Here is a 72,089-nt window from a genome sequence, read left to right on the forward strand (position 1 = left end):
CCAAATAAACAAATTTTTTTTTTTTAAAGGAGAAGCTAGAACCAGGGTTCTGACAGGACCACCATGTCTGTTCCACTGCTTCTGGTACAGAATGTGCCGAGCCCAACCAGAGGCCAGTCTTAGAAATCTAATGACCTGAGGAATGTCCTGTCACCCTCCTTAGTACCTCATATATGAGGGTTTGGGGAAGGAGTGGTCATCAGATAATTCCTCTACTTCCTTCTTCTTATGGAGTCAACTCAGAATCTTTCAACATGGTTTACATTCTTATTCTACAAAAATGTGGAGCATGTGCCTCTTTCTTAGGCTTGAACACCAGTGGTGTGTGGTGAACATGATGATTGATGAACATGGAAACTGGCTCCCTGGCCAACTTGGGAGGGCCTCCCAGAACGTCTGCCTCAGTGGGTCACCATGCTCCAGGGCTTGGTTGTCAGCGTCACAGGTTCAGGAACTCAGCACAGTCATCCTCTGACAGATGCAGGCAGAAAAGCTGACCAGAGACCATGGGACAATGTATTAAAATAATTGCCCAAGTAGTAACGTGGAATGACAGAAAGGGATGTTTTGAACCCAGACATCTTGCACGGTGGGGTATAAGGATTAAAGGAGCTGACAAATAGGTAAGTGCTTAGAACAGTACAGAACACTGTAGAAGTCTTGTCAAATCATGATGGCACTTGTACAGTCGCACAGGTTGTGCACTGCACAGTTTCCAAAGCTACCATTCACAAAGACTCCAGTGTGAATGCTGCTCCCACAGTTGCGTAATGTGTCATCTGCATAACAACACACGGTAGCCTTGAAATATTAATGCCCATGCAGGGTTATTATAAAATTATACTTAGATGCATGTGAAGTACATTTTACACAGAAGGAACTGTAAGTCATAGCTGCTGTCATTATTTGCACTGGGAGATTTATTCAGTAGTTTAGCAATGATATTTGCACAGGTGCTTCTTCCTGCTGGTTAGATTTGCATAGGGACTAAACTTCATCACAAAGCTATCGAGGAATTTTAGAGAAGTGAAAGGAAGTTGAATGTCATCTCAAGGTTCTTTTCATTCCATAAGTATAGAGGGGTCCAGCTTCTAGGAGCATCACTCTTTGGATACTGAGACTCATCATTTGGAAAGGGAACCTTCCTCCCTGGGCCGTAGAAACACTGATTTTTTTTTTTCTTTTGCCTCTCTACCTACATTATCTCTTGGGCCTGCTTTATTCTTTGACACTTTATTTTTTTTAATTGAAGGATAATTTCTTTACAGAATTTTGTGGTTTTCTGTCAAACATCGGTACACTCATGTCCCCTCCCTCCTGAACATGGATTATTCTTTACTCTTCAGCTCTCCTCTTGTTTTTGGGGTCTCTATCATTTGCCAGGAACCTCTCTCTCTACATTACCTCTTGGGCCTGCTACAATTATTTAGATGACTGCATCTCTTCCATTAGTTAATCTTTAAATTGGTCTCTTCCTAATGAAATTTTAGGGAAGCCCCATAGGCTCCTTGATGAAATTTGGAAGGCCCCTTAGTCTCATCAGCCACATTTTTTAGAAATTATTAGCTTCCAGCAACATTACAGCCAAAAGCATCCACTGGTTATGAAACTGAAACACCCCACCTCTCTGAGTTCCTTCTCAGGTGCTGTTAGACATTTTCCCTACTTTCTAAGAAATGCGTGCATCCTCTTTTCTGTTCTGCCTTTTGTATGCGGCATTATTTCATAAACAAATCCTCAATATTAGCCATGTTTTAATAGCAAATTAGTCTGACAAAATAGCACTTAGCCCAGTGTGTTATGGTCCTCCAGCGACATGCTAGAAGCAGCTTAAAAGCCCAACCAGCAGATGTGATGTAGCTAAGACATGGGGACTGTGAGGGCACTGGGAGGAACATGAAGCAAAAACACAGAAATGAAATCAACCATACAATGTTAGAGGTGGAAGTATCTTAGGGGGCTGTCTGGTCTGATCTTTTCAGGGTACAATTGTGAAAACTGAGACCCAGAGTGGGACCACGATGTGCCTGAGGCTACGTAATTAATTCACCTCCTCCATTAGTTAGGGACCAGCTCTGGCAAAGCAGGCTTTGCCTCTGGCCTTTGCGGACCAGGAAGGATGGGCTCACACAGCAGGGGTGATTGATTGCTGCTGGGAGGACATCCCCTAGCAGCTCACAGAAGGTCAGATCAGAGACATCCATCCCCAGTTCCTGGGCTGAAGGCGTCTTGCCAAAGGGAAGGAAGGGGCCTCCTCAGAGCAAACATTTAGCATTCATTGGTTCCTATCCAGCACAGGGAGGTGTGAGGTGACATCCCCAAAGGGAGAACTCAAAAGGGACAGGCGGCTAGGCACTCCTACTCAACTGGCTTCACTGCAAAACGCAGACAACATAGGGGCCATGCCCAGGTAGGAAGAGCCCTGGAAAAGTCACAAACAGCAGCTGCGACTTGATCCCCCGCACATGGAGTCAGAAGACCGATGTCAACAGAATGGTGGGACTGAGATGTGCTGCTGGAGCCAGCCAGTCCCCCTGCCTCCTCTGACAGATGTACACACCGAATGCCAGGGTCAGGGAGGGTCTTGCCCAGGGTCACACACAGAGGGACGGGCTGAGCTGGCTGCAGAACGGAGCCGTCCTAACACCAGGGCAGCACTCCATTCCAGAGTTCCTCTTTTGCTGGGTTTAGGGAACATGAGTGGTAGCAACTGACAAAAGAGACAGAGGTATAAAAATGACATCAAGACTTTCCTGGTGGTTCAGTGATTGGGACTTCCTTCCAGTTCAGGGGGTGTGGGCTAGATTCCTGGTCGGGAAACTAGGATCCCACATGCCTTGTGGCTAGAAAGACAAAGCATGAATCGGGGGCAGTGTTGTGGCAAATTCACTTTGAAGGTGGTCCACATCAAAAAAAAATTTGAAAGAAAATAAATAAATAAAAAGATGGCATCAATTTACACGATTAACTCCAGCACTTGAATCACACTCTCTCCTAGACATCAGCATTTATTACCCAAGTGGCTCTATCTGGCTTTATTTGTTGTCATTATTGCTGCTCTTGTTGTTCAGTCATTAAGTCGTGTCTGGCTCTTTGCGACCCCATGGACAGCAGCTCGCCAGGCTTCCCTGTCCTTCACTATCTCCTGAAGTTTACTCAGATTCATGTCCATTGAGTCAGTGGTGCCATCCAACCATCTCATCCTCTGTTGCCCCCTTCTCTTCCTGCCTTCCATCTTTCCCAGCATCAGGGTCTTTTCCAATGAGTCAGCTCTTTCCTTTAGGTGGTCAAATTGTTGGAGCTTCAGCTTCAGCATCAGTCCCTCCAATGCATATTCGGGGTTGATTTCTTTTAGGATTAGACTGGTTTGATCTCCTTGCAGTCCAAGGGACCCTCAAGAGTCTTCACTACAATCTGAAAGCATCAGTTCTTTGGTGCTTAGCCTTCTTTATGGTCCAACTCTATCTTTCTCTCAAAGTTGCTCAGTCATGTCTGAATCTTTTTGACCCCATGGACTGTTGCCCACTAGTCTCCTCTGTCCATGGAGTTCTCCTGGCAGGAATACTGAAGTGGGTAGCCATTCCCTTCTCCAGGGAACCTTCCCGACGCAGGGATCAAACCCATGTCCCACATTGCAGGCAGGTTCTTTTACTGTCTGAGCACCAGGGAAGCCCGTGGTCCAACTCTATGGTCGTAGGCACATTGCCTTCCATGCCTCCATTTCTTCACCTGTAAAATGGGCCTAAATAATAAGACCTACATTGTGAGTGGTGGTATGGGTGACATGTGAAACACTTAGCACAACACCTGTGGTTACAATAAATGGTAGTTACATCATCACTCTACGCCATAAAATGACCGCTCCTTCCACCCCTGCAGGCTTCCTGGCATAAGAAAGTTTCCATTTCTCCACTGGGTTTACATTATCTGCTACCTTCTCAGTATGATATCTATGCATCTCTGCTTTTACCAAAAAAAAGCCAGCTCACCCCAAGTCCCAAAGGAGTATTTCCCATCTGGAATGTCTTATGAGAGTTATAAATTCTTGAAATGTTTTTGTTCATCTTATAATAATAGATTTAGGAAAATCGGCCTCATCCCTGGAGGAAAGAGAGATATCCCCAAAGCACCTGACTCTCACCTCTGCAGAAAGTTCCTCTCTTTCTGATTTTCATCTGGTTCTGTCATTCAGGATGAGAGAGGCACCAGGGACTAAATTAGAACTGGAAGGAAGGTAATGAGAAAAAGATCCAGAATGAGTGACAGACGGTGAAAAAGGGCAGATCTCCCTCTGTCCTTTGGGAACCAACTCTGTTGTGAAGAATTTAGGAAAATCCAGAGGCCCCTGGGAAGACGAGGGGGTGGGAGGGTGGGATCAGGTTCCTATAGATGAGAACTGAAGATTTCCCATCAGTCTCCAAGAAAAACAGAAGAAAAAACTGTTTTCTAACCCTATGTTTTCTTTGCCCAAAATCCTTCCGACAGGCCAGCACTGCCCGCCTGTTGGTCAGCCTGACACCTTCCCCTTCCAGTTGTGCAGGGTCCCTGTATTACCATGGCCCACGACCAGCATGGTGCTAATGGTAAAGAATCTGCTTGTCAATGCAGGTGACATAAGAGATGCAGGTTTAGTCCCTGGGTCGAGAAGATCCCCTGGAGGAGGGCACGGCAACCCACTCCAGTATTCTTGCCTGGAGAATCCCCATGGACAAAGGAGCCTAGCAGGTCGCAAAGAGCCAGACATGACTGAAGGGGCTTAGCACCCATGCACATGACCAATACCACCCTGGGAAATCCTTCCCAATCAATCAGCAGAGGTGGCTGGCGACCTGAGTGTGCTTCTGGTGGCTTCCAAGGACAGAAGAGGAAAGGTGATGATGACTCTGATAGGGTTGGCACATGCCTTAGTGCCCTATCGAGAGAGCTTCCAGACTGCCTGGAGGTCAGTGGGAATGGTCTTCCTTTGCCCGGAAATAGGTCACACAACCCATGGTTGGGGGAACTTGAAACACTTGGCCTTAACCCTAATGTGCAAGAAAGAAATATAATTAATCCCAGAGGGAACATTGAGAAAGAGTTCCTTCTGAGAAGGTCCAAGCATCCCCCTTCTACAGATGAGGTATCTGAGGCCCAGGGAGATTAAGGACTTGTCCCGAGTGGTGGGCTCGTCCACAGTGGGAGGAAGACCAGAGCTTGGGCCTCCTTCAGGCCCTCCACAGTCACTCCCAGCCTCCATCCTGGGGAGCCCAGAGTCTTTTCTAGGGTATTTGTGACCCCAGGGCCCGCTTCCCCATGGAGTTCTGTGCTCTGCACCTTTTGAGACGCCCTCCTGTCTTTTCTGTCTCCTGAGTCATCACCTTTCAGAACCTATGCATGCTCAATCACTCTGTCCCGTCTGACTCTGCAACCCCATGAGCTGTAGGCTGTCAGGCTCCTCTGTTCATGGGATTCTCCAAGCAAGAACACTGGAGTGGGTTGCCGTTTCCTTCTCCGGGGGATTTTCCTGACCCAGTGATCTAACCCGAGTCTCTTATTTCTCCTGCATCAGCCAGCAGGTCTCTTGCATCAGCCAGCAGGTCCTGCATTGCAGGTGGATTCTTTACCTCTGAGCCACTGGAGAAGCCCTCCTCTTTCAGAAAGTCTCCTCTAAATCACCAGCCCTGCTCTTATAATTTTTCTTCCACTAATCAGCACTTTATCATTTATAGTAAAGAAATGGGATGATTGGATATGCTTATTTGTACAGCCTTATTTAAGTTTCTATTAAGAAATTAATGAATAAAAATATTTGAGAAGGTGCAATGAATACTGTTGAAACTGTGATACCGAGTTAAGAAATAAAATATATAAATACAGTCCAAGTCTCCTGTATTCACCTCCCTAGTCACATTCCCCTCTCTCCATCCTCCAGACCTAACCAGAAGCACTGAATCAGGTTTTTATCATCCCCACACACTTCTGTATCCCTGATACATTATTCTTTACTTAAGTGGGTCTCACTCAGCACAGTAGTTCAGGGCCATAAAAAGGACCACACAAGCTCAAATTACGCAGAGTCATCTTAAAAATCAATGGGGAAATTTGTGACTTCATTGTGAATTTTAAAATGTTTTTGTTAAGATAGCTAGTGGGAGCTGCCGTATAACACAGGGAGCTCAGCAAGGTGCTCTGTGATGATCTAGAGGGGAGGGATGGTAGGGGGAGGGAGGCTCAAGAGGGAGGGGCTATATGTATAATTATAGCTGATTCATGTTGTACAGCAGAAACTAATGCATTATAAAACAATTATCTCCAATTAAAGGTTAAAAAATTGGGGATAAAAAATTTTAAAATTCTCACTGTAGGTTATAGGAAATGTATAGGGAAACATACAGGAAAGTTCTTTAAAAATAGTAAAAACAATCTTCAAAATATTAATTTTATGTAATGCATTTAATTTAAAACCTTAAAAACATTAACTAAAATATTTTGTTTCTTTGTTAAAAAAAATTCTGAAGAGTAGTTTGAATAGTGCTTGCTTTCTTCTCATCATATAGATAAAAGGCAAACATCTTTCAACTCTGTTTTTTTTTTTCCATTTTACAATAAAGAGCAAATATCTTTTCCATCCTTCCTAAGTTTGAATTTTATCCTTTGCACTTCCAATGTCATAAATATCTCCAAGAGTTCCTTTAATGTGAAGTTTTTGCCCACGTCACTTCCTCTGAGATATCTTCACCCTTTTTATCACAACCTCATTAACGTCCATGAACTGTCCTTCACTAAGTTCCTCTGGCCGCACTTCTGTGGTCTCCTGAGTGGCAGCTGAGCACACACCCACGGTCAGCTATTTCTTCTGTAGCTCCACCGACATTTGATTTTTTATTCCAGTCCCAATGCTGTCAACTTTTTGTGTCTTTGCTATGCTTTCATCTCCGTTGGCCATTTTCCTCTTTAAATGATCCATTTTTGCAAAACACTACCACCAGGAGACACAGAAACAGCACATCTGCACGCGTTGCTGTCTGTGCGTGAGCTGACGAACAGATGCGCGGTGACCAATCACAGCAGAGGTGCAAGAGGTGACATGACTAGTTGCTGACCATGAAGCACAGTTTTGTTTTGTTTTTATTGAGTGTGATACGTGGTGTGAAGAACTAGCTTCAGAGTTTGTGCCTTGTGTGATTACTCATTGCCAGCATACCATGGTAACTTAAATGTAAACTGTGTTGTTGGGGGCCAGGTTTAACTAAACCATGATAATGGAAATCCATGTGTATTCCCATGTATAACATACATATAAGAATGTATATAAGTATGGAATATATTAATGTATGGGAATTGGATATAAATGTGAAATAGGAGGGCAGGGGGCAGGGCACAACCTTTAAAAGAATGACATAGCCTGAGGATATGACATAAACTAATTGGAAACAAAGATCCAGAAGATTCAGCTTCCAGTAGACCTTGATCCTGATTATATGCTCATTGTAATACATTAGCATCTGAACGACATACCCACCAGTGCTGTGACAGTTCTGAGACCAACCATAAAAAGCTAAAAAGTGGGAGTGACCCAATTCCTGGAAATCCCTGCCCCTTCCCTAAAATAATTGGAATAATCATCTCACTCATTAGCCTGTGAAATTACCCAGCCTGTAAAAACTAACCACACCATATTTCAAGGCACTCTCTCTGGCCATCCAAGACGGGCCAGGCTGTCTGTGGAGTATTTCTCTCTAAATAAATCCACTGTCTCCAAATTCTTTCCCGACGAAGTAAGAACCTTCAGTTTGCTGGCAACGTATGTGTACACATGTATATATCGGGGAATTGTTCAAAGCAAGGACTGCCTGCCCTTTATTCTTCATGTGTATGTCTGTCAAAACAACATACGGAATTGTTTTTCATGCTTTAAAATTTCATATAAATGCTAATTATACTGCACGAATATTTCTTTCTCTTCCAACTCTATTTTCCCTCTCTTGTTAGCATATTTATGTCCATCTTCCCTCAATGAGGCCAAGAGCCACCTGAAGCCAGGAGTTCTGTTTCTCCCATCAGCTGAGGAGCTCCCCAGCAACAGGGTCTAAGCTCCCCTTTACCTGAGCTCACCTGAGAACCCAAGAGGTGCCGCCCATGGGAGCACTAAGAGAAGAATGGATGCGACTAACAGCAAATGGTTTGGATTGGAGTCACGCTCCAGTTGCTGGAAAAATCATGCCAGGACAGCCTGCCAGATCCCAGTGTGCAGGGATCCTCTCCCCAGTGGCATGCCGCAGCATCCAACAGGCCCTCCGGGCTGCAACTGCTGGCTTTTCCCGTCTCCACCTTTCACGCCCTTCAGAGTTAAAGCAATTTTAATAACATCCAATTTTCTCAAACGTTGGAAAGGCGTTACAAAGGGAGTGTTAGTACCACCTTCTTTTCCTTCTTGATTCCCAGATGAGCGTTAAAAAGTCATTTCATCTGACACTTGGCCCCTGGCCCCAGGAGAGGTAACTAGGGAAATAGTGTTGGACCTGGAGCCGTTCCCAGTTAGCTGTTCTTGTGAAGAAAAGAATGGAAGTTCACTGGCCACTTTTGGGTGTCTGTGGATGGATGCGTCCATGTGTGTGTGGATGCATTTGTGATAAAAGTGAGCATCATTTAAACATGCGTCTGTGTAGGGCTGTGCCCCTGAAGAGATACAATTAAGGGTGTGTGTGTGAGTGTGCACGTGTAGGTAGGTATATGCATGTCTGGTATGCTCACGGTTTGGCATACTGTGGGTCTCAGTAAATAAGTGGATATTTGCTGAGTCGGCGTACCCACCACTCACCACTCAACAAGGCTACACGCTGTGTCCATGCCCCTTCTGTTCCGTGGGCACAGCTGCTCTCTGTTCCTACCTCCTGTCCTGAAACCATCAAGAGCTCATCCAGTATTAATGTGTGAGCAGGGTGTGTTAGGGAGCTATGTACCTACTGCCCCAGGGTGTGTGTGTGTGTGTGTGTGTGTGTGTGTGTGTGAAGAATGGATCTCCATGAGTGTGAGTGTATATTTTCACCTGAAATCAAAACCTACCGTCAGATGTCAGCCCACCTACCTCAGGACAGAGCCCCAGGTGGGGACCCCCATGCACCCATCTCATCATCCCCACGCCTCCCGGGCTTGGCAGTGCTCCCCCCGCCCAGCTGGGCTGCACAGTTTTATCCCTTGCCTCCTCCCAGGGCACCCCCTCAGCAGCGGAGCAGCAGCCGTGTCACATTCGACCAGTCCGTCATACCAGAACCTTCCTCACCTCGTGCAGGTCATCTCCACACTCAGACCCGGGCCCTCAGAGCTGGAGCTCAGCTCAGTGGAGCTTTACAGGGAAGAAAAGACTATCCCTTCCCCAGTATGCCTCGGCACACTCAAGGGTGTGTATGTGTATGTGTGTGTGTGTGTGTGTGTGTGTGTGTGTGTGTGTAGGCCCATGTGCACCGCCAGTGCCTGGCCTGGTCCCACAGCCAACACTGTGGGACGGATATGATTCTGCTCTGATGTGTTATCTGGTTTTCCTTTCTGGGGACTGCATCTGGTGACTGGCCAGCCCACCTATCTTTGGGTGCGTCTACCGAGCAAAGAAAGATAACAAACCACATCTTATAGGGGCTTAGAACCTGGCTGAGAGCTGCAGAGTTAGCACAAGTCCCAAACTCAGAGGAACTAAAAGGAAGACATCAGCCAGAGGAAGGACATCAGCCAGGCTGGGGGCAGCCAGGGAAAGCTGCACAAGGAAGGCAAAAGTCTGCCGGGACCGGGGAGAGAGGCAGACCGGTCCTCTCTTTACATGCATATTCATATATATATATACATATATACATAAATGTATACATAGATATATATATTTGACTGCACCAGGTCTTCTGCATTTGGAATCTCTGAACTTCACTGCAGTATGCGGGATCTAGTTCCCTGACTAAGAATCGAACCTAGGCAGCCCCCTGCATTGTGAGCACAGAGTCTTAGCCACTGGACCACCAGGGAAGTCCCCAGATTCAGTTCAGTTCAGTTCAGTCGCTCAGTTGTTTCCGACTCTTTGCAACCCCATGAATCACAGCATGCCAGGCCTCCCTGTCCATCACCAACTCCCGGAGTTTACTCAAATTCATGTCATGTCCCCAGATCGGCCCTCTTGAAAACGGGCCAAGTCTTTTCCAATGGGGAACCAACCAGGACACCAGGAGGAGGCTGGTAAGATATAACCAACACCTACAAGCCAACCTAAACGTCACTGAGCACTTTCAAAGGGCAAGCAAGGTGGGTTTGTGCGCATCCGCGTAGCCCTCCCAGGAAGCAGGCAGCCAAGCACCCGCTTGGCATCTGCGGAGCATCAGATGTGTGCCAGGCACCGTGCCAGGCCCAGCAGGGTACAGACAAGGAGACTGCCTTTCACAGACGGGAAAGCTGAGGCCTGAGAGGCTGGCTGTGCCTGGTCAGGACCTAAGTAGGCAGGACTGGAACCCAGGTCAGCCTAACTCTGAATGCCACGACCTCAGAGAAAGCCGATTATGGAGGAGGGAGTTGGGAATGAGCGAGGGAGTCGGGGTGCTGGACTGCCCGGGGGCGTCCTCTAGATGAGACAGAGAAAATGATAGCCTGGTTAGGATCTGTGGTTTTCCTGAAAGGTGTCTCAGAGTTTGTGAGAGATACTGAGACGTCGGGGTCAGAGCCACAGCAGTGGGGTGAGCACGAAGTGGGCGTGCAGGTGGGGAGGTGTGGGCGGCCCGTGGCTGGTGAGCGGGGCCGGCTGTCTCCTTCCTGCAGACGTCATCTCCTGGGCACCTGCAATCGGTCGGTGAAACCTGCCCCGGTTCTGAATCCATGAATACATTTATAGGTCATGACTGTCTTCCAAGTGCCTGTTAATGGCTCCATAAAACATGTCTCATTATGACAGCAAAGCTTCCAGCTCTAAAACTCCTTTTGATTTTAAAAACAAAGTCTTAAAATCATTTTTTGATGAGAAAAGGATTCACACTGACATTTCAAAGTGGCGATAGAGGAGGAGGGGATTCCTGGTGTTTCCCCCCACCCCTGCCCCAGGCCCTGCAGGGGTGTCTGAGGCATATGAGACTCCAGCAGGAAACGGACCTGTCCATTCCTATTCCTGGAGGTTGCTATGAGGATCACTGGTTATCTTAGTCCATCACTGTGCTCCCTACCCGCCAACCCCGGCATCTGATATTGTCTCTAAAATCACTATCATGACAGATCTCACGGAGCCTACAGGTTGTTAAAGATCTGGGCCATCTCTAGGCTTTAAACATGGGTGGGGCTGTCATTTTCACTTTGCTGCTGTTGGTCCCTAAGATTCTATCTCCACCCCACTCCTCTATCCAAGTCTGTGTTTCCAGCAGCCCTCTGGAGAGAGCATGATTGCCCCTGGGTCTCTTAACCTTAATTAGCACCCTTCCAAACCTGTGATTAGTCTGTGCTTCCCTCCCTGCCAGTAGCATCAAATTCTTCATTTACTGAGTGCCCATCTCCACCTCCTGCAGGCCTCTAGGGTGCTGGAGAAGGGACTGGAGAGGGCCTTACTCACGGACTCTAACTAATACCCTCCTTACTGTCCTTCCAGATAATTCTGGCAAGAAACAAAGGAATCACGTTCAGTGTTCCTTTCCACAACCCCCTCTCCCCCAGGTATCAAGTGCTCTCAATGTTAGCTCCATTATTGTCTATCTGCCCCTTCCTTTCCTCTGCCCCATGCTGGTTCAGACACTTGTCATCACTGGAGTAGATCACTGAACCTTTGATGAACTTCCTGCTTCCGATGTGTCTTCCTCCAGCTTTTGGAGGGCTCTGGTGTTATTCTAACTTCCACGGGGGCCACTGCCTTCAGAACCAAGACCAGACTCCTTCCCGTGACGTCGGGGCCCCTGCTGTCTAGACCTCACTCACTGTGGGTCCACACATACACCACACGTAGAGAACGCTGGATGTACACACAGCGGCTGCTGTTTGCTGACCCTGTTGACCCCTTGCCTCCACCAGTGCTAGTTCCTCCAGGAGAGAGTCCTTTATCCCTCCCTCCAACACATCCCACCAACACATACACACTCACCATCGCCCTCTCTCTCTCTCCGTTTAGTCGCTAAGTCCCGTCTGACTCCTGCGACCCCATGGACTGTAGCCGGCCAGGCTCCTCTGTCCATGGAATTCTCCAGGCAAGAATACAGGAGTGGGTTGCCATTCCCTTCTTTGCACCATCCCCCTGCCTCTAAGATAAAACCTACTCATCCTTCCAGGCTCTCATGGAATACTACCACTCTGCAAAAGCTTTCCCTGGTCCCTGGGTAGAAATAATCTCCCGCTGTCTTCTCAAAACAATTTAGTTTTACCTTTGGGCCAGCATCGATCACACTTTATCCTGTATTACATCAAGTCTCCAACACTAATAATAATTAGCATTGATTGATTGTTTGGGCTAATCACTTACTGTATATTATCTCAAAATTCTCAAAAGGACCCTGTGAAGCAGGTGAGTTTTTCCCTGTTTCACCGAGGAGGAAGTAATCTCAGGTAGTTTAATTATATGCCTGAAGTCACACAGCCAATAAATGGCGGCCTTGGGCCTGAGGGTGCTGACCCCAGAGCCCACGCCTTTTCCCACCTCCACAGGTGCCCAGGAGGTCATGGATGGGAGTTCAGCTGCAATGTTTCTGTGTTCCTCTCCGCCTTCAGCACAAATCGAGGTGCCTGGGGCGGGTCGCTGACCTTGTTCGTTATTGATTGACGGGTCCGTTGGTGACAGAGGTGCGACCTCTGGGAAAAGAAAAGAGAGGAAAGAAAAGAGAGGAGAACCTGCTGGGTAGACAAAGAGAAGAGATTCCAGGATCTCCTTAAATCATGTACCTTCCTTCTCTCCATCCCTCAGCTGTCTCCACTGAAATATTGCACTTTTTCCACCCATACTCATTTTCTAGGGCTGCTGTAACAAAGTACTGTAACTGTTGTTTAGTAGCTAAGTCATGTCCAACTCTTTGCAACCCCATGGACTGTAGCCCACCAGGCTTCTCTGTCCATGGTATTTCTCAGGCAAGAATACTGGAATGGGTTGCCGCTTCTTTCTCCATGGGATCTTCCCAACCCAGGGATTGAACCCATGTCTCCTGCATTGGCAGGAGGATTTTTTACCACTGAGCTACCAGGGAAGTCCAAAGTATCACAAACTGGGTGACTTAAAACAAGAGAAGTGTACTCACTCACAGTTCTGAAGGTCAGAAGTCTGAAATGAAGATGCTGCCAGGGTCACACTCCCTCTGAAACCTCTAGGGTAGGATCCTTCCTGCCTCTTCCCGCTTCTGGTGGCTCCAAGTGTTCCTTGGCTCATGGCAGCATCATTCCAATCTCTGCCTCCATCTTCATGTGGCTTTCTCCTCTCTGTCTCTTTGTCTTCTCCCCTTCTTATAATGACACTGGTCACATTGGATCAGAGTCCACCCTAATGTCTTCATCTTAACTTGATTACCTCTGCAAAGACCCTATTCCCAGTAAAGCCACATTCACAGACCCCCAAGGGTTATAACAATATATCTTTTGGGAGGACTTAATTCAACCCATGTGTGTGTGTGATCAGTTGCTTAGTCTTGTCTAACTCTTTGCGACCCCACGGACCATAGGCCACCAGGCTCCTCTGTCCGTGGGATTCTCCAGGCAAGAATACTAGAGTGGGTTGCCATTCCATCCGGCAGGGGATCTTTCTGACTCAGGGATCGAACCCGCATCTCCTGTGTCTCTTGCATCACAGGGGGATTCTTTACCCACTGGGCCACTGGGGAACCCATAAAGTCATCTACTTATCAGACAGTAACACTTAAGAATATAGATCTTTAATAGCACCAAGGACCCTGTAATCATCCACTATTGAGATAAAAACCCCCAGGTTTGTGACAGGCTCAAAGAAGCACTGCTTTCTGAGTCAACATTGCCGTATGATGAATCCTTAGTTCTTCAAGATATTTAACTCATGTCATTTTGAGACACATGAATTGACAGCTGGGGATGAAGACAGAGAGCGAACAAGAAGAGAGGAGCGTGTGAAGGAGCCTCGGGGCTCGGGTGCTGCCAGGGAGAGTCATGGCCATGACAGCTGCTTATGATCCCACCCAGCTGTCCTGTGCCTCATTTTCCCTGATCATGTCTAGTGTGGGATTATCTGATGGTGACCCTCTCCGAGCAGGGAAACCGTGTTTCCCAAAGTGAGCCTTACCCACCCTGCATTATCTGTCACTTCCCCCACGGACTGCCCATTAAATCAGGAAACTAAGAACACATGATTTAAAGGTAGATAGCTATGTGCCTCCCCTGTCTGGACCCTGGGTGTCTCCAGGTGTGTCTGGGGGAGTCCTGGCTGCCCTCTGAACACTCGGGTAGCTCTAGCTGCCGCAGAGAACTTAAAGGCTGATAAGTGGTGGAGTCGGGTCTGTCATGCAAGCATCCGGCCCTTGTTCATAGGATACTGTGTCTGGAAGCTCATGCCAGCCTTCACCACCAGCCAGAGCAGCCTTACTACATCCAGTCCTTGTTCCTGGGGTATTGGCAGTTCCCATTTTCTCTGCTTCTGCCATTTAAGTTGAGAGGGTGTAAACACTGCTCGGCAAGCTGGCAGGAAATAGCTCTTGGCCTTTCTCCCAGGCCAGTCATGATTTATGTATCACACGGGGTGCTGAAGTCACGAGGCCATGCTTTCCCAGCTCTCTTAGTGTCTCCTTTGCTGCCCCCACCAGAATTCTGGGACCAGCGCAAACTCGGGCTTGCTCAGTCTCAGGCATAGGAAGACAGTGAAGGCAGGAGTTATCCCCGGGCCCCGGGCTCCCACTGCCTCTCCCCTCCGTTCTCCAAACCTTCCTGAGACCAGACAGAGCTTGGAGTGGAGCAGGGAAGGCCCAGCATGGCCTGGAGGCGGGCACCAGCACTAAGCTTGGCCGACACCCGCTCAGGGTCTGGGGCTCACGGACCGGCTGGCAGGTGTGGGGTGGGAGGAGGGAGGGCAGCTCCTTCCGCCCTGCAAGACGGACTGGGGGCCCCGCCGGCCTGCTGGTCTCCCTTCACCCCTCCCCTCCTTGCTCTTTGTCGTTTCTTTCTCCTTTATTGTCCCCACTCCTGTGCCCACTCTTCTTTTCTCATCTTGCCATCATTTCTACCTCTGCCAAGAAGATTTTGCCCCTGTCATTTTGTCTCTTTATCTCTCTCCCTAACTTGCTTTCTTCCTAAAAAAACAAAAACAAAAACCCAGCATCCCTGGGTCCTAGGACTGGGTTGAGAACTAGAACATCCTGTCTGCCCTGCCCCAAGCAAGATCAGTCCAGGGTCAAGTCAAAGCAGGAACCTGTGGTGCATGCACACCCCAGGAGACCTGGCTCTGCTCCTTTTCTGCCGCCGGAGCTGGGGACCTGCCTTGGGGACGTGTCTTCCTTTTTCACTTCCCACATGCGTGGAGAGAGCTTTGTCTGGACTAGATGCTCTGACATCATCTCCCAGCGCGGACACTGGGTCATCCTAGGGAGATGCCCATAAGGGAGAGGACGAGAGGCTCCAGGTTTCAAATCCACAAGCGCCTCTTCTCTCCTTCTGCCTCTTGGGGGTTCCTGGCAGGGGTTTCAAAAACTCCAAGCACTGCAGCCCATAGGAGGCTCTCTTACTATCTCATATCTGAGGTCCCACTTTTGTGGCTCTGTAGCCCACTTCCTGGTTAGATGATTAGATAGCAACACCGATTCAATGGACATAAACTTGAGCAAACTCCAGGAGATAGTGGAGCACAAGGAAGCGTGATATGCTGCAGCCCATGGGGACATTGCAAAGAGTCGGAGATGACTTAGTGATGGAACAACAACCAAGCCCACTTCCTTTGGACAGAGCTTCACTCATATAGACAGGACCACCCCCCAGCTGTGAGTGTGTTCTTATAAGAATCTGCCTGTGGCCCCAGTCAAACATTTGTACTGCTCCTCATCCTCAAACCCGGCACCCCTGGATAGCAGGGGGCCTGAGTGTGTGACCTGGCTGAAGGTCGGTGAGGAGGGATGCGGGGGGCAGGACTGCAGGAGGGGTTGCCTGGAGGCAGGGACGTGAGATGGAAGCTCTTTCCTGACTAGTCACTCTTGCCAGGAGCCTGGCTGGGATACAGGAGGACTCTCAGCTTTGGAATTTCTCTGGGGAACAGAGCCCAACCCACCTATTTAAAGAAAATCAGCTCGAAAAAGGAAAATGAAGCCCAAAGAGGATTTTTTTCTCCCAGGACATAGTATAAATCTCAGCTGACTCCAAAGGAAGGAGGAGAAATCTCATCCATAATCTTGATGAATTGGAAACTTAATAAAGTCCAACCCAGCCCAGTGAGGGCTTAATTAGTGACAGAAGGAGAGCGTCATTCCCTCCTTTGTCTTTGGGCCGTGGGAACTGGGGAGATCAGCCCTCCCGACTCTAAAGAGACTCCTGGCTCAAGTTTAACCATTAAACTGGCTGCTGTAATTCAAGGACTGTCTTTGAACAAGTTAGAGAAAGAAAGTGTCTTCTCTCTCTCTCCCTCTTTCTTTTCTCCCTCCTTTGCTCTCTGTGCATGCTTGTCTGTGTTGTGTGTGTGTGTCTGCATGTGTGTATAACCAGTCACCACATACTCACCATCAGCCCTTGCAGAGCCCCTCTCCTGTCCACATTTCCCAATCCCAGCACCTCCACATGCCTCACAGGCCACCACTCCATCCTTTGGGATGTACCCTGGAGTTGTGTGGCATCTGTGTGTGTATGTCCTTTTAATTGCACATAGATGGTTGCATTATAGACTCTATTCTTTGTCTTATTGGGATCCCAGGTGTGTCTCCACTGCTGAGTTTCTGTGACCAACCAGATCTGGGGCCCAAATTGCTGACCAGTGCTGGAGAGACCAGCTGTATGGACAGACTCTACAAAGTGCTGAAACTTTATTTTTTTAATTTATTTTTTATTGAAGTGTAATGGAATTACAGTGTTGTATTAATGACTGCTTTAGAGCAAAGTGACTCCGTTTTTCACAGGATATTGAAGATAGTTCCCTATGCAATACAGTAGGACCTTGTTGTTCATCCGTTCTGTATTTACCAGTTTGCATCTGCTGACCGCACACTCCCAAGCCATCCCTCTTCCACTCTCCCTCCCACCTTGGCAACCACCAGTCTACTCTCTATGTCCTTGATTCTGTCTCTTTGAAACATTATTAATATCCAACAACTAGAAACATCTTCAGCAGTAGAATGAGTACACTTATTGCTCAGTTCAGTTCAGTTCAGTCACTCAGTCGTGTCCAACTCTTTGCTACCCCATGAACTGCAGCACGCCAGGCCTCCCTGTCCATCACCAATTCCCGAAGTTCACCCAGACTCATGTCCATTGAGTGGGTGATGCCATCCAACCATCTCATCCTCTGTCGTCCCCTTCGCCTCCTGCCCTCAATCTTTCCCAATATCAGGATCTTTTCAAATGAGTCAGCTCTTTGCATGAGGTGGCCAAAGTATTGGAGTTTCAGCTTCAACATCAGTCCTTCTAATGAACACCGAGGACTGATCTCCTTTAGGATGGACTGGTTGGATCTCCTTGTAGTCCAAGGGACTCTCAAGAGTCTTCTCCAACACCACAGTTGAAAAGCATCAATTCTTCGGCACTCAGCTTTCTTTATAGTCCAACTCTCACATCCATACGTGACCATTGGAAAACCCATAGCCTTGACTAGATGGACCTTTGTTGGCAAAGTAATGTCTCTGCTTTTTAACATGCTGTCTAGGTTGGTCATAACTTTCCTTCCAAGGAGTAAGTGTCTTTTAATTTCATGGCTGCAATCACCATCTGCAGTGATTTTGGAGCCCAAAAAAATAAAGTCAGCCACTGTTTCCACTGTTTCCCCATCTATTTTGCCATGAAGTGATGGGACCAGATGCCATGATCTTAGTTTTCTGAATGTTGACCTTTAAGCCAACGTTTTCACTCTCCTCTTTCACTTTCATCAAGAGACTCTTTAGTTCTTCTTCACTTTCTGCCATGAGGGTAGTGTCATCTGCATATCTGAGGTTATTGATATTTTTCCTGACAATCTTGATTCCCATTTGTGCTTCTTCCAGCCCAGCGTATCTCATGCTGTACTTTGCATATAAGTTAAATAAGCAGGGTGACAATATACAGCCCTGACGTACTCCTTTTCCTATTTGGAACCAGTCTGCTGTTCCATATCCAGTTCTAATGGTTGCTTCCTGACCTGCATATAGGTTTCTCAAGAGGCAGGTCAGGTGGTCTGGTATTCCTGTCTCTCTCAGAATTTTCTACAGTTTATTGTGATCCACACAGTCAAAGGCTTTGGCATAGTCAATAAAGCAGAAATAGATGTTTTTCTGGAACTCTCTTGCTTTTTCGACGATCCAGCGAATGTTGACAATTTGATCTCTGATTCCTCTGCCTTTTCTAAAACCAGCTTGAACATCTGGAAGTTCACGGTTCATGTATTGCTGAAGCCTAGCTTGGAGAATTTTGAGCATTACTTTACTAAAGTGTGAGATGAGTGCAATTGTGTGGTAGTTTGAGCATTCTTTAGGATTGCCTTTCTTAGGGATTAGAATGAAAACTGACCTTTTCCAGTCCTATGGCCACTGCTGAGTTTTCCATATTTGCTGACATATTGAGTGCAGCACTTTCACAGCATCATCTTTTAGGATTTGAAATAGCTCAACTGGAATTCCATCACCTCCACTAGCTTTGTTTGTAGTGATACTTCCTAAGGCCCACTTGACTTCACATTCCAGGATGTCTGGCTCTAGGTGAGTAATCACAACATCGTGATTATCTAGGTCTTAAAGATCGTTTTTGTATAGTTCTTCTGTGTATTCTTGACACTTCTTTATATCTTCTGCTTCTGTTAGGTCCATACCATTTCTGTCCTTTATTGAGCCCATCTTTGCATGAAATGTTCCCTTGGTATCTCTAATTTTCTTGAAGAGATCTCTAGTCTTTCCTGTTCTATTCTTTTCCTCTATTTCTTTGCATTGATCACTGAGGAAGGCTTTCTTATCGCTCCTTGCTATTCTTTGGAACTCTGCATTCAAATGGGTATATCTTTTCTTTTCTCCTTTGCTTTTCACTTCTCTTCTTTTCACAGCTATTTGTAAGACCTCCTCAGACAGCCATTTTGCTTTTTTGCATTTCTTCTTCTTGGGGATGATCTTGATCCCTGTCTCCTGTACAATGTCATGAACCTCCGTCCACAGTTCATCAGGCTCTCTGTCTGTCAGGTCTAGTCCCTTAAATCTATAACTCACTTCCACTGTATAATCATAAGGGATTTGATTTAGGTCATACCTGAATGGTCTAGTGGTTTTCCCCACTTTCTTCAATTTCAGTCTGAATTTGGCAATAAGGAGTTCATAAGCCACAGTCAGCTCCTGGTCTTGTTTTTGTCGACTGTATAGAGCTTCTCCATCTTTGGCTGCAAAGAATATAATCACTGTGATTTCAGTGTTGACCATCTGGTGATGTCCATGTGTAGAGTCTTCTCTTGTGTTGTTGGAAGAGGGTGTTTGCTATGACCAGTGCATTCTCTTGGCAAAACTCTATTAGCCTTTGCCCTGCTTCATTGTGTACTCCAAGGCCAAATTTGCCTGTTACTCCAGGTATTTCTTGACTTCCTACTTTTGCATTCCAGTCCCCTATAATGTAAAGGACATATTTTTGGGGTGTTAGTTCTAAAAGGTCTTGTAGGTCTTCATAGAACCATTCAACTTCAGCTTCTTCAGCACTACTGGTTGGCCTATAAACTTGGATTATCATGATATTGAATGGTTTGCCTTGGAAATGAACAGAGATCATTCTGTCGTTTTTGAGATTGCATCCAAGTACTGCACTTCGGACTCTTTTGTTGACCATGATGGCTACTCCATTTCTTCTAAGGGATTCCTGCCCACAGTAGTAGATATAGTGGTCATCTGAGTTAAATTCACCCATTCCAGTCCATCTTAGTTCACTGACTCCTAGAATGTCGACGTTCACTCTTGCCATCTCCTGTTTGATCACTTCCAATTTGCCTTGACTCATGGACCTAACATTCCAGCTTCCTATGCAGTATTGCTCTTTATAGCATCGAACCTTGCTTCTATCACCAGTCACATCCACAACTGTAGTAGATTCTTATTCTTATTCAATCTACTTATTGTAGTAGATTCAGGCAATGGAATACTGCATAGTAATGAAAAAAACAACAAGAACATCATGAGTGAATTTCATATGCATTGTGTTGAGTGAAAGAAACCAGAAATTAAAGAGTTCATTCCAACTCTGTGAAGTTTAAAATCCTGAACAGGGAAATTCATAGAGACAGAAAGTGGCTTAACGGTTGCTAGGGGCAAAGGGCAGGGAAGAAAAAAAAGGGAATGACTGTTAATGGGCCCAGGGTTTCTTTTTGGAGTGATGAAAAAGTTCTGAATTAGATAGTGGTAATGGCTGCCCAACTGGCAAAGATACTTAAAACTCCTGAAACTTTACCACTGAATTTGTGGAATGTGAATTATCCCAATAAATCTGTTATAAAAAATTCATTGAGCTGTACACTTAAGATTCTGCATGCTACTTTGTATAAGTTATACATCAGTAAATAGAGAAATTCACTCAAAAGCAAAAGTTTAAAAAAAATCAGTGTTAAGCGTTTAAAAAGTGAAACACAAGTCCATAACACTGTATTCTGGGTATAAACTCAGAATCATATGCATACAAAGCAACATTGCAATTCTACAAAGATTCGTGCTAATCCAGTTAGATTGTTCCTTAGGGAATCCTAATGTCTTCTGACTTGAGTTTTCCTCTAAGCTTTGGACTTGAGGTGCTGGCCCCAATTCCTACCCAGCCCCCATCTGAACTCGTTTCTCTTGACTGAACCCAGGTCTGTGAACAAGTCTCCCAGGGTGACTGATCCTACTTGCCTTCTGAATCAAATCTTTTCTTGGAATTTTTTTTACTAACCCCAAATCTCTTGGTGCCTGTGCTTATCCAAACTTTCCATGAGTTCTACACACCCTTAGGGGCATGTTAAGCAGGACCACCTGGTCTCCAGGGCCGCCCTCTGTGCCAGGTCTGTTTCCCAAGCCCATTCCCAGCTGGAGGAGTGTGTCTCCACACTTCTGGCTAGCTGAGAGATACTCAGGATCTAGCGTCAGTGGTACCCTAGTCTGCTGGTGCCCAGGCATAGATGCCCAGGAATCAGGAGGGCGGTGTTCACAGCTTCACTGAACTGATAGATTGTACATCTCACAACACAGTGCAGGAGACTCTGTCTGGGGCATTTGAAATGGCAGACACTGGCATCTGTCTTATCAAGTGAATGGACTGGTAATAGAGCAATCCTCTCGATGGTCCAGATATTGATTTATCTCAAGCACCCCTTAAGAGGCTCTTTACATCAATGTAGACCTCAAGGTAAAAGAGACTTGTACAATTACTGTGTGTGTTGGTTGAGTTTCTTAGTTGCAGATAACAGAATCCTTTCTAGGTAGTTTAAAGAGAGAGCTGTTTAGTAAGGATGGGGAGAGCTCACAAAATCATCAGCAGTGCGGAAACAGTCTTTTGTTCAGCCACAGGAAACAAATACTGGGGTAAACCTTAAAAACAGCCTGCTAAAAAAAAATCTATATCTCTATAACAGTTGGCAAGCTGTCATCACCTTTGGGCTTCCTTTGTGGCTCAGATGGTAAAGAATCCTCCTGCAATGCAGGAGACCCAGGTTCAATCCCTGGGTCAGGAAGATCCCCTGGAGAAGAGTGTGGCAACCCCACTCCAGTATTCTTGCCTGGAGAACTCCACAGACAGAGCAGCCTGGCAAGTCAGAGTCCATGGGATCTCAAAGAGTCGGACACGATTGAGCAACAGACACACACCATTATCTCATTTAATCTTCCCCACAAATCCATGAAATCATATTATTTGTCCAACGATGTTATAGGTCCTGTCCTCATGGATCTTATATTGTTGTGAGGATACAGACAAGAAACAAGGAAAAGTATACACTTGCGGGGGGTGCTAAAGTGTAATAACGGAGACCAGGGGTGGGGGGCTACATAGAGAGAGTGAAGGGGCAGAGGCAGCTACCTTAGTTATGGTGATCAGAGGTCAGGGAAGGCATTTCTGAGAAGGTGACATTTGAGCTGAAACTTGATAGACGATGGAGCCAGATACACAGTGATCTGGGGAAAGGATGTTCTAGCCAGAGGGTGGCAAGTGCAAAAGGCTCATGGTGGGAACAGAGCTTTGCACAATTGGGGAACAAAAACAAAGCTCAGTGTGGCTGCAACAGAGTGAGGGAGAGGGGAGTGGGGTATTAAAGGAGATTCAGGTCTAGGAGACAATGGTAAAGGGTGTGGATTTCATTTTAAGATCAGTGGAAAACTAGGGGAGGGTTTTAAACAGAGGAATGGAATGATCTGATTTTCATTTTACATCCAAGGTCACAAAGCTGGTGAATGAGAAATGAAAACTGAAATCAGATATATATCACCATAGAGCCCTGTTCTCAAAACCATGCCTGCTGAGTCCAACCGGGACTAAGAAAAAAAAGGTGCTTCTGTCTATTTCTGTTCACACATGTTTATTCTGTGTGTCTGCACACATGTGTGTTGCTTCTACAGCTCTGGTTCTCAACTGGGGGTGACTTTTGCCCCCCAGGGACATTAGGCAACGCTTGGAGATATTTTTAGTTGTTACAGCGTGAGGTGGGGTTGCTACTGGGATCCAATGGGTAGAGACCAGAGATGCTGGTAAACCTCCTGCAATGCACAGGACAGCCCCTCAACAAAGAATTATCCAGAATATCGTCACCGCTCTATAGTGACTAGCACAGTCATTTCATTTTCTTTCATGCAGTGATGGGTCAACTCAAATGAAATCTGAGTCTCCTGCCGATTCTCCTAGTATGTCTCCTCCTTTGGAGACAATTCTTTAAGCAGGCAGCATCCCTGTTGTTGTTTTTGCCGTTCTGAACAGTCAGGCAGGGATAATACATCAAGCAGCTCCCGGCAGCAGGCGGGTGATGGAAAGGAGCAAACGAGCTCTCCTCCCAGTGCTCACGTCTGGGTTTTGGGGCTGGAAAGGTGTTTGGGTGCTGGCTGCTCCCCCATGCTCTGCACAGCTGTATTCACACAAGCAGTGTCTGCTCTTGTGCTCTGCTCCCGCAGTGACATCTGAACACGTCACCCAAGCTACACACCCAAGGACCCTTTGCAGTGCGTGCCTGGTCACTGCTCCCATGTGCTCCAGGAGGCCAAAGGAGCAGACCACCAACTGCTCGATGCGTGTGGCTATGGAGACCACCTGCTCACACCGTTCCAATGAACAGGCCTTGGAGACCCTTGGTACAGGTGATGCACCCTCGCCTACCAGCACCGTGGATAACGCATCAGCTGCACTGCACAACGGCTCATCTACCTACATGAGTGGATGGAGCACTTCCCTTGAGACCCTTGCTGTACCAAACACTTTAACACATCATCTCTTTGTTTGATTTCTTCCCAAAGAAAATCTCAAAGCCAAAATTTAGGAACAAGTAGTTTGGTTGGAAAGTGATCTGGCCACGACCATGTGGGAATGGGGAGGGACGACACGAGAGGGAGAGAAGCCTGTGGAGGGTGTTCGTGATGACCGGGCTACTGCTCCAGGCAGCTGGGGCTGGTGCCCTCTGGGACACTGTGGGCAACTAACCTCAGCGTTGTCCCCCACCCAGAGGAGAGGGAGCTGGGCTGTTTAATCACCAACTTCCGTCCATCATTGAGAGGTGTTCGCAGGACATCAACCCCTTGACATCTCCTGCTTCCAGCCCCCAGAGAGTGCAGTCAAGCAGAGACACAGAAGGCAGGGGGCAATAGGGGCAGCTTGCACAGGTAACCTCCAGGTAGGCTGGGGATGTAGTCAGGATGCCAAGAACATCTGCTACATCTCCCAATCACTAAGGAAGGTATTCGGATGGCTCCATTTTAAGTGAAGCAATAGGGACTGCAAGAGTTTACATGAACTTGCCCAAGGCCACTGGCTAATGAAATGTGGGACCAGGATTCAAACCCAGGCCTGTCTGATGGTAAAGCCCACATTCTTACCCACTGTATTAGCTTCCTGGGGCCGCCGTCACTACGTACCACAGGCTGGGTGGTTCAAACAACAGAAATGTACTGTCTCACACTTCTGGAAGCCAGAAGTCCGAGATCAAGGTGTTGGCAGGGTTGATTCCTTCTGGAAGGCTCTGAAGAAGAGTCCTCCATGCTTCTCTGCTCGCTTCTAATGATTTGCTGGCAATCTCTGATGTTTCTTGGCTCTTACATGCCTCACCCTCATCTCTGCCTTCATCTTCACATGGCATTCTCTCTCTGTGTCCAAATGTCCCCTTTTTCATAAGGACATCAGTCATATTGAATTGAGGCCCATTCCCATGACCTCATCTTAACTAATTATGTAGACTATCCCTACTTCCGAATAAGACCACATTCACAGGTTCTGGGGATTACAAGTTTAAAATATGAATTATAATATGAATTTTGAGGGGACACAATTCATCTCATACCACCCACCACGCTTCCCCCTCCACTCTCCATGGGCTTCGGTTCTGCACAATCATTTTTATCTTTTGAGCTCGCCCACCGCATCTGGACAAGAGCACCCATTAACTTGTGTCCCCAGCTGCTCTTGGTGACCCTGCCCACCAGTAGTGAGTGTGACTGGTCACAGCCGAGGGCAGAGGAGTGCAAAGGGTGGAAGAAATCTGAGAGAAGGCCTCAGTGACAGGGCTGGGCCCGAGGTCCACCTCACTGTCACCTTAATCACCAAGATTCAATCATCAGATACAATAAAGAAAAGTATTATGGAAATAAAACACTGCCAAAAATCTTTCTCAAATTGCAAGTGCATGCAATGAGCAGTCTGGGTTTATGAAGAACAAATTATGCCAGACACACTTGATTGTGCCTTTGAGGGAACTAAGAAATTAAGGGACGGGGAGGATGGGAGAGATGTAATACATCTTGATTTTAATACAGCAATTGATACATTGTCTTGTGGAATTGTCCCAGCAAAATTAATTCAAATTGGCTTGGGGAGGAGAACTGTCCCTCGGGTTGAAAACCAGTGGAAAGATAAACAAACAAATAATAATTAAAGGAGAAAACCAAAGCCTACAGCCCGGAGGTGGGGAAAGGAGGGAGGATGATGGGAAAGGAGGGGTGTGTGTGTGTGTGTGTGTGTGTGTGCACGCGCGCCACTCAATGGTATCTGACTCTTTGCTCTCCCACAGACTGTAGCCCACCAGGCATCTCAGTCCATGGAATTTCCCAGGCAAGAATACTGGAGTGCCTTGCCATTTCCTACTCCAGGGGATCTTCCCCATCCAGGGATCGAACCCAGGTCTCTTAAATCTCCTGCACTGGCAGGTAGGTTCTTTACCAACAGCACCACCTGAGACACCCTGGGAGAGGGGGAGTCCCTGGCTTTTCGGTAAGACTCAGAAGTGCACAGAAGTACAGATGAAAAAAAATCTGGGGGTTGGGGAGGTGGAGGAAGGGCAGGGAGAGGAAGGGGCAACCCAGAGAAGGGGCTGACCAGGAGCCAGCCAGGCAGGGGGTTGGGTCACATCTCCTACCCAAAGAGACTGGGAAGCTGGAGGCTGTTCCCTGAAGAACCCACGACCTCATTAGGGCAAACTCATTAAAAAATAAACACGGCGATGCAGTTGACTTCAGTAGCAGTGTCAGGTGCTAGTCTTGATCAAGTATTTGCTTTTACAAATGCAGAACACTCGAAGGGAAGTCGCCCATTCTTCAGAACCATAGATGCCTGACTTGGGCTCAGAAGGTTGGGGCTGGGAGGGACCTTGGTGAAGGAGCACCTCCCTGCACAGATGCAGAGGCTCAGCCCCACAGAGAGAGAAGAGTGTGGTGTGTTAGAAATGCAGATTCCTGGGCCCAGGACTCAGAGGTTCTGACTTTTCATGGAGCTGGGATCAGGCCCAAGCAACATCATTTTTTTTTTTAATTAGTTGGAGGCTAATTACTTCACAACATTTCAGTGGGTTTTGTCATACATTGATATGAATCAGCCATAGATTTTTAACAGGTGGACCAGAGGTGATTCTGGTCTGTGCATTACCCTGAGAAACTCTGGCCCACAGTCACACCTGATCCTTCCGTAACTTTTTATTTCTTCCCTTCCCTGTTCTCTCTTCTTTCTATCTTCCTTCCCATCAAAACATTTCGTGGAGTGCCTACCTGACAGAAGGCATCACCTGAGCTTCCAGGGATACAGAGGTGAAGGTGACCACCATCTTTGAGATGTGGACAGTTAGGATACCCAGTGGGAAATCTTACAGGAAGCATGCAAGACAGAGGTCATTTCAAAGACATTATGTAAACACCACCCACAAAATCCAGACAGATGCAAACTATGAGACAAAGACCTGGTTTCCTTAGTAAATATACTGCTAGGGGCAAAAATAAGAGGGAGGGAAGAGCTTCAGATTAAAGGGGACTGAAGAAGCACATCCATCACTTGCAAAGTGAGACCTCTTCTGGATTCTGATCTGGGCAAACTGACTGTGAAAAAGAGCATCTATGAGACAATTAGAAAAATGGGGACACCTGTGACTATTTGATGATTTTTTAAGCAATGTTAAGGTACTTATTTTGTGCTTATTTTTAGACAGTCCTTATCTTTTAGACATGGATTCTAAAATGTTCTTGGATAAGACTATATGTCTGTAGCTAACTTCAGACTGATCGTGTGTGTGTGTGTGTGTGTGTGTGTGTGTGTGTGTGTGTGGTGTGTAAGAGAGAGACAAGGTGTTCTTGAGTTGATCATTGTTGAAGCTGATGATTGGTACACAGGAGTTAATTATGCTATTCTTTCTACTTCGTATATATTTGAAATATTCATAAGTGAAAGAAAGGGAGAAAAAAGAAAAGAAAGAAGGAAGGAAGAAAGAAAAAGAAAGGAAAGAAGGATAGCGGAGGGAGGGAGGAGAGAGAGTAACAGGAGGAAGGAGGCAGGGAGGAAGGAAATGCAGGTGACAAATAAGCAGTGGATGAAATCACAGACTAATGACCAGACAGGATGCTTCAGGGAAGGTGTCCTGCCCTGGTAGCTGGGCTCAGCTCAGGGAAGGATTAAGCACTGGCCGGGCCAGGATGAGAGGAAAGGGAAGGTGGGAGGCCTCCTCGTGGAGGAGACCACAGAGAGAAGCAGAGACCTGGTCATCCAGAGCTGTCAGTGCTTTTCTCAGGAGCCTGGGATGCTGGGGGGTTGCAGGAAGAGACCAAACAATCTCAGACAGGGAGGCGTGGAGAGATGGAGAGACACACGCTTGGTTCTGCCCCCGGGCTTCTCCGTGGATATTGGACGGGGATGGGGAGACCAAATGAGGGAAAACAAACTACAGCCGTAGCAAGGGTCAGAGTGAGAGTGAGAAGTGTCTGAACTAAAGCCCGGCAGTGGGAAGGCGCCTCTGGAGAGCTGTAGGACGTAGAAGCCAGAGGGCTTGATGCCGGGCTGGAGGGAGGTGTTTGGGGTGGCTCCCGGGTTTCCTGTTGGTGACGTCATCTTTCAGCCATGATGGGGCGCACACCGGAGGTGAGAGGTCCAGGTGGACACCTTGCACCGCGGGACAGCCGTGGGGGGCTGTATCACACGTAGCCGACTGTGCAAGACTACAGCTCCGAGGAGAGGTTTCAGCCAGAGGAGGGACAAGATCACCCTGAGGAAAAGGAGAAGAGGAGAGGAGGGGCGGGGAGGGAAGAGAAGGAAGCGGGGTCAGGGTCTTAGAACACCGCTGAGAACTAAGGGAGGTACCAGTACAAACAGCCCGCACACAACCCCCGATTCCCATCGGGGCTGCACCAGCTGCCCTCCTGCCGCTTCTGCCTAGTGATCCCCACCCAGGTTTCCAGGTCTGCTGGTGTCTCCTGGGTCTGGGTCAGCGCTGACTGTAGCCGTTGCATCCTCTCCGGCCCCTCCCTCCTCATTCCTGCCAGGTGCCTCCCGCCCCCGTCTCGACCCGCTGCTGCTCAGGAAGCTGATGGATGCCTCCATCACTGAAACCCTTTTCCTGGCTGTCAGCTGAGCTGGCTCTCCCATATATGGTTTCCTTGCTCCGTCCTTCCACACTCTGCAGAGTCCACCAGACCTGGGGTGAAGTCCCAGCTCAGCCACCAGGTATGTATGTAAATTTGGATATTTTTCCACCCCTCCGAGTCCATTTCCTCCCCTGTAAGATGGGAGTGATAATCATACTGACCTCCTAAGTACCATACTGCATGGATAGCGCTTAGTTATGTGCGTCACAAATGTCACTGTCCTTGTTATTATTCTCCGTGTTCACACAGACCTGTCTCCTGGACACCTAAGTAGCCCCTGTTATGCCCAGGGAGCACCTGCAGACCACTTATGCTCTGTTTCCCTGAGTGCCGAGCCCTTGGCCAGCCCTCCCCTCCAGTGGGGACATTCCCCCATCTCTTGGGCATCTCCTGGCTCCTCTCAAGTCTGGCTCTCCTGCCTAATTCTGAATGTTGACCTCTTCCTTGCCCCAAACCAACACCTTCTCAGAACCACGGTCCAGCAGGACCTAAAGAGTGTCTATTGATCTCAAGGCACTTTATACCCTTGTCAAAAAATTAGCAACACACAGCTATGTTCTTGATACTGATTTTTTCAACTTTCAACTACTAAAGTGATGGAGAGATAAAAGAAGACTTTGCAGAGGTACTGTCCCCTCACCCCACGTAAGCACAATGATCTCGGCAAGGCAGCAGTGAGTGGTGGCTTGAAGTGAGACCCTAATTCCGTGGATTTATTCCTAATTCCTGGTATTCCTAATACCAGGAATTGAACCTGGGTAGCCTGGAGGAGAATCAGAAATCCCAGCCACCAGACCAGTAAGGGCTAAAGGCTAGAAGCTGTTTTTCCCTGGATCTTTGCCCCCCAGTGAAAAATGTATTTCTTACGAAGGTAAGAACTGTAAAGGCAAGCTCAAAGTTTATTTAGAGACACAGAACAAGTGGGAGAACACGCAGAGAAGCTGTTTGGTTAAGACAGAAGCAAGGCAGAAATGCACCCCTGGAGAGAAAGGGTGTAGATGTTCCGCCTTAGTGAGGAAGACTGCAATAAAAAGATGGTTAAATTGTTTAGATAGGTCAGTTCTTCTGGGTCTTTGTTTACCTTTAGCTAATTATCTGGTTTCTTTTTCCACACCTGACCTGCCCTGGGACACTCCCAGACATGCATGCGCGCCCAAGATGGATTCTAGTAAAGAGGCCCATGGGACGGCTTTAGCATCACATATTGCTATCACAAAAGGTTCCCCTCCTTTTAGACCCCCAAGGGGCCTTTCTGAGACTGTCAAATGTCTCCCTTGTCCCAAGGTTGGGACATATATGACCTCCTGATCTCTTAACAGGGTTTAGTCCCACTCTGTCCCTGCCCTAAAAATGCCCAGGGTCCGGTTATTTACCCTATTCCCATGGCTGACTTTTATATCGAGGCATAGATCTCAAAATACAGACAGGAGTCCGGTCATAAATACATTGTCCTGGAGCCCGTGTGTCTCCAGCTTCAGGAACCGTAAACAGGGAGCTGACAATGAATGTCCGGCCTGGAACTCATCTTCTCACCCCAGGAGGTGGGAATAGGAGGCCAGTTATAAAACCTAGCCTGGAGCCCATCTATCTCTTCTTTCAATAGCAGTGATTCCTACTGGGGGTTGGGGGTACCCATGGAGATGGGGCTGCCTGACCAGAGCAAGCAAAGCCTTACTTCCCATTCTCTCGGCGAAAACAAGATAAGAAAAGCCATTCGGGTTCGTGAAAAACAGCCTCCCTCCTCCCTGCTATCCCTAGACATTACAGAGACGGCCGCTTTCTAAAGTGTTTATTCAACAGCCATTTACAGGGCACCCACCATGAGGCAGGCACTAAGTGCTGAAATTGAATTTATTTCCTGTATTAAATCTCAGGAAAGATTGGGAAGCCTTGTCAGCAAGGCCTCCAGGTAGAATTTCTATGCCTTTACAGAATAACACGTGCATTCTTTGATGCGCTATTTATTGTTCCTGTTGCTTCCTCGGAGGGGAGAAATAAGATCTCGGTCTCTCGGGTCACTGAAAAACAGGGGAGCTGCCTACTTTAGTGACTGGCTTGACGGGACATGATTTGCCTCTTTTTTTCTGAAGCCATCTCAGTTTGCTTTACATGGTTCATGTAAAGTGGTATTTGGGGGAGAGGGTTGTGGCTGTTTTTAAAGATCAGCTTGAAGTGTGAGATTCCCTGGGTCATGCATGCTAATTCTGTTCAGTCGTGTCCAGCTCTTTGCGACCCCATGGACTGTACCCCACCAGACTCCTCTGTCCTTGGGATTCTCCAGGCAAGAATACTGGAGTGGGCTCCCATGCCTTCCTCCAGGGGATCTTCACAATCCAGGGAAATCCACATCTCCTGCAGCTCTTGCATTGCAGGAGGATACTTTACCGCTGAGCCACCAGGGAAATCCCTAACTTGATTATTTGTATGATTTTTTTGTGGTGGTGGTGGTGGTGGTCCAAACTGCTACTTAGTCCCTGGTATCCATTCTCCTCTCCTGCTTTTAGCAATAAGACCCCAGTGTTTTAACTCTGGCCTCCCACTGACTTATATTTCCCAATTTCCCTTGCAGCTGGTTGAGTGGAGCTATGGGGCCAAGTTCTTGCCAAGGGGATTTAAAGAGAAAGGATGCCACAACTTCTGGGTCTTGCTGTTAAAATGTTTAAATGTTCATGCACCTTTCTCAGCTGGATAGAGTGTCCATGAATCAGCAGTGACCGTGTGGATGAGGGCAATATTCTACAAAAGGAGTCTGGGACCCTTGATGACCTTACAGAGCTGTGCCGTCTACCCACTATGAACCATCTACCTATGTCTCTGATGATCACATAAAAGAAAAATAAACGCGCTGAATTCATAGGGTGGCTTTGTCACAGCAGCCTAGCACTTACCCTAATTAATACATTCTTTGTGCATGTGTGCTCAATCCCTTCAGTCATGTCTGACTCTGCGACCCTGTGGACTGTAGCCCATCAGGTTCCTCTATCCTTGGGATTCCCAAGGCAAGAATACTGGAGTGTGAGTTGCCATGTCCTTCTCCAGGGTATATTCCCCACTCAGGAATTGAACCCACGTCTCCTGTGTCTTCCACATCCCAGGTGGATTCTTTACCACTGAGTCACCAGGGAAGCCCAATACATTCTTTACTACAGTAAAATCATTAACATCCTGAGTTCTTTGGGCACCTTTGGTACAAATAACCACAGACTCTCCTTCTCCCTCACCACACACTCACAGCTGTTTAGGCTCCCTCTGCTCTGGGCCGTATCCGAAACAGTCCTATGACAGCAACTTGCTGGGGATTTGTTCTTTTGCATTCTAACTGCAGAAGCATCATGTCCCTGCAAAACCTTAAAATGCATTCAGTAAACAGTGAACGGCTTTCTTCTGAAAGTATCATTTACCCTTGAGAAGTTGGGTTTTCTGCACATTTTCTCTGTGTTGGAGAGCATGTTTGTGCTGTAGGTATTCCTGTTACAGCAGCAAGGTGGCTTCTGTTTATATTGAAATATTTTCTCGGGTCTCATGTCGAACCGGAGGGCTCTTAGGATCCACTCTCCTCCTTCCCAGGGACTCGACCTCCCGCCGTTCCAGTTAAGCCTGTGGGGGCGTGAGACAGTTGTAACTTGACAAGGAGCAGCCCACGAGGTGAGAGAGGTGGGGGGAATACACAAATAAAGACATTATAGTTCCTTTTATGCAGGAAAAAAAGAGCAGGGGAAATCACAGTAATATAATTTTAAAACATCCTTGTCAGGCAAGTCTTTAGGCAGGAGAAACGTGTTGAGAAATCAAGCAAGCAAAGACAGCATGCCACAACTCCCAGAAGACCGGGCGTCACTTGTGTAAGCAGCCTGAGAAAGGGAAAGGATGCATTCGGATGAAAATTAAACAGAAACTGGATCAGGGTGGGTGAGGAGAAATGAAAATGCGCCTTGGATCCAGGACTCTGTCACTCTGAGGAGCTCACAGAATGCACGAACCCCTTTATGGAAACAAAGATAGTGGTTCTCGTAGCTCCTGCCACCCACACCAGTGCTGTCCAGGGTGGGGAGGCAGGGAGCTGGCCAGCAGTGCAGTCAATTGTGCAGCCATGGTGCCTAATGCATCTGGAGTGAGTCTCAAAGAGGCCCACATCCTCCGAGCAGCCTCCTCCCTTGAGCCCCTCACCCGCCAGACAAGTGGAAAACTGAATGTTGTTGCCATATTGACCAGAGTTCAAATCCCAGGCCTGCTACTTGGCAGTTGAATAATCTTGGACAAATTCCTGTGTGGTTCTTTCTCTCTGTTTCCTCCTCTGTTCATTCCAAGAGTTGTTTAAGGATTAAAGGAAGTGATGGATATTAATTGATTGCCCTTCTGTGAAGATTAACTTCCCAGTTCCAGACAGGGCTTCCCTTCAGGACTGGGTCTCTGCAAACACCCCAGACCTCTGTGAAGGCTGCCTCCCCCCGAACACCCTCCAAGACACCCTTGTTCTGGGCCAGCCTTGCAGCCTAGTGGCCAGGCCACCAGGGAGCCCCCCACAACCTGGAGGTAGCCTGACCTCCCCAGGGGCTAAGATGCTGCACTGGGTCCACCAGGTCCAGACGGAGGAGCTCGCCGGGAGAGGTTAAAGCAAGTTCAGTCCACATGCCGGATGTACAGAGGCCAAACAGAAGTACCGGAGTCTGGAGCAGAGAAAGGTTTACTGCAGAATGAGACAAGGAGATGGTGACTCTTGCACTCAAAACCCCGAACTCCCCAAGGGTTTCAGCAAAGCACTTTTTCGGGTTGGTGTTTGTTTCTATTTATTTTTATTTATTAGTTAATTTTCGTTTTGTTTTGGCCATGCCGAGTCTTCATTGTTCATGGACTTTTTCTAGTTGTGGCAAGCAGAGGCAAGCAGAGCCACTTCTTTCTTGAAGTGGTTTCTCGTTGCTAGGGCTTCTCTCGTTGAACACTCTACAAGGACTCAGCAGTCATGGTACACAGGCTTAGCTGCTCCCAGGCATGTGGGATCTTTCTGGACCAAGGATCAGACCCATGTCCCCTGCATTGGCAGATAGACTTTTTACCAGTTGCGCCATCAGGGAACCCTTCAGCAAAGAACTTTTAAAAGCCAGGTGAGCAAGGCGAGTTGCAGGTGATCAGCTTGTACACAATTCTCTGATTAGCTGCTGGTAAGGTAACAGGGTGGTGTCACAGGGGTGAACAATATCTGTCCTTAGGCTCCAGGAGGCCTGGGGCCATGTGCTCATGGTCGTCAAGTACTTAACATCTTCTATTTGGTGGGGGGTTTTCATATCTGCAAAACAACTCAGGAAATGTGCATCAGATACTGGGTACTTCAGAAAAGAGCTAAAGTAGAGGATATGGAGGAAGTCCTGTCCTGGGAAGGCCCTTAGGGTCCTGCTCAGTTCAAGCTGAGGAGAGCTCCCAGGCTTCTCCCTCAGACCTGTTACAAGCCCTGGTTCAAATCTTGCCTTTGCACCTTCACAGCAGGGTGACCCTAAAGTCCACTTTTCTCTGCACTTTATAGGAGACAAATCCATGTCCTCATTGTCTAAGCCAGTTTGACTCAGCTTCTGTAACTTGCAGACAAACAGGCACACCACTTACGATCCAGCACTCACAGGAGGGCAGGACTTGAGGCTCTGAAGTTCTCACCACCTCAGTGAGGGCTCGTTTTCCTCATTATTCTGTCTGTGGAGCTTGATTTTCTTCCCCGTGGGGTTTACCCTGGCCCCTCCATCCCTGTCTCTACCTCTCGGGTTCTGGCAACACCTGCTCCCCTGCCAGCCTCTGCTATGGTGCTGGCCTTTGTGCTCCAGTCCTTCTCCCATCAAGGCCAAGGCCAAGGTAGACTCATCAGAGATTTGAAAAGGCTTTAAGGAGATCAAACCAGTCAATACTAAAGGAAATCAACCCTGAATAGTCATTGGAAGGACTGATGCTGAAGCTGAAGCTTCAGCACTTTGGCCACCTGATGCAAAGCCGGCTCATTGGAAAAGACCCTGATGCTGGGAAAGATTGAAATCAGGAGGAGAAGGGGACGACAGAGGATGAGATGGTTGGATGGCATCATCGACTCAACAGACATGAGTTTGAGCAAACTCCAGGAGATAGTGAAGGACATAGAAGCCAGGCGTGCTGCAATTCATGGGGTCACAAAGTGTCAAACACAACTGGGCGACTAAACAGCAACACCAATAGTGGGACCAGGAGACAGTGAAAGCTTCCTGGGGCTCTAGATGAGATGAAGGACTCATTCCCATTTGAATGAGTTGTCACTTAGACACATGAGTTGTCTCTCCCTGAGCTGGGGAAAGGGTATGCTGAGGTGGGGGGCGCTCAAGGACTTCTTGCTAATAGCTTCTGTCACCCTCTCCCAGAGGACACAAGAGGTGCCTTCTTCAGGGGTTGGGGAGTCAAGCCAACCTCTTGCCCCTCTGCAGAATGGCCCCAAGCTCCCAGCAGCCTTGTCACCCTCCTCCCACTGTTTCAGGCTCCAGCCTCTCTATGGCTCTAACACTCCAGGCGGCTCAGTGGGCAATGAGCAGGCACCTGCTCTGGGCAGGCCCTGGGCCAGCCTTGTCCCTGGGGACACCTGAGAGCCCTGCACGCATCTGCAGCACCTATTGATCGCCGCTCATTGGGAGAAGCAAGACAGGCTTGCGGACCTGAGCCTGCTCTTAAGGAAATGAAGCCCAAAAGGATCAGAACTGGAAGAGAATCTGGGGACCATCTGCTTCGGGGTTTCTCAAAGGTTAGTGGAGAAGCCTTTCTTCAAGTGAAATCTTAATCAGTATTCAAGACAGAGCATGAAACAGACAAAGTGGGGGCGGCTTGGTTGACGCAGGGGAGGTGCTAGGCCCTCTCTGCCCTTCACCCCGCTCATGACCCCCGCAGGTGTCCACAGACCCCAGTGAAGAGCGCTCTCGGCCAGGTGAGGGTCATGGTTTCACTCCTCTCTGGTGCCACAGAGAATCCAAATGTCATTTGCATTCCCCAGGGTGTTCCAAATGTAGTGTGAAAATGTAGTGTAGGTTTCCAGCTCTTTGGAGGTTGATGGAGGAGAAAATTGGAAGCTGGGAGGTGAAGTAACGACCCCAGGATCCCAGGGCCAGCTCCCCTTTCAGTCTTTCTCCACAACAGGCTGCCTCCAGCTGACAGGTGCCCCATGCTTCCCCAGCTTTGTCCCCAGCACATGCCAATTGGTTCCTTTCTGACTCTTCAGGATCCTGGAAAACAAGTCACTTTACTAAACGAGGCCATGAGCAGGGGTGTGGAGTGAGAGGCCACTGAACCGGATCTTTATTCAGGGTGCTGACTGTCTGGGACCATGAAGGTGCTGAAGTTAGTCTAATTACAGGCCTGTCGTTATTCATTAGTTCTGCAGAGGGTCTGGAGGGATAGAAGGGAAAGAAGCATGAAGGGAAAGTGGGGAAGCGAGAAGGAACTCAGCTAAGAGGGTCCTGGGGAGACCAGGAGAGTGGGCCAGCCTGCCCTGGGCACCCCACTTCCTGCCTGTCCTACCTCCCCTCTATGACCCTAACTGCCCGCTCAGTGCCCAGAAGACAGTCAGAAAGATGCCCGCTGCCCCTGTTCTCCTATCCTGCTGCAATCTGTTCTCCTCTCCCTACCCACTGCTTCTGCACTCCCTTCTGACTCCTGCAGTTCACTCATTCCTATATCCACTCTTTCAAAAAATGTTCATTAAATACCTATTATGTGCCCAGGATTTTTCTCGACACTGAGGACATGATGTTGACAGGTCTGATTCCCAGTGGAGTACTCAGAGAAAGTCTGAGGAGGTGACATTTGAGCGGGAGCCTGAATGAAGTGCCGCAGAAAGTGCCAGGAGCCTGGGGCAGGGCTGCGATGGGCCTGATGGTGGAGCAGAAGGGAGGTGGAGCAGAAAGGCGAAGGGGAGGACGCCGGGGACCGAGGGCAGTTATACAGGTTATGGGGTGCAAGGGTGGGATCGGGGAGACGGGCCTGGGGGCTGGTTCAGTGATCCCAGTGTGTGAGCGTGGTTGCTGAGGTCAGAGCAGGACAGGAGGGTGCCGAGAAGTGTTCAGAGTCTTTCATTGAAAGACTTTACATTTTATGTATTCTTTTTTCAAGTTTTACATTTATTTATTTGGCGGGCTCAGTAGTTGCTCTGAGGCATGTGGGATCTTACTTCCCCAACCAGGGACTGAGCCCACATCCCCTGCATTGGAAGGCAGATTCTTCACCACTGGACCACCAGGGAAGCCCTTATATTTTGTACATTCTGCCTTGAGTTCTCATCATCTCCCTTCGTGATTGCTCCCCATCTGGACTCTGCCTGTCCCAGATCACAGAGTGATGAGAATTGCTTTAGTGCCATCATGTGAGGTTTCTCACCACCACAGACACTTTCGCTTCCCCCAGGTTTTCACCAGGTAGGTGGGAGGCCCAGCAACCTGCCGCAGGGGGCTTCCGGGAGCTGGGAGCAGGGCGGGCGTGGGCGAAGGAGGGAGCAGGTCAAAGTTCACAGGGTGGGCAAGAGTAGTCAAATAGAGGAAACAGGACCCTCGGGACACAAAGGGACCAGAGCCAGGGCAGCAAGAAGTGGGTGGGTGGGAGGGGGAGGAGGGCAGACCATCCCATACCCTCCTCTCCCCCTCCTCAGTCCCAATTGGCCCCTGAAGCTGACACGATCCCCTCATTGTGGCAAAGGCTTGGAGGTTTTATGGAGTCTCCCGTGGGCAGTGCTGGACCGATCATGTCACTCTTTCAGGTCAAACACTGCAGAACATCCTCTGGACGGGAGTGAGCAAGGCTGTCTGTGTACTCCTCTCCTCCCCTTTCTTTGTATATTTAGCCAACATGACACTTTTAGAGAGTAACCAGAGGCCTTGTCAACATATGGGTTGCCATTATGGAAGAAAGACAGTATACCCATGACAGTGATAAGCAGAAGATAATTATATGGCATTGAACTAGATGGCTATATTAGACAGATCACGTTATTTATTATTTTTTTACAAGCATATGTTGTCTTAAAAGCGTGAGCAGCGTATGGATCATGGCAAGGTTGCTGAAATGCCGGACAGCCCTGCCTATGGGTGAGGAGGAGCTTCTAAGCTTGACTTGGAGGTTCAGATCCTTGGCATGTATGTGTCCCCTCAACCAGACATAAATCTCCCAAATGCCCACCATATCACTGTTTCTCTGTCCACACTTCTGACATAGCTGATGCTTTTTCTGTGCCTGCTAAATGGACAGAGGGATGAATGAAGAGACAAGAGGAGGGCTGCCCTGTCCCTCACCTAGCATGGTGCCCGGGTCACAGAAGAATTAACCAAGGACTGTCACAATGACACTGGGTCTATCCTAGGTCCCACTTCCACCAAGGGTCTACTCTCTCCTTCCTCAAGTGAGAGCGTACTGACCAATGGCCAGGAGAAGGAAGCCTGGGTGTTGGGGGCTGTTACCCCTTCAAAGCAACCTATTAACACACTTTGACAGTTGTCTTCTGGAAACGAGCTTAGCTGCGGAGGTCAGCTATGGACAGTCTAAGCATTTCTCAAATCCTAGGCTAACAGCTCACTTGGCTTATTGAGGTCCTGCCCAGACAGTGAGAGCTTTATCCCTTGGGTGATAAGGGACCCGAGAAGCAGGCTGTGGGCTCCTCTGTGCTGGTAACAGGGGCGACACCTCCCAGACCTTCCAGGTCATAAGGCACCATCCCCCACATCCTCTCTGACCTCACCGCACTCTGGAGGGAGACAGTTGGTGAGGACTGCCACTTCACCCTCAGAGATTCAGAGAGGGCCGACTGACTGGCCCAACCATAGTTTTGCAAGAAGTAAGAGCCGAGACTGAGTTGAACCCCAACCTTCCATTACAAATTCTTGGTCCCCTCCATGAACAGGGACTGAGCTCCCTCTGAGAGTGTGAAGTTCAGAGCAGGAGGCAGCCAGGACATCATTGATTCTGAGCCCATCACTTGACAGCTGGGGCTCAGGAAGGAATAAATGAATGGGGTCCCCTGCCCCCGGGGCCCGGCCCCACGCACACACCAGGCCACCTCGCCCCATTCCCCAGGGAAGGTCTGTCTTCTTGGCATCGTGCCCCGCCATCACCATTTTACTCCCCAGACTGTATTTCCTCTCTGCCGCCAGACAGCTGTGGCAGTTTACAACTGTTTACCAGCAGTCAGGTAGAGGACAACTTAAGTGGAATATAAACTATCGAATTAAATTCTCCTCTTCAAATGCCACCCAGACTCGCTCTACCTGAGAATTTCAATCAGAGCTGGTGACTTCTGCCTACCCTGTAATGGATGCACCAGACCCACTCTCAGGCTGCCACGGGAGCCGGGCTGGGGCTGTGCAGATGCGGTTAGAGGGGAGAAGGGTGTCCGTGTGCAAGGGTACAACCATAAGTCCCCTGAAAGTGCAGCGCTCCTGGGCTCCAGGCAATGCTGTTAAATGGATGGGAAACAGTTTCATTTCCTGGAGCTTGAGTATCAGACAGAGGCGTGCAGGGGAGTAAGGGGCTGAGCGTGGGCTTCGGACCTTCAGACACTTTTTCGGGACTCAAGGAAACAGTGAATGTGGGGGAGGAAGGATAGGGGAGAAGGGACAGAGATTCCCCCCGCAACACCAAAACCTGAGTAAGGCTCCTGCGTCCGTGCATGTGCTCAGTCGTGTCTGATTCTCTGTGACCCCATGGACTAGCCCCCTGGGCTCCTCTATCCATGGGATTTCCCAGGCAAGAATAGTGGGAGTGGATTGCCATTCCCTTCTCCAGGGGATCTTCCCGACCCAGGGATCGAAACCCGTGTCTCCTGCCCTGGCAGGTGGGTTCTTTACCAGCTCAGCCACCAAGGACGATGAGGAAGTTCATATCCACATGAACGGCCAGCAAACCAGCCCGTAACATCAAGCCAGAGGGATGGGACATAGGCCTTCAGTACTTCAGACCACAGAATGGCTCTGGGCTGGGACTTCCCAGGTGCTGGTCTCAGTCCCACCATCCATTAGCCCTGCCATCTTACGCAGGTCACTTCTCTGCCTGCACGTCCCTCCTCCCTGCCTGCATTATGGCAGGGGAAAGTCTTCTGAGAACTGCTGAGTGCTCTATATTGTGAGCTACAGGTATATTTGGAGGGGAGGAGAAGGGAGGAGCCCCCTGAGAGATTTCCCTCCAGACCCCCAGGCTCTAGGACTGATCTCAGGTCCAAGGGGGCGTGAGAGGGGCCAAGGCCATTTGTGTCTTGGGAGGAGGGCTTGGCCAGGGGGCCATCCTGGAAATGCCCTCTAGGAGGCAGCAGAGGAGGTACTATGGAGCCCTGATACCCTGGAGACTCAGGGCTCCTCCCTGCCCCAGTCCCTGGGGTAAGGCGGCGTGGAGGAAGGTCGAGGCGGAGGCTGAGTTACGACGTTGCTTTTGAGATGGAGAGGTAAGGTGCCAGCTTCACAGGCTCACTGGGGCCACTAGTCGCCGGTGGTCACCACTACCTGGGGGTGGAGGGTAGTGGCAGGCAGAGGGCAGGAGGTTCCTCATGCCTTTCCTTCCCCCAGAGCCTGGGCCTCCTTCTCTCAGCCCTGGGACAGAAGACAAGCTCCTTCCACACCCTCCTTTCCTTACAGTGGGCTCCCTTGACTGGGCAAGACACACTTTCAAGCCCCTCTGTGTATGCATGCTCAGTCATGTCCGACTCTTTGTGACCCCCTGGACTGTAGCCCACCAGGCTCCTCTATCCATGGGATTCTCCAGGCAAGAATACCGGAGTGGGTTGCCATGCCCTCCTTCAGGGGATCTTCCTGACCCAGAGATCAAACCCGTGTCTCCTGCCCCGCAGACAAATTCTTTACCACTGAGCCACCTGGGACGCTTATGCCCCTCTACTTGAGAGCAGTAGAATCCACCTTACTTAAGACGTGAGGGAAAACGGGTCAAAAATAGCAATTGTTCACCTATTAAGTGCTGGGTGCTATGCGTTACATACCCTGATCTCATTCACTCCACAGAGTCACCAGCTGAAGTGGGTTAGCCTTGCTTTACAGATGAGACAACTGAGGCCCAGAGAGGTTAAGTAACTTTTATAAGATCGCACAGGTGGGAAAGGGATAGAACTGAGATTGGAACCTGAAATTCCCTGACTCCAGCAGCTGTGTTCTTTCCACCATGGCAACCATCTAAAAGCAGTAGGATGCTCAAGGAAGCAGACTCCAGAAAAACGGGAAATTGCAAAGATATAGAAGAACCTAGACTTGGAGCATGTTCTTACTGATTTCTTCACCCATTCTGGGTCTCTCCATAAGACCATGCCTCTTGCAGCCAGCCTGCTCTTTTACTGAAAGTCCATTTGCTGGCTTCTTTCTAAAACTGCTGCCCTGCGGATGTGATCTGTTTATCTTTTATATCCTAGTCCTAACTCACTCCCTGAGCTCTTGGCAACCCTATGCTGCTCTAAGTTTGCTTGCTTGTCTTTTTCCCACCAGCAAAATTATGTTCTCATTTTTATTCAAAACATGACATTTGAGCTCCAGTCGTGTGCTGGGTACTGAATGAGATCCTGGGGGTCCATACTGGGTACCACTTACTGAGCACTTGCTTCCCGTGAGCACACGGTAAGCTGTTGACCCCACCACGCATCCTTGGATTAGGCATTAGAGCCTCTGTCTCACAGAGGCTGAGGCCCAGAGTCACTGAGTAAGCTGCCCATTGCCACACAGCTAGCCAGACCACAACCCCAGCTCTATGGTTACAGACCTGTGATGTTAATCCCACCCACGGGGTAGGGACAGGAAGATAACGTGCTTCCCTATCCTCTCCACTCTGAATGCCTGACTCTTACTTTTAATTTAATGTGGAGAAGTAGGTCTATACCTTATACGTGGCAGGGGCACTCTGCTGGGACAGAAGAGAAATATGTAACTTGCCTTCAACACAAATTGAGTTCCATGACCTCTCCTGAGTCCTGGGATGTTCTTGTGTGTCCCCTCCTCCCTCTCCCATGTTCTTTTCAATCTCCCTCTCAAGCTTCTCTCTGTCTCCACTGGTCCCTAAATGTTGGGGCTCCACAGGTCTCCATCTTCAGCCCACTTCTCTTGTTACTCTACATCAGGTCTTGCAAATTTGAGTAACCTGGGGGGCATGTAGAAATCCACACATCAGGGTACGTGTTAAACTGTCTCTGCAAGTGTGATCATCAAGGAAAATCCCTGCCTGGTGACAATCCTTGAACCCTCACTCAGCCCAACAAAGCGCCCAAATGAAGCAGAAAACGGCAGTCCACGGATGCTCAGGGCTGCAGCTCTGTCCCCGGCTCCCGTGTCTGTTTTCCTGAGATGATTTTGTCTCCCTCAAGTATTTCTCTGCTTCCTCTGTGTTGATCACTCCTGAATCTGCTATCTTTGGCCCAGGTCTCTTTCTTGAGCTTCAAACTTTGTGCACTGACGATGTTAGCAGATGATTGCTAACATCTCCCACTGCCCCCAGGCCCAATATGGCCAAAACTGAATGCACCACCCCTTTTTCCCCTGCATCTTCATGCTTATACTCACTGAGTGATATTCTGTTGTCCAAATGTACTACAGCTTGCTTATCCTTTTATTTACTGAAGATCAATTTTTGCTTCCAAGTTTTTAACAATTATGAATAAACCTGCTCTTAACATCCAAAAAAGAGAGAGAGAGAAGTGAAGGCCCTTGACCTGCCTTACTTCTGTCTCTGGACATCAGACTGTTGTCAGGGGGCTGGAAAACCATTGCCATCAGATGGGTGATATCACTGACTCATCAAGAATAGCAGAGCAGGAGGGTGGCAAGAGCCTGGGTCCTTGGTGACACTGCTGTGCTGATAAGCTGACAGCTTCTGGAGACCCCAGTTTCTGGAGACCCCAGAAGACCCTTGCACTTTTTCTTATTTCATGAGATAATGAATGTCTGCATAGTTTAAGTTTAAGTCTGCATAGTTATCAGGTGAGCATTCTTTTACCTGTAGCCCAACCCATACTCTCTCATGCCCAGAACACTGCCCAGGCCTGATAAGCCCTCCATGAGGGACTGACTAATCAGTGAAATGCACACACGCACAAAAGGAGTGTGAGTTTATGTGGGGAAACAGGTAAACACGAGGTACTGCACGAATATGGAGAAAGATGAATTTTTCTGAGGCTGTTTTTTCTCTCTGAGGGGTTTGGGCTTAGTGGGTTCAGTTAGGTTGCTACTTACTCCATTTCAAGGACAAGAATAGATGACAGTCTATGGGACTTTCCTGGTGGTCCAGTGGCTAAGACTCTGTGCTCCTAATGCAGGGGGGCCTAGGTTCAATCCCTGGTCAGGACACTAGATCCTGAATGCTGAAACTAAGACTCAGAACAGCCAGATAAACAAATAAATATTTTTTAAAAAACAAAAGATGAAGGTCCACATACGTGGGACAGACAGTAAACAATGGGAGAAAGACCCTAGGAATCTCCCACAACTGTTCCTTGCTTATCCTTGGCAACTTGGCAGAGCCTGTCCAAGTGCAACACATTTGGTGAGAAGTTTGAGAGAAGCCCATCCAAACAGCAGAGGGAATGGTACTGGACTCACCCCAAGGGCCAGTCTCCAAAACAGAGAACTGCAAAGATCTCTTTCTTCTTGGCCTTTGATTTAAGTCTGTGAAACCAGGAAGCATCAGGGTAACTCTCTTGGTTCACTGTGGAGTCCTGAAGGCCACCCAGGGGACTTCCCTTATTCACTACCAGCAACTGGCAAGCCTGGCATGCTGCATGCAGTCCATGGGGTCACAAAGAGTCGGACGCGACTGAGCAACTGAACAAAACTGAGAGGCTGGCAGTAACTCAGCACACGCGGGCACAGTCCTGGTCTCTCTGTTGGCTCCACCAATCCAGTTAGACCAACGGGGACCGCTCATCCACCACCAGTGCTGCTCATGGGCCGCAAGGGAGTCCAGATGGTATCATCTAATGCACCCCAATGTGGCAAGCCAGCCCTCGGCCAACTTTCAAGGTCGCCTGAGATTCACCTCTGCCTGAGATTCGTGTCTGTGCACCTCCTGCCTTTCCGAGCACCGACCCCGGCCATCCTTTGTGGAGCCCAGTATGAAATTGTACACTAGTTCAATGTTCATTCTAATGTTCTCCATCAAAAAGTCTGCACTCAGAGGAAGTCTAGCACGAGTCAGAGACATGCTAGTGTGAATTAAAGCCTTTCTCAGGGCTACTTGCTTACTAAATCTCCTTGCCACTAAGGCATCTCTGTTGTATTCATCTTGCAAGCTTTGGGTCGTGTCTTAACCATTGTTTTGCACTGTTTCTTAGTGTTATTTCATTTCATTGATTAGTTCCCCAATTAGACTATAAGTACCTTGAAAACAAAGCCGACATCTTCTGCCCATACGTGCTCAGTCACTTTAGTCGTGTTCGACTCTGCGACCCCATGGGCTATAGCCCTCCAGGCTCCTCTGTCCACGGGATTCTCCAGGCAAGAATACCAGAGTGGGTTGCCATGCCCTCCTTCAGGGGATCTTCCTAACCCAGGGGTCAAACCGGTGTCTCCTGCATTGCAGGCGGATTCTTTACCCACTGAGCCACCTGGGAAGCCCCCGCTTAGGATTCATTTATTTGTTCATTCATTTATTCAAAAACAACTATTGGGGGACTTCCCTGATGATCTAGTGGCTAAGATTCCACTCTTCCAATGCAGGGGCTGTGGGTTCCATCCCTGGCTGGAGAGCTAAGACCCCACATGCCTTGCAGCCAAAAAAACCAAAACATAAAACAGAAGCGATGTTCTAACAAATTCAACAAAGACTTTAAAAATGGTCCACATAAAAAAAAAAAAAAAAAAAAACCACCTACCCTCCCCATCCAAAAAAAAAAAAAAAAACTATTGGGTACATCCTAGGTACTGGGCCCCATTCTAGGTCTGAGGTTTCCAACAAAGATAAAGTATAGTCCCTACACTCAAGCACTTAACACCCAGACTTGTGGAGCAGACAAACTGTAGAAGTTAGGTCTCCTCCTCCTGGAGGTCCAGGAGTCCAATCCTCCTTATCACTTCTGCTTTTATCCTTGCCACACCCAACCCCCACCAGCCTGTGTTTGAACAAGTCTGAGTAAGTCTGTTTCTTGTCTGGAGAAACCAATTACAACATCCCCTAGGGCAAGAAACGTTTGAACCGCCTCTTAAAAGATCAGGGCAAGGAAAATGAGGGCGCAGGGAGGATGTTCCTGGCAGAGGGAACAGCATGAGCCGGACCGCGTGGCCAAGAACAGCCTGTTGTGGGCAATGCCAAACACAAGTGCGTTCACTTCTATTTCGGGGGCCTTCGTTGTGGAATGGAAGGCTTTGTCCACAGGAAAGCAATCCCAGACATCAAAAGCCTGATAGAGGAGGTATTTTGGGACGTGCGTAGGGGAGAAAATCCCTCCCCTGGAGCCTGCAAAGACACACTAGGTAAGCAGCTGTCTCCAAAGACCCGCGCTGAAGGCCAGTCCTACCGATTCTCAGCTGCTCCTTTCATGGCCAAGGATGCCTAGTTAGCGGGAGCAACCTATCCACAGCGGCCAAAGTCCTGGGAGGGAGAAATGTTCTCAAAGGGACAGTGGCCACACTGAAAGGGACCCTGTAAGCTTCTTGCACTCAGCTGATTCCAAGAGCCTCACACTAAGATGGGAGGCATGTGACATGAGAGTCCAGCTCTCCATCCCCTGAGAAATACCATTTCCCCGGAAATTTGGTATTTACCCAACAGAGGAATTTAGACTCCCAAAGCTCAGAAGGGTAGGCGTTGGGGAGTGTTAATATGATGAGCTACGTTTGATCCCCTCTAGCTTCCCAGAAAAGACCGGCTCCAGCACACAGAGCCAAGTGACACATGGCTCTAAGATAATCCCAAGCATCTAAACAAGGCAATGCTATCCCCCTTCCCCTGCCACGGCTCCCCCAGGCTGCCAGCTAGCCCTTCCTCTCCCAAGCCCGGCTTCTGCGGAGGCTACATCTTGGTAAAAGGCTGGTAAGAGTCTACTTAATTCCACAGAAATTAACTGAAGACCTTCCATGTAAAGCCCTGCTATGGGAGAAGTGTGAAGAGCTCAGATCTTCTTACTTGGAATTCATCCAAACCATCTAATACCAGGGGATCAGATGTATTTAACAAGGACACCCCTGCCCTGTAAGGACATTCTCCCCAAGCTTTGGCTTTCCTCCAGCCCCAGGGATTGTCTTTCCATGACCTAAAACGGCATCCTGCTTGCCTTTCATCTAGCTGAAGCCATGGACCTTATTAACTTTTTAAAAAGCAGAGTCCATTCGCTTCCCTCCAGGTTTAATGATGGCTACTTACGGACAGCACATGTCCGACTCTTTGCAGCCCCCTGGACTATACAGTCCATGGAATTTTCCAGGCCAGAATACTGGAGTGAGTTGCCTTTCCCTTCTCCAGGGGATCTTCCCAACCCAGGGATTGAACCTAGGTCTCCCACATTGCAGGCAGATTCTTTACTAGCTGAACCACCAGGGAAGCCCAAGAATACTCGAGTGGGTAGCCTATCCCTTCTCCAGCGGATCTTCCTGACCCAGGAATCCAACTGGAGTCTCGTGAATTGCAGGCAGATTCTTTTACCAACTGAGCTATCAGGGAAGCCCAAGGAGAGTACATGCCCATTCAAACAGAAGTTCAGTGAGGACAGAGACCTATCTTGTTCATGGTGTAACAGTGCCTAGCATAGTTGATCAATCAATGTTTGTTGAATGAGTGAAAAAATTTGTTGATTTCCTTCCCCTCTAGACTGTAGCCTTGTGTTGTCTTTGTTTACGGCAGTACCTGGCATATATTAGTCAATCAATAAACACTTGTTGAATGAATAAGCATGCAGATTACTGATTTTTTGACAAATAATTTTTCTTACAGTGTCACCAGCATGCATTAATGAATAACTGAGCCTCTTCTACATGTCAAGCCCTGGGCCAGGCCTGGAAATCCAAAGATACCCAGAACAGGATCCCTGCCTCAAGGTATTTACTGTCTAGCATAGGCGATAAATATGTAAACAATTAAAGTAGAAGCCCTCCAATCTGGCAAGACTGGGAGCCATCCTGTGCCAACAAATTGAAAATGTCAAAGGGGAGAAATACATTTTAAAAAATTATACTATGCTGGATGTCTTCCATTTGACCTCCAATCCACTGTTCTCCATTCTCCATTTGCTGCCCACCCTAGGAGTTTTACCTGCATAAACTATATCACTGGGTTCCTTTGCCTTTTTTTCTCCCTACTGGGTTTGGCCAATAGGAGACACTGGCAGGCAACTGGAGGGAGACAGGAGTGAGAAACCAGGTATTGTTAACAACAAATTGGCACTTGCTCTTTGGTATTGGCACTTGCCATCTCTACAAGGATTAAATCATGCATTGCTGTTGTTCAGTCGCCCAGTCGTGCCCAACTCTTTGCAACCCCAAGGGCTACTGCACACCAGGCTTCCCTGTCCTTCACCAACTCCTGGAGCTTCCTCAAACTCATGTCCATTAAGTAAGTGATGCCATCCAACCATCTCGTCCTCTGTCGTCCCCTTCTCCTCCTGCCTTCAATCTTTCCCACCATCAGGGTCTTTTCTGACGACTTAGTTCTTTGCATCAGGTGGCCAAAGTATTGAAGTTTCAGCTTCAGCATCAGTGCTTCCAATGAATATTCAGGACTGATTTCCTTTAGAATTGACTGGTTTAATCTCCTTGCAGTCTAAGGGACTCTGACGAGTCTTCTCCAACACCACAGTTCAAAAGCATTATTTCTTCAAACTCAGCTTTCTTTATGGTACAACTCTCACATTCATACACAACTACTGGAAAAACCAAAGGTTTGACTATATAGAACTTTGTTGACAAAGTAGTGTCTTTGTTTTTTAATATGCTGTCTAGGTTGGTCATAGCTTTTCTTCCAAGGAGCAAGCGTCTTTTAATTTCATGGCTGCAGTCACCATCTGCAGTGATTTTGGAGCCCAAGAAAATAAAGTCTCTCACTGTTTCCATTGTTTCCCCATCTATTTGCCATGAAGTGATGGGACCTTATACCATGATCTTAGTTTTCTGAATGTTGAGTTTTAAGCACCTTTTTCACTCTCCTCTTTCACTTTCATCAAGAGACTCTAGTTCCTCATCACTTTCTGGTGATGTGGTGTCATCTGCATATCTGAAATTACTGATATTTCTCTCAGCAATTTTGATTCCAGTTTGTGCTATATCCAGACCAGCATTTTGCAGGATGTAGATATAAGTTAAATAAGCAGGGTGACAATATACAGCCTTGACATACTCCTTTCCCAATTTGGAACCAGTTTGTTGCTCCATGTCCGGTTCTAACTGTTGCTTCTTGACCTGCAAACAGGTTTCACAGGAGGCAGGTAAGGTGATCTGGTATTCCTATCTCTTTAGGAATTTTCCAGGTTGTTGTGATCCACACAGTCAAAGGCTTTGTCATAGTCAATGAAGCAGAAGTAGATGTTTTTCTGAAATTCTCTTGCTTTTTCTATGATTCAGTGGATGTTGGCAGTTTGATCTCTGGTTCCTCTGCCTTTTCTAAATCCAGCTTGAACATCTGAAAGTTCTCACTTCATGTACTGTTGAAGCCTAGCTTGGAGAATTTTGAGTATTACTTTGCTAGTGTGTAAGATGAGTGCAATTGTGCAGTAGTTTGAACATTCTTTGTCATTGCCCTTCTTTGGGATTGCAATGAAAACTGACCTTTTCCAGTTCTGTGGCCACTGCTGAGTTTTCCAAATTTGCTGGCATAGTGAGTGCAGCACTTTCACAGCATCATCTTTCAGGATTTGAAATAGCTCAGCTGGAATTCCATCACCTCCACTAGCTTTATTCATAATGATGCTTCCTAAGGCCACTTGACTTTGCACTCCAGGATGTCTGGCTCTAGGTGAGTGATCACACCATCATGGTTGTCTGGGTCATGAAGATCTTTTTTGTATAGTTCTTCTGTGTATTCTTGCCACTTCTTTATATCTTCTTCTTCTGTTAGGTCCATACCATTTCTGTCCTTTATTGAGCCCATCTTTGCATGAAATGTTCCCTTGGTATCTCTAATTTTCTTGAATCGATCTCTAGTCTTTCCATTCTATTGTTTTCCTCTATTTCTTTGCACTGATCACTGAGGAAGGTTTTCTTATCTCTCCTTGCTATTCTTTGAAACCCTGCATTCAGATGGGAATATCTTTCCTTTTCCCCTTTGCTTTTGATTCTTTTCTTTTCTCAGCTATTTGTAAAGCTTCCTCAGACAACCTTTTTGCCTTTTTGCATTCTTTTTTCCCTTGGGGATGGTTTTGATCACCGCCTCCTGTACAATCTTATGATTTTCTGTCCATAGTTCTTCAGGCACTGTATCAGATCTAATCCCTTGAATCTATTTGTCATTTCCACTATGTAATCATAAGGGATTTGATTTAGGTCATACCTGAATGGCCTAGGGGTTTTCCCTACTTTCTTGAATTTAAGTCTGAATTTTGCAATAAGGAGTTCATGGCAACACCCTGAAAGGAGTTCAGAGAAGACAAAAGAAATGAGGCATTGTGTGTTTGGGGTGGTAGGGGAACAAGTCTTCAGATTGTTAGATGCTAGGGGCTGATTTTATGAGCCCAATTCCTGGATCTCCTCATATCTAGAAAACACTAAAATCCTTCATGGTGACAACTGCTCCTTATGACTAGCAGAGATTTCCTGCAAAAAATAATGTGGTTAATTGCATGTCTTCCCCCTTCACCAAAATCACATAGACACCAATCATCCCCCTGCCTCTTCAGAGCAGCTTCTCAGAGCTATCTGAGGTTCTCCCCTCCAGGCTGCAGTCCTCATTTTGCCCCAAATCAAACTTAACTGGCAACTCACACTGTGCATTTTTTTCTGTCAACAATATTATTCCCCAGCTCCCTTTTCTTAACCCCAAACACAGCTGCTATCCAGAGGAATCCTGGGTTCCCCTAACCTGTGGCTCTCTCCTTTGTGGTTTCCCTAATTTCTGCTCACAGTTTTATAAACAGTCCTTTTATTAAACTCTCTTCAAAGAATCTCATTTAAGCATGCCATTTTTTTCCTGCTAAAACCAACCAACACACTTCCTTTTTAATCTTAAAACATATGATTGTACTAACTCTCCTCTTATTCAGTAGGGAAGCCAAGACCTTTTCTCAGAGTGTGGGACTGTTGGCTGAATTTCTACCTTGTCTTTCACACATAAACAACATCCATCACGTGGAGACTATGACTTTGCCAGTTTCTTTCTCTTTCAATTGCAGCAAGAATTTAAGAACCCTTGTTAAAGCAATCCAAGTGCAGAATTCTTCCAGACTTTTATCAGTCTTTTTCTAATCTATAGTTGTTTCACCCACACCTAATTTCCCAGCAGTTTGTTTTCATGACTCACATGTAAGGAGTCTTGTTTTCCCTTTTAAAAAATCAACATTTATTTCTTCATTTATTTTTTGATCAACCTACTTTTTTTTTTTTGATCAACCTACATTTATCTACTCCTACTCTGTCATGGGCCTTGGGCTGAAACTCAAGGCGGAAAGATAAGTCTCTGCCTTTAAGTTCACTCTTGTGGTGGGGGAACACAGATATGACTAGAAACAGCATTTCATTAAAGTCAGCTCATTCAAACTCCATGCATCAGCTTCTTGGTATGTCTTTCTGAAGCTTTCAACAAACCGCGCTCCCTCCCCTCACACGTGTATTTCATTGGTTCGTGTCACACTTGATTAATTCCTATAGCGACTGAACAAGTAGAATCAGCCTAAGTGGGCTTGGAAGCAAACACAACCAACCCCTGGTAAGTGTGTAACTCAGCTGGCAGAACCAGAAGGCAGCCTCCCAGGCAGACGGGCCCAGGAGAGCTCAGGTGCTGCCCAGCGTGTATCACAGACGGGAGCAGGGTTTACCATAGTCCAGCAGAGGTGCTTGAGAGAGGCATCACTGTCACTAATGCTCCGAGTGAGAAGTATTTGCAGTGTAAACCCTAACCGTTTTTTTTTTTTTTTTCTTTTTTTGTAAAGCAAGTGCCTGACTCAAGCTTTGATTGTTGAGACATCCTCTTCAAAGAGGCATCCACTTCAAAGATGGTGATCTCAAGTAAACAGCCAGCCTCACAACTACCCAAAGAGCCTGGCCTCCTGCCTGCTCTGAGACACTTGTGTGTTTTCAAGATCTTGGTTGATTTTGATAACTGACCATTTGGGCCGCTTGTTTTTCCTCTTCCTGTGCTTTAGATTCCTGCTCTTAAGCTTTAAATTCACCCATAGTGCACCTGTGAAACCCTAGGCCCCCACCCTCAACCCCAAAAGAAGCCAAACCTCAGGCCCCATGTGTGTTCTCCACCCCCTGCCCCTCCCATGACCTCACTGTGTGGCGGCCCCAAGTGTGCGATGCAATTTCCAGGTCCTGTAAGTAACAAATTCTTATTTTTTCAAAGCTTCCTGATGGTTATCGCTGAAGGGCATCTTGCAAGCATAGTAAGACCCAGAAGGACCTGTCCAACCACAATACTGATTCTTGATGGGCTGAGACCAGCCCAGAGCAGTATTTCAGTGGCAGCGCAGACAAAGTTCTAGTGTAGAGACTTGGGGAGAAAGGTTCTCCAAGAAGATGTGGTATGAGTGGGTCTCAAGTTTGGCAGAGAAGAGAAGGACAGTGAGGAAGAGGGTCCAGGCTTATAGAGAAAGGCGCCGAGTGTGTAAAGGCATGTGGAGGATGTGCACTCCTATGAACCTCCTGCAGGTAACATGTGCCCCAGGACACCTGGACAAAATGTTCATGGTGGCCCTGTTTGGACAGGAGATAAAAACCCACCAATAAAAGCAGCAGCAGGAGAATATCTTTAAAAATAAGGTGTAATTATACATTGAGATACCATACAAGAGTGAAAATGAATGAACGAGCCTGAGGATTATAAAGCTGATCAAGAGAATAGCAGAAGGATTTGCACAAAATCTTTACTTATAAGACATTCATAAAAGTGTGCAAAACAGAACTCCCTGGCTGCCCAGTGGTTAGGATTCCTGCTTCCACTGCAGGGGCCCTGGGTTCCATCCCTGCTTGGGGAATTAAGATCCTATAAGCCATGCAGCCCAAAGGGAAAAAAAAGCAAAACAGTGTATTGTATTTATTGTTGTGGATGCAAGAAAAATGGTAAACAGTGAGGCTAGTGTGGCTGGAGCAGAGAGAATAGCAGTGAGAGAGAAGGAGTGGGCTTCAGGGGCTCACGGGGCAGGTATGATGGGGCCCACAGTCCTCTAAAGACTCCAGGGTTTTCCTCTGAGTGGAGTGGGGAATCATTGCAGGGTTTTGAGCAGAAGTGTGGAAGGTGTAACACGTGCATGTGTTCATTCATTTGTTTATTCAATAAAGATGATCTACCTGCCACCCCACTCCTTTCCCAGTTCTGTGGAAGGGCCGTGGTACCATCCCTGAGGCTGTGAAGTCCCAGAACTTCAGTGTGAGGGGCACAAAATAGAGATGGGCATCCAGTGCCCTGGGGCACAGAGGAGGGGGTGACAGTTCTGTCTGAGGGGCCCCAGGAAAGTTTAATTGATCTGAGATTTGAAGGAGACATAGGACTGTGCTTGAAGAAGAACATTTTAGGCAAAGAACACCCTGTACAGTAAGGGACTTGAGAAAAAGCATGGTACACGATACACTCAGATAATCCAACACAGAACCATCTGACCCGCTGCAAGATGAGCAAACAAGACCTGTGCATGTGTACGTGTGTGTGTGTGTGTGTGTGTGTGTGTGTGATCGCCATGAGCCTCTCCACACCCCTGGGCATTAGGATGCACAGAGAAAATTTTCATGGACTGGGCCCTGAGGTCTGCGAACATTGGGTCTGAGGTTCCCAACTGCTGGGCAGTTGTAACTTTCTGATCAAATCCAGCTGAAAAATGCCAAACAAAACTACTGGGTTCAGAGGTAGACCCAGCTGTGCTTGGTTACTGGTTCCCTCTGAAACACCTTGAATTAAGGGGAAGGAGAAGACAGATAACCTCTGCTCTTAAAACACTGTTGTGGGGCTTCAGGGCCTGGATCTGAAGAAACAGCTTCCTGCTTTGAAGGAAGGATGTGCCCCCGACCCCCACCCCCTCCCAGGCAGAACTCTGACATCAGAGCAATCTCTTTCTGCATTCTTTCACCTTCCTCTGCTTGGGCTCCCCATCCGCTGTAGGGCTTAATAGAGACTTAGGGGTTATGCCCCAGGCTCTGCCCTTGTCATCACACAGCAAACCTCTCCTATGTCAACCTCACTGTCTTCTTACAAGGATACCAGTCATTGGATTTAGGGCCCAGCCTAATCCAGTATTACCTCATCTTAATTTAATGAATTTGCAAAAATCTGATCTCCCAGTGAAGCCACATTCACAGATACTGGAGGTCAGGACTTCAATATGTCTTTTGAGGGGACACAATTCAACTCCCAACCATTGATAACTAAAAAAATTTAAAAGATAGAGACTGTAAAGATTTCCTTCCAGAGGAATTCTGGGGCTGTCTCCAAGCTCAGAGGGAGACAGGTATTTACAAGGCCCACCACTGTCAAGACAAGGGAGTTATGCCAAGTGTCTGCCATGACTGGTTTAGTCTTGGGTCACAAGTAACAGAAAGTGATGGGATAAAATGCAAATTTCATCAAAAGGTAAATCCTGTTCCTTTAGGGACTATTCTGCTGTTCCCAGTTCCAAAAAATCTTCATCTACCCTCCAACTCAGCCCGCCTTTCCCAGGGCACCTCACTCTATGCATTTTTCTCTCCTCCTCCCTCAATCACCATCTCTTGTCTCCTGTGATGTCCCTTCAGGCTTAATTCCCTGTCTAATAAACTAATTGTTGCCAATGGCACAATTGGTTTCATGCCTCGCTTCTGCAACTGGCAATTTGCCTCTTAATAGATGCTTCCTGGAGACATAATTCCTTGACACAGAGGTGGGATGGAGCCCCCTGGGATTGTACCATGCTCCTTCCTTCAATCACTGAGCATTTGTGAGTAGTGGGACCTGGTCCTCAGAGGAAGCCAGTCCTTTGGGGATTGACTTCCAAACTCAGTGTTGACCAGCTGACCTGGAAAAAGTTGCATAACCTACTCTTTCTTTTTACTTTTTTAAAAATATTTATTTATGTATTTATTTTATTTATTTGATTTTGCCAGGTCTTTGTTGTGGAACATGGGCTCTTTGCTCTTCATTGAGGCATGTGGGATCTTTAGTTATGGCATGTGAGATCTAGTTCCCTGACCCGGGATCAAACCCAGGGCCCCCTGCATTGACTATGGACCACTTAGCCACTGGACCACCAGCGAAGTCCCTCATAACCTACTCTAGAAAAAGAAAGGAATGAAGTAGACCAGGAATTACCAGACCTGAGCTCCAGCCCTCAACTCTGCTCAGTCGCTTTGGGATCTCGGCTCTCTCATGGGCTCTCATGTCTGAAAAACTCACTATAATGACTATTACGTGTCACAGGCCCCTCCTCTGCTCTGGAACTCATTCTCTCCCTCCTTTGAATGGGGGAATACACAGACTATCACAAAGGTCTCTTTTGGTTGTGACATTTATTAGTGGTTTTTACAAGTTAGTTTGACTCAAATTATATTTTTCAAAATCTAGTCTGTGCTTGAACACTTGAAATATTTTATTACTAGGTCTACAGTACATAACACTGTAATTGTGTAATTAAGAGATAATGTTGATGCTATAGAACACTGTTGACAAGATAATAGCATTTTGAAACCACATGAATGCCAAAGCAAAGGGAACACATTTATAGGTGGAAAAACAGAAAAACAAGTGACAAACGGCCCAAAGACTCTTTGCCATCCAAATTGGTTCATTTGCTTCACAGCTCAGTTTCCACCAGGACACTCAAGTGCTGGCCCCTATGATGCTCCTGAGTTCCTGTTGTGTGACCCTCCGTCCCACCACCAAGCATGTGGGTCAACACTGAAGAAAGCAGGGTCATCTACAGAAGCTGGGCCTGCTACTCCATGTTCAGATTCTCAGAAGCTTAGTCACATGGTTGCCAGGCTTGGTGAGACTGGAGATCCTCAGGTTCAAACACTAGGAAGTACACACCATTGACAGATGAAGAGGCTGAGATGCCAGTTGAGGAAGGATTTTCTCTTGGCAACCTCTGAGCTGGTTCTTGGAAGAAGGATGGAGTCCTGGAGACCATTCCCAGTTTGCCACTTTTCCTTATTCTAACCAGGATGCCTGACTTAGATCAGGTTTCTCAAGAGAGCAGGAAGGAGCTGGAGGTGGAGGAGGGACAGGATACAAGACCTTGAGACCCAGGTCATGGTGGCTTTCAGGAGCAGACAAAGGGTCAGGCATTGGACTGCCTAGAAAGATTAACGTCACAAAGGATGGAAGCATGAAGGTCATGAGTGGGGAAGAAGGCTCGTCCTCCACACCTTACAGCATTGGGAAATGGCTGCATACCATTCACATTGAGGAAAAGAAAAAATAGAGCAACCAGAGAAGTGATGGTCATGGGGGGGAATGGTCAGGCTATTCTCCACAGAGTGACATGAGTGTAACAACGAGCACTGGCTTTGGAGCCAGAAGAACTGAGTTCAGGCCGGTAATTTGCAAGGTGAATCACCAGTTTCCCCGCCCTAGGCTATAATTTCCTTGCTCCTGAAATGCAGCTGATGAACCTGATTGGTAACACCAAAACACCATGAACAGAGGCAAACATCTATTTCCAACTAGCTTCCTGGGTGATGGGGATGACCAGAGGGGTTAGGAGCTCCTTGCAGCTTCTCACCACATTCACATCCTCAGAGCCTATGAAGCTCAGGTGGATCCACATGATTTTGATAAATTTCTGAATGCAGGGGCTATAATGGAATCCTAAATACAGTTATGGGGCTGAGGCACCCCTGACCCACGAGAGTAACTTCAGATGGAAGTACAGTCCCTTCACCTCCCTGTTGGGCACAGAACTCAAAGGCAGATGAACCAGAAATCCAAAGAGGTGTGCGCCCTGTTCTCCCACATTCATACCTTTGTACACGCTGGTCCCTCCACTTGGAACCCTCTTCCCCTCCAACTGAAGACCTTCCGATTCAACCAGTGGGTTACCAATTAGGGAAGCTTTGTTGATTCCCCCCAGCAGAGTTAATTGCTTTCCTTGTCACATTGAATTATTTATATTCTGGCCTGTCAAGATTATTTGTTTTCAGATTCATCTCTCTGGTTAGACTTCTTGAGGGCAGAAACTGTCTTTTCACCTTTCTAAATCAGGTAATGAGCGTAGTGTCTATGCAGAGCAGGAGCTCAGTAAATTGCTGTTGAATGAAAGGAAGGAAAAGATATGGAAGAAAGGAAGGGAGGGGGGCAGAGGGAGGGAAGGCGAGAAAGGAGAAGAGCAATAAAAGCAGGACAAGAGATGCTACTGTTTTCCTGTGTTGGCTCACAGGGATGTGGTTTTGATTAGTTGCAATCACTGTGTGATCCAATTTTTTATGCTGTTTTTCCATTTCGTATTAATCTGTAAGCATTTTCCATTTTGCTACACAATCCTCATAATTATCCCTTTAATGGCTGCTTAATATCCCATCAGGTTGATGTGCCATAATTTTCTTAACCATGTCCCTCTTTAGAACATAGCCTTTTAAAACATTAAACAGAAAGCCTGACAAGGTTTTAAAATAGATGGGGAAGGTGGTTTCTTGGCAACGTGTGTGGCATTTCTGAGGTGCATGTGCTTAGGGAAGGAGGCACCCTGGCCTGACCAGGGTCTGGAGAAGCTGGGGTGGGTGCTGGGGCCTGGCGCTAAGTGGGTGAGAGCCAGGAAGGAGAAGGCGAGGTCTGGGGGAGCAGTCTGCTCCCAGCCCCCACTCTCCCTTGGCTGCCAGTCTGTGCCTTAGTCACTGATGATGCTTGGGAAACTACATTAATAATAATAACAATAATAAAAATGGCTTATATAGATTGAGCTCTGCAGCAAAACTATAATATTTATCTCACTTAAATCTCACAACCAGCCAATAAAGTAAGTCCCATTATTTGATTCTCCATTTTACAGCTAAACCCACTGAGGTCCAGAGGTCACACAGCCAGTGGGTGGTGGTCCTGACCCCAGGCATTCTGGTTTCAGAGTCTGTCCCAGTCCTGCCTTCCTCTCCTCCCCTCACCTGTGGCTTCTGTCACTTAATGATTCCCCAAGACCTCTCTACACAACCTATTTAGGCCTGTCCTTACCAGCTGGCCTCTGAAGCCCTATGGGACTTCACAACTTTAGGCAACGACCTAGACAAGGATGAAGGAGACCCACTTTGCCCGCCAATAGAGAATATGTGTTGGTGATAGGCACTGACGCTGTCACCCAGCAGATAATAAATAGGGCAGAAACATCTCAGTCTGGGTTTTCATCCTGGGCTCTGGTATTCACCAGCTCTGTAGCACTGGACCACTTATATCTCTCAAAGACCCAGTTGCCTAGTCTGTACAGTGGAGATAATAACATCTACCTCCCAGGGCAGATGTATAGTCACAGGAGGGTGATGAGTGACACATGTGTAGTGTTCAATATGGGGTAACTATTTCTGTTATCTCAACAGACCAGATGGGAGCCAGGGAAGACGAATGTAGACACCAAGGGGAAATAGAAGAGTATCAGTTTCCATTGGCTCCAAAGGCGTGGCTAGTAGGACGATGATGGTGATGGTGCTGTTGATAACGATGATGGTGATGGTGATGATGGTAACAATGATGATGGCATTGCTGGAGCATTTACCGTGTGCCAGGCACTGTGCAATGCACGTTGCATGTGTTAACTCCTTTCATCTTCAAGCATTTGTATAATGTAGGAACTATTATCATTCCTATTTTATAAAGGAGGAAACCTGAGGCACAGCTTGGATTTCATGGCTGCCTGTGATGTCCCTACAGTCTTGGCCAGGTGAACACAGGGAGAGCATCTAGCATGAGCCCACTCTGCTGCGTGCTGGGCAGAGCTCCTTGGAGGATCACTTTCAGTCTAGGAGCCCTGAGTGTTGAGAGAGCATGGCGGGGCTTCTGACTGAGCAGGTATAGAAAAGAAACACCATCATGAGTTCCTCTTTGAAGGGACTCCCAATAGTGTCAGTGAAGACTGAGAGGCTCAGAGTTGTCCCATCAGAGAAGAGGGATTTGGAGAGGGGCCGAATGCCCTCCTCAAGCATCAAGGTTCCATCTTTGCTGCCAGTGCTGTACTTGAGTCTTACAACTTTCTCAAAACGCCTCTCCTTGCCCATCCCAAATCAGGCAATCAGTAAAAGTGTGTTATGTTGAGTGAATGAATGTGAAGGACAAGGGTTTATGAGGCCCCAAGAGGTAGTGATGTACCAAGTGTAGAAGTTATAGGGAAAGGCATCAACTAGGAGGACATGTCTATTTGAGTCTCATAAGATATGTTGCTTTTGCTGATCAGTATTGAATCTGCTGTCACTGGAATCATTACAGGAGAGCTTGGAACCATCACCCCACCCAGAGGCTGCCACAAACGGAAGGTTGAACCACATGACATTCAGGCTCCTCCAGTCCTGGGGTTCTGGGCTCATGTCTCCACAGTCTCCTCTTAAAACTTTCTTCTTTATTTTCCATTCTGGAGCTGGAAAGGAACTGAGAAGCTGATAATCTACTTCCTTTGGAGGAGATAATAATAGAAAATTAGCTCCGTGTATTTAATAGTGAACTCTTAAAGACGGATAATGCCTGAGCTTAATGCAGAGTAAAAGTTGCATCATAAAATGCATCATAAGATGCATCATAATGCATCATAAATTTTGGCGTGATCCCCAGAGTACACCTCGTGTCAGGGTGGAGATAACGTGGAGCCACAGATGGCTTTGGACATCTTGTTAAGACCTGAAGACTTCCATATAGGGACCACGTTTCTTGTGGACACCCGATCACAGTTCAGTTCAGGAGAATAACTGGCCAGGGGAAGATCGCTGACCCCTTACAGGCCCACTTGGGGGCCCCAGCCTTCCCTCTGTTTGGAAATTCACAGTCACAAACCACTCTGCCCCCCTGCCAGCCCCCTGCCCCATGCTGGGGGAGCTCGCAGCCACGATCTCAGCACAGGTGATGTTGAGTCTTTCCGTATTGGCTTCCAGTTTGGCCGCAGCCTCCAACCTCACCGTGGAAATAAGGGACAAATCCAAGGGGTGTGTCATCCTGTTTCAGAAGTGTGTCCTGCTGGATAGCTGCCCTGCTTCTGTGCTGCTGTGGGCCCCAGGTTCATTTTCTCTGCTTGCAAATGACCACAAATGTAGAGACTGAAAACAGTACCCGTTGGTTATCTCCCAGTCAGAAGTCTGAGGGCTGAACTTCCCTGTTGGTCGAGTGGTTAAGAATCTGCCTGACCAGCAATGGAGACGTAGACATAGAGAACAGACTTATGGACATGGACTGGGGAGGAAGAAGAGGGTGAGATGAGTGGAGAGAGTGGCATGGAAGTATATACACTACCATATGTAAAATAGACAGCCAATGGGAATTTGTTGTATGACTCAGAGACCCAAACTGGGGCTCTGTAACAACCTAGGGGGCTGGGAAAGGGTGGGAGGTGGGAGCGAGGCTCAGGGGGGAGGGCCCGTATGTATACCTAGGGCTCATTCATGTTGATGTATGGCAGAAATCAAACCAGCATTGTCAGCCAATTATCCTTCAATCAAAAATAAATAAATTTTAGAAAGATTACTGCAAATCATTTTTTTTTTTTTAAAGAATCCACCTGCCAATGCAGGGAACACAAGTTCTATTCCTGGTCTGGGAAGAACCCACGTGCCAAGGGGCAGCTAAGCCCATGCACCACAACTACTGAAACCCACATGCCTAAGATCCCGTGCCCAAGAAAGAGTAGCCCCGCGCTCCCCCCCACCCCCACCCCGCACTGGCCACAGCTAGAGAAAGCTCATGTGCACCAACGAAGACCTAGCACAGCCAAAAATAAATAAGTAAATAATTGTAAACAATTTTTTTTAAGTCTGAGAGCTTGGCTAGGTTCTCTGCCTAGGTCTCACAGAGCCAAAATCAAGGTGCTGGTGAGGCCGGGTTCTGAAGCTCAATGGAAGCCGTGTCACCTAGATCCCCAGACACCAAGCTTCCACCGGAAGGCGCCCTCCAGGATCCGCCCAGCCTCCTGCAAATCCCTCACCTGGGTCCCCAACACCCTTTCTCAGAGCGAGGGCCTCCTGCCAATACTCCCATCGCTGACTGGGGGCCTGACCTCACAGACCCTGAAGCCGTCTGGCCTGCATCTGGTTATCTCCCAGCCTGGTTGCTTCCAACCCACAGGAGGGTGCCCCTGGGGCTTGTGCTCACCTAGCCAGAGCATGTGACCAACTCACCCGTCCTCCATGGTGTCCCGCACCCAACCAGTGCTGTGATACATCCTCAGTTTTCATCTGCAGCAACTCTGGAAAGCTGCCACTAGAACATCCTCTGCAGTGGAGGAAGGCTCCGCCTGCCCCTCCTTCCCCACCCCAGTCTCCACGCTTCAGCATCCACAGAGAGCCTCCAAAACACATCCCGTGTAGCCTTTGCTACAGGGCCCTTGACCCCTGAGGGCAGAGACAGGGCCCTTCTCATCTCTGCATCTTGAGCACTGGGGACAGTGTGCAGTGTGGGGCAGGAACTCTGAGATTCTCATCAGGTACGTGAACCATTCACCTGCAAAATACAGGAGGGAACACAGAGGTTCCTGGGAGCTGCCTCTGGAGACTGCCAGAACCTGGTGGACCACTCAGGTTCACTGACACACAGGGTCACTCCTTCCATTCTTCCATTTCTACAAAAGAGCAATGGCAGCCGAAAAGGATAAGAGAGCAGTCATCATTCTAATATTTCATGTCCCCGTTCAAAGTGGTGGTGAATCCGTGACTTGCTCTCCTCTTTCCTATTGAGTCGGTATTTAGAGCCCATATCATGGAAACCAATGAGACTTACGGTAGAAGAGTTGGAAATTATCAAATGTTGAAGTGGCAGAAGTCTAGCTAACCCTGCCCTGGAGTTCTCTTGGATTGGCTCAGAACATTGGAGGGGAAGGTAGTGATGGAGCCGTGACCTGGAACTCAGATGGGCAAGGAGAGAAATGCCATGCACTAGCTCGTGTGTCATCCTTTCAGTATCAGGGGGGAAGAAAATCTTTATCCCTCCCTAATTCATCCAATTTATCTGGAAGCTGCCGGCAGACAAGCCCCCCCTTCACTGAGTTCACCGCGGCTGGCGCCCCCCGAGAGAGGTGGCATCAGCTGCTAGTGGGCTCGTTTCAGCCGCTCACAGCTGCTTCGGCAGCAGGGTGAGAAAAAAGGGTTCTCTAGCTTGGTCTCTCTGGCTTCATCACAAAACATCTCTTGAAATGCTCCAGGAATCAGGCTGGAATTTATCATACTTTTGGGGCAAATAAGTCAACCCAATGAAAAGATTTGCTGCAACGGCTGAGCATTATAATCACACTGGAAATGGCCTTTCAGAAACAATGGTATAAAACCTGAAGTTTTATAGAGAAAAAATTTCAGGTGAACATGTTTACCCAGACTGTGCATGCAAGCTGGAAGGTTTGGATGCTTTAAATACTTCACCTCCTCGTAGATTTTCTCAAGACTTTTATTTGTTGCCTGTGTGATTGTCTACTTCACCCCTCACTCCCCCTCTGACTACAAGCTCCATGAGGTCAGAGTGGTTTCTGCCTTTTCAATCGACCCCATCAGCAAGCTTAGTCTTTTACTCAGGAGGCATTTATCAACTAATTGTTGGATAAATAAATAAGTGGATAAAGTTTCTCTTTAAAGCAGAAAGGAAAACCTGAGGACAACCAAGTAGTGATTGATAGTGTTTGGAAAATTACCAATTGCACTTAGATGTGTATTTGTATTCTGAACTGTGGTGTTGGAGAAGACTCTTGAGAGTCGCTTGGACTGCAAGGAGATCCAACCAGTCCATCCTAAAGATCAGTCCTGGGTGTTCACTGGAAGGATTGATGCTGAAGCTGAAACTCCAATACTTTGGCCACCTCATGCAAAGAGTTGACTCATTGGAAAAGATCCTGATGCTGGGAGGGATTGGGGGCAGGAGGAGAAGGGGATGGCAGAGGATGAGATGGCTGGATGGCATCACCAACTCGATGGACATGAGTTTGAGTAAACTCCAGGAGTTGGTGATGGACAGGGAGGCCTGGCGTGCTGCGATTCATGGGGTCGCAAAGAGCTGGACACGACTGAGCGACTGAACTGAACTGAACTGAATTCTTGCTCACAGCTATAGCACACATGTTAGGGAATAGGTACTATTTTTTAATTGAAGAGTTGATTTCTACAGAAAAATGTACTAGCTTACGATCAAGTGCTATTAGATCTGAGATGTTGCTAAACCTTCTGGGAACCCTGATCATTGGACCAGGTGAGTGCAACCCAGTCCCACAGACACGGTACCCAAGGAAAGCAGCAGCAAAATTCAAGCCAGCGCAGTCCAGGCCTGCAGGCATAGGAAGACCCCTCAGGCTTTTACCAACACAATCTACACTCCAGAAGATGAGAAGGGGGCAACAGAGGATGAGATGGTTAGATAGCATCACCAACTCAATGGACATGAGTTTGAACAAACTCCTGGAGACAGTGGAGGACAGAGAAGCCTGGCTTGCTGCAGTCCATGGGGTCACAAAGAGTTGGACAAAACTTAGCATCTGAATAACAACAACTAGGCTGGCGAAGCCCATCCAGGTTTTACCAACATGGTCTACCCTCCAGGCGCAGGAAGACCCATCCAAGTTTTGGAAGCCCCAGGGGAGCTGGTGTTTGCTTAAACAGGAACACAGTCCTACCAGAGGAGCCTGGCAGTGAGCCTTTTCATTCCTGACTCATCTGCAAACTGACCTTCAACCTCCTCAGCCTGGCTGGGGAACATTACTTTGCAGCCTTTAAAAGGAAGTCTTTTCCATCCAAATCAAAAGACATCAAGGTCATGGTCCCCTTTCCTTTTGCTAGCTTCTCTTCAAAGAATTTTGAGGGAACCAGATATTTCAGGGGAAGTGAGTGACAGTAGATGCCCAGCCACTAAGAGACTGTAATGATGTACATTCATCTCACTTCCTGACCATCTTGACAGAGCCAACTAAGTTACTTAATATTCTAGTACCCTGAATCCCTTGCTCAGAGAATCTCATTTGTTTATATAAAGGGAAACTGAAGCCATACAGTAGGCTCCATGAGAAATTGCTAGAGTTCCTGAGTTAGATTTGTTGTAGGACTCCCTCCTCCAACAAATGAAACATCAACACAGCCCCATGAAAATAAGCTTCCCTGATTCTTCTCACTCAGCACAGAGTGTCAGAAGCATGGCCCTTCACCCTTCCATATTCCTTACCCCATGTCCATGATAAATTAAGTCCTCTCAGCCTAGTTGAAATTTCCCTTTCAGGCACGTCACCCACCCCACAAGAAGGTGGTGTAATATAAGGACTGGGAGTGTGCCCTCTGGAGTTGGAATGCCAGAAAGAGCTTCTTACCAGCTGATTGACCTGCAACTAATTATTTAACCTCTCTCAGACTCAGTCTTCTCATCTGTAAAATGGGAATAAAAAACAGGGGCACTGTCAAAAGGTTGCGATGCTGATCAAAATGCACAATCCTTAGTGAGCCCTCAATAATTGTTCACTTAAGGCATTCAGTCAAGTCGAACTATTTGCAATCCCATAGACTGCAGTACACCAGGCTTTCCTGTCCATCACTAACTCCCAGAGCTTGCTCAAACTCATGTCCATCGAGTCTGTGATGCCATCCAACCATCTCATCCTCTATCGTCCCCTTTTCCTCCTGCCTTAAATCTTTCCCACCATCAGGGTCTTTTCCGATGAGTTAGTTCTTTGTATCAGGTGGCCAAAGTATTGGAGCTTCAACTTCAGCATCAGTCCTTCCAATGAATATTCAAGACTGATTTCCTTTAGGATTGACTGGTTTGATTTCCTTGCAGTCCAAGGGACTCTCGAGTCATCTCCAACACCACAGTTCAAAAGCATCATTTCTTCAGCACTCAGCTTTCTTTGTGGTCCAACTCTCACATCCATACATGACCACTGGAAAAACTGTAGCTTTGACTAGACAGACACTTGTTGGCAACGTCTCTGCTTTTTAATATGCTGTCTAGGTTGGTCATAGCTTTTCTTCCAAGGAGCAAGCGTCATTTAATTTCATGGCTGCAGTCACCATCTGTAGTAATTTTGGAGCCCAAGAAAATAAAGTCTCTCACTGTTTCCATTGCTTCCCCATCTGTTTGCCATGAAGTGATGGGACCAGGTGCCATGATCTTCATTTTTTGAATGTTGAGTTTTAAGCCATCTTTTTCACTCTCCTCTTTCACTTTCATCAAGAGGCTCTTTAATTCCTCTTTGCTTTCTGCCATAAGGGTGGTGTCATCTGCATATCTGAGGTTATTGATATTTTTCTTGGCAATCTTGATTTCAGCTGTGCTTCATCCAGCCCGGCATTTCCCATGATGTATTATGCATATAAGTTAAATAAGCAGAGTGACAATATACAGCCTTGACATACTCCTTTCCCAATTTGGAACCAGTCCATTGTTCCATGTCCAGTTCTAACTGTTGCTTTTTGACCTGCATACACATTTCTCAGGAGGCAGGTGAGGTGGTCTGGTATTATCATCTCTTTAAGAATTTTACAGTTTGTTGTGATACACACAGTCAAAGGCTTTGGTGTAGTCAATAAAGCAGACGTCGATGTTTTTCTGGAGCACTCTTGCTTTTTCACTGATCCAACAGATCTTGGCAATTTGATCTCTGGTTCCTCTGCCTTTTCTAAATCCAACTTGAACATCTGCAAGTTCTTGGTTCATGTACTATTGAAGCCTGGCTTGGAGAATTTTGAGCATTACTTTGCTAGCATGTGAGATGAGTGAAATTATGAGGTAGTTTGAACATTCTTTAACATTGCCTTTCTTTGGGATTGGAATGAAAATTGACCTTTTCCAGTCCTGTGGCCACTGCTGAGTTTTACAAATTTGCTGACATATTGAGTGCAGCACTTTGATAGCATCGTATTCTAGGATTTGAAATAGCTCAGCTGTAATTCCATCACCTCCACCTGCTTTGTAGCAATGCTTCCTAAGACCCACTTGATTTCTGACTCCAGGATGTCTGGCTTTAGGTGAGTGATCACACCATCATGGTTATCTGGGTCATGAAGATCTTTTTTGTGTAGTTCTTCTGTGTATTCTTGCCACCTTTTCTTAATATCTTCTGCTTCTGTTAGGTCCATACCATTTCTTTCCTTTATTGTACCTATCTTTGCGTGAAATGTTCCTTTGGTACCTCTAATTTTCTTCAAAATAATTTTCAAGGGCTTCCCTGATAGCTCAGTTGGTAAAGAATCCACCTGTAACGCGGGAGACCTGGGTTTGATCCCTGGGTTGGGACTATTCCCTGGAGAAGGGAAAGGCTACCTACTCCAGTATTCTGGCCTGGAAAATTCCATGGACTGTATAGTCCATGGGGTCACAAAGAGTCGGACACAACTGAGCGATTTTCACTTTCAGTAATTGTTAATTTTTGTTAATTCCAAATACCCTGGCCAAAACCTAATTCTTTCTGTTTCCAAATATGCCCATGTTTTTGGTTGTTGTTGTTGTTTTTCTGCTTCTATGCCTCTAATTCCACCACTTTTCCACCTTCTCTTCTCCTTCCAGCTCCTTCACAGAACAGACTAAATGCTTCCTTTGCCAGGAAACCGAACTTGTTTTCCCCAAATGGAAGTTTGCCTCCCTCCTTGGAACACCCTCTGTGCTGTGTCTCTTCTTCTCTTGGTGCAGAAGAGCCTGACTCAGGAGCCAGCCCCCCATCCTTGGACTTCTGGCTCCATCTGTGCTCTGCCTGGGGATGATGGCAAGGTTCCACATCTGTGTAATGGGTATAACATAAGCAACCACGGGAAGGATTAGACGAGTTACTTATCACAGTGCCTGGTAAGTTTAAAAAAAAAATAAGCTCTGTATTGTTCTCATCACCATGTCATATTCTCCGTCTCATTTACAGGTTTCTTGTTACAGCAGGTAATTCTGTCTGTCCTGCATGAAGTCTTGCAGGTGTCACTAAGGTACATCTAGGTTTGCCTGTTATCCCAGCATAGATATTAATAGTGACCTCTTTCACCCTAAAAAATGCCAACAGTTTGACTGTAAAATGATCCACCCTACTACCCACTTGGTGAATGTGTATTGAGTAACTAAAGGAAGGTAGGAATGAGGCTTATTGATCCAGGTGCCATGATTCGGTTACACCCCTCACTCCAAACTTAAGGCTGAAGACTGTTTCCTCACATTCTTCCCACCAGTGACCTCCAGGCATCCTGATCCTTTGGACCACTCCACTCTATCAGCGTATTCTGATTAATCAGTCTCTCCCACTTCCTGTCATCTGCACACTTGAAAGCCCACACAAACTCATTCACATTAAGAGAATAATATATGATCATAATTTAATGAGATGGGTGGAAAGAGTCTTTAGTTTAACATAAAACAGGACTTTAACCCCAAAACATGAAAATTCTGGCATCAGAGATAGACTGTTGTAGGCATGGTCATTTGCCAGGGGAACCACCATAAAACATCCTTTTGATGGGTTTGTATTTATTTTCTGAAGTAAGATGCAGATGTCTATCCCTGCTAACCCTGTGATCCTCCTTAGCTCATTGCTAGTGGTGATGGGGCCTTTTAGCCTAATGACATACAACATATGAGCAAGCGGGCCTTGTTAGTCACTGACAAATTCCACTCTGAAGATCGAGATGATGACCCAGGGAAAAAGGACTTGCTGGAGAACATTCCAGGAGCAGTGACAAATGAATCCCAAGCCTGGGGGTCAGTGATTGAAGAGGGAATGCTCAGGGGAGTGGGGTTCCCAGGGACCCACCCAGAGATGGAAATGTAACTCAGGAGGAGAGTAAAGACCTGTTCCACTCTGATCCAGATTCCTGGAGTAATGCTCATCAGCCAGGAGTAAGATGAATTTCCAAACACTGATGGCAGAATTAAATGCACACATCCACTTCTTTAGCAAGCTCCTTTGTCGTTTTGTTTTTTTGTTTTCCTTTTTGGCCATGCCATGTAGCTTGCGGGATCTCAGTTCCCCAACCAGGAATTGAACCCAGGCCACCTGGGTTTTCACTTTTCACACAGTGAAAGTCCGGAATCCTAACCACCAATACTCCAGGGAATTCCCAGCAAACTCGTATTGAGTGCCTGCTATCTTCAAAGGACTGGGTGAGGCTTTAGGGTGGGAGAGGGTGATAGGCATCAGTGTGGGGAAAAAAAAAAAAAAAATGGACTATTTCGCCAAGATCCTTAAGAATTAACTGTATAGGTAGAGAAGAAGCAAGTAAAACAAGAATCTGCTGGTGTTATACAAGGAATGGTATGGACTTGCCGGCACCAAGATTTCAACACCCAATGAAGAGCTGGAAAGGAATTCAGGTACTGTCCCGGGGTTCTCAGTGACGGTAGGAAGTGACATCCTCTCAGTTTAAGAGGCTAGAGAGCAAACCCAGCGTATGGGACCCTTCTACCTCACTCTAAAATCAGGAATGAGCACAGAATGTGGTCCAGAGTTGTTTCTACCCCGACTTTCCTAGGAAAGTAGAAGAGAGTCTATGAAGATTAAATCTTCCATCAGTTTTAGAGGAGGCAAGCCTTGTTCCTGAATTAACAGAGCAATTAACCTGCAAAGCTGCAGAAACACATAAAACCTGGAAACTTTCAAAACATGTAATTTATCCAATTGAACATTTTAAGCCACTGCCAGCCACAAAGGGTTAGTATATTAGTAACCAAAAAGGTCTCTAATTCCTTGACTCTTAGGTTATTTCATCTTGCATCCAGGATACATCTGCTTGTATAATTATATCATCCAAAGCATACTATGTGATATAATTATATGGAATTTTATTTAACTCTGTTTCTATTCTATGGCCCATATATTCCTCATAGTTTACATAAGGTGCTTGGAGATGGTGTTCCAGCTTTTCATAAAGCCTCTTTCCTTTCTTTCTCACTCACACACTCTTTGAGTGTATGACACAGCCCTCTTGTCCAGGAAGTTTTCCTTGACCAACCCAACCCACAGAGAACCACCCCCAAAAAAATCCTACCCCTACATCACTCCCCTGACACTTGCCTCACATTTGTCTTGCAGCTAGGAGAGCATAAACTCTTTGAGGGGAAGAATCAAGTCTTCTGTTTATCACTTGTGGCCCCTAGTAGAATGCTCGGCACCTAATGGATCCCAAATCCGTAATAGATGCTGACCCACTGAGGCCAGCGCGGCAACCTCAGCTTTGCAAGGATACAAGGCTGACAACTGAACACACTTCTCAATCAGATCTGCCCACAAAGAATGGTGTTTGAGTCTGTATCACTTAAGAACTTTCAAGTGGCAGAAAATCCAATTCAAATGCCTTAAACAAAGATGGAATTAATTCACTCAGTTCACCACAAAACCCAGGATAGTCTGGCTTCAGTGATATTCAGACTCAGAACTCAAATTATGTCTCTATAGAGAATGAGGTCCTCTATACCCTCAACTGCCCCTTCCCACATCCTGGCTTTGCTTCTACTCTCCTCTTGGGGACAAAATGGCTATGGCGGCAGCCTCGGACCTAATGATGTCTAAGCCAATGGAAAAGAATGTCACCATCTGTCCTAAAATGTCTCATGAGAGCTCATCAGCTCTGATTTTCTCACTTACAGGTCCCTAGATCCATCGCAAGGGCCATGGGAATGCAGTCCGCTGGGTGGCTTACGCCTAGATCCTGGGTTCCACTCCTACAACCCAGGAATCTGTGCTTTTGTCAAGCTTTCCAGACTGTTCTAGTTTACATTAAAGTCAGAGAACCATTGGGTGTGGCCACATGAGTAGCCAACCAAGACGGTGACAGTGGGCAGCACAGACAGGATTGTCTGAGGCATATATAGAGTTATGGAGTTGTTTAAGATGGTGTCAGGACTTGGGTGGGGTGGCGGTCAGTGAAAGACTGTCAGCCAGAGGTCCTGCCTGTCAGAGAGTAACTTTCATTTAATAAGACTCAAAGATGCTTTGAGACTTTGGTCTCCCATGTAGATCTATCAGACTCAAAGTCATGGACGTGGGAAATTTCAGCTTACAAAAGACCTTAAAGTGAAAGTGAAAGTGTTAGTTGTGTCCGACTCTTAGTGAGCCCATGGACTGCAGCCTGCCAGGATTCCTCTGCCCATGGAATCCTCCAGGCAAGAATACCAGTGTGGGTAGCTATTCTCTCCTCCAGGGGATCTTCTGGATCCAGGGATAGAGCTTGGGTCTCCTGTATTCCGGGCAGATTTCTTACCATCTGAGCCACACTAGCTCAAGCTTCAAACCTTAAAGGTCCTTTAATTCAAACCAAATCACCATTTGATCCACAAGCCCCCTGAGCATTATGCCTTACCACCCAGCCACTGCACAAATAATTCTCCCAACAGAGCAGCCCTCACTCCTCAACGTAACCAAACCATCTTCTAATCCTCCAGATGCCTAAAATTTCTTACTCTCGCTGGCAGAAATCTTTTTTGTAAATTTCTTTCATCAGTCTTGCTTGTATCTTGTGCAATGATAGAGGACATTTCTATTCCCTGTTCCAAAAGGCAACCCCCTTGCACACTGTATCTGAAGAGAGGTTAACACTCACTGCGTCCTCGAGCCTCCGGGATAAATAGCCCCGGCTCCGTCCACCCTGCCTCAGACGATGTGGGCTCTTACCCCTTACTCTCCTGGTTACCCTCCCTCCCTCGTGAAAGTATTGTAGCTGGTCTGGGTCCTCCCCCTCCCCAACCCTTGAAAGTGTAATGCTTAGAACACAAGTCCAACAATGATTTGATGAAAGAAGACTAGAACTGTTGCCTCCTTCTAGATGCTACATTTCCATTACCCTGTCTTCACGTTGCTGCAGTTTTCCTAGAACCACCCCTCAGAGTTCACTCATAATGGGCTTCCTCCTAACTTCCCCTATTCTGGCCCCATGCTGCTGCTAAGCTTCATCTATCCCATTCTGCACCCTGTGGAGCTTGTTTTGTGAACCTAAGTTTATGACTTTAGGGATAATTGAGTGAATTTCAGGCAGGAAGAATGAACTAAACAATTCTATTTACTGCTGCCTACTCATGAACAACTGTATTCTCTCAAATAACATCTCAGCATTTAAAAAATAAAACTAAGCCAATATCGAGCTCTTAGTATGTATCAGTGTGGAGAACATGAAGATTAATAAGGGGGGATTTGCTTGCTTTCGGTAGGGCTCAGGTTCTGGCTGAGGAAATGGAACTCATCCACGAGCTCCTGGTGCAGGTGGCAGGTACCTTGGTGATGGTATGCAGAAGCTGTCCTCTGTCTCTTCCCAAGCACTTTGGGGTCTTCCCCACGTGAGCTGACATCAGAGCCGGATATGGAAGGATGTGATTTCTGCAGTCATCAAAGGAGAAACCAGGCATCCAGGCAGCAGGAGTGACATGCAAAGATCCTCAGCAGTGGGAATCTAGGGAGAGTGGGGAGGGAGTGAGGCAGGGAAATTAGGTTCCAGCTAGATTGTGGGGGCCTGGAAGGCTCTACTGAGTCTGAATTTTATCCTGTGGTCTCTCAAAAGAGGGTAAAGATCCTCAAAGAGGAATTGACAAATGGAGACAGTGAAAGCCAGGAGACCCAATACGAGATGACTATAGTTAACTGGGGACTGGTATCTAGAATAGGTATCAATTTCCTGCACATTAATAAGGTAAAAGCAGAATAGGAAAATAGACAAGGATGTGAACAAGCAATTTGTAGATCAGAAAACATGAGTGGCCACTAAATGTATGTAAACCTCATTAGCAATCAAGGAAATTAAAATTAAGACCACAGAGTGCTGTCTTTTCACAATGATCAGATTGCCAAGAGTCTGACGATACCAAGCATACATGAAATGCTCACATGCTGAGAGTGAGAGGATAAATTATAGGCCAGCTTTGGAAAGCAATTTGTCAACATCTAATAAACTTTCAGTGTATACACCTTTGCATACAGGACTCCACTTTCCAGTACTGGCCCCACAGAAATTCTCCCATATGTTCACAGAGACATATACAAAGATGCTCATTACAGTGTTGTTTGTAAAAAGAATAGTTATAATAGCTGTGTGTACTGAAAGGTGTCCCCCAAGGGACATATATTGAAGCTTGCATATGTGAACTCCAATGTTCATTTATTGAAGCCTTAACCCTTCACTACCTCAGAATGTAACTATATTTGGAGATGAAGTCTTTAAAGAGAGCTGGAAAGACCTCCTGGAGAAGGAAATGGCAACCCACTCCAATATTCTTGCCTGGAAAATTCCATGGACAGAGAAGCCTGGCGGGCTAGAGTCCACAGGATCGCCAAGAGTCAGACACAACTGAGCATGCACCCACACACCCTTTAAAGAAGTAATTAAGTTACAGTAAGGTCAGGAGGGTGAGTCCTTATCCACTGTGACTGGTGTCCTTATAAGAGGAGATAAGGACACAGACAGGCACAGAGGGAAGACCATGTGTAGACACAGGGAAGTAATGCCAACTCCAAGCCAAGGGGAGAGGCCTCAGAAAAACCCAATGCTGCCAACGCCTTGCTCTTAGACTTCTAGCCTCTGAAACTGCCAGGATACAAATGTCTACTATTTAAGCCATCCAGTCTACGATACTTTATTATGGCAGCCCTAGAAAACTAAAGTACTGGGCTTTACAACGGGGTCATGAAGTTAAAATTAATTCAATAAAAAGAATAAACTAGATCAACATGTATCAACATAGATAAAGCTTAACAACATAGTGTTGAATAAAAAAAGTTGGAAAAAGTATGGGATCAATCATGTGACACAGCTGGGAAGGAGAAATTTCAAGTTAGTAGTAATGGGAGAGGAGGGAAGGATTGGAATAGGATGGCAGGGAGGTGGAAAGGGGTTTCATCAGTACAGTTATATACCTAATGTATTAGTATTGGATTGGCCAAAAAGTTCATTTAGGATTTTCTGTAAGATCTTACAGAATATACATATAATGTAATAGTACAAATAGAATGTATATAATGTTACTACATATAGTGCATATGATGTGATTATAATGTATATATTATATGTATATAATGTATACATCTATATGTATCATATAAAAAGTGTGCATCGTGCATGCCAAATTGCTTCATTCATGTCCAACTCTGTATGACCTGATGGACTGCAGCCTGCCAGGCTCCCTTGTCCGGGGGATTATCTAGGCAAGAATACTGGAGTGGGTTGCCATGCCCCTCTTCCAAGGGATCGAACCCACATCTCTTACATCTACCTGCATTGGCAGATGGGTTCATCGACACCACCTGGGAAGCCCACCATATACAATATGAATGTACATAATGATAGAATATAAAATGTTTGTTAAATTATGGTGGTAAGCATGTTTTGTTTTTCTCTGCATTTTCTTGTAGCTTAAAATATTTTCATCACTTGTAAACAGTGTTTGACGAGGCAACTCTGAGAGTCTAGGAGAAAAGTGTTGAAGACCTGAACTCAGGCAGCAGCTTGGGGAGAAACTCAGCAATCTCACACTTTGAGGGACTGTCTCTTCATCGGCTCTTGTTATATATTCCTTTTCTTCCAGGCGGTAGTGTAGTAGGCTTGTTCTAAAATGGCCGTACGAGCAGCTTTCTTCCAGTACAAGTCCCATGAGCTGCAGTGTCCTGAGACTTGCTTCATGTTCTCCTTTTAAGTTCTTCCAGCTCAGGAAAATGGAAACCTTTCCTGGGTGTACTTCTAGCTAAAGCCTTTGCCCAGGTGGTCTTGACTTTAATAATATCATAGCGTGTGTGGATAGCAGCCTTGGTGTTGAGTTTTTAGGTATCCAGGCAAGCACATGTCCATTTTGTCCCAGAATGTCATGGCACAAGGCCCA

The 72,089-nt window shown here is 47.1% G+C and overlaps 1 long non-coding RNA gene across 1 annotated transcript; it reads left to right on the forward strand.

The window, feature by feature from the left end:
- Window positions 1-39,468: 39,468 nt before the first annotated feature.
- On the forward strand, window positions 39,469-50,239 carry LOC122429555. Its single transcript, XR_006266060.1, has 3 exons — window positions 39,469-39,534; window positions 46,005-46,108; window positions 50,146-50,239. It is a non-coding gene; the product is annotated as an uncharacterized LOC122429555 (long non-coding RNA).
- Window positions 50,240-72,089: the final 21,850 nt, after the last annotated feature.

Source organism: Cervus canadensis, chromosome 28 (genome assembly GCF_019320065.1).
Source record: "Cervus canadensis isolate Bull #8, Minnesota chromosome 28, ASM1932006v1, whole genome shotgun sequence".
Classification (NCBI taxonomy): domain Eukaryota; kingdom Metazoa; phylum Chordata; class Mammalia; order Artiodactyla; family Cervidae; genus Cervus; species Cervus canadensis.